The sequence below is a fragment of the Saccopteryx bilineata genome, chromosome 1, assembly GCF_036850765.1.
Source record: "Saccopteryx bilineata isolate mSacBil1 chromosome 1, mSacBil1_pri_phased_curated, whole genome shotgun sequence".
NCBI lineage: Eukaryota > Metazoa > Chordata > Mammalia > Chiroptera > Emballonuridae > Saccopteryx > Saccopteryx bilineata.
In genome coordinates this window covers 39,364,412-39,436,500 of record NC_089490.1, presented here as the reverse complement: position 1 = coordinate 39,436,500, position 72,089 = coordinate 39,364,412, and the positions used below count along the sequence as shown (strand labels likewise).

The following is a 72,089-nucleotide window of genomic DNA, read 5'->3' as shown; positions in this document are numbered from 1 at the left end:
AAAGTCAGGGGAGGGTCCAAATCCATGATCAATGATATGAAATCAAGCAGTCTAAAACACATGACCAGCTAAGGGAGGAAAGGTTACCCTGTGGTGTGGTCCTTGTTTTCCCAGTTTTGCTCCTTACTGGGCCCCTGGGGCTTTCCACCCTGGTCTTCTCCTGTGCCTGGCCTACAGTCCTTGCTCTGCTCATGGCTGTCTAACTTTCTACCACACTTCTTTAAGTTAGGCTTTTTAAGATTTTACTTCTAAGTGAGATCATACACCACAGCCATGAGTCATTTAAGAACAGGAGTATGTCCTTAGAAATGTATTGTTAAATGGTTTTGTCATTGTGCAAACATCATAGAGTGTACCTGCACAAACCTAGATGGTATAGCCTACTACATACCTAGGATATATTTTATAGCCCATTGATCCTATGCTATAAGCTGGCATACATTATGATACTGCACTGAATATTCCTGACAGTTGTAACACAATAGTATTTGTGTATCTAGCCACATCTAAAAATAGAAAAGGTAGAGTAAAAATATGGTATAAGGATAAAGTGTGTGGAGGGTTGCACTTGTATTGGAGGGGCAGCAGGAGGACTGTGGAGGAAGTCAGGAGGCAGCGTAAGAGGAAGGATAGAGGTTAGGAGGAAGGAGGAAGAAAAGGAGAGAGGAAAAAAGAGAAGACAAGAGAAAGGGAGAGCAGAGATCGAAGGATACCCAAAGTGAAAGCTTGAGATAAGAAATAATAAAAGGGAGAGGGGAAGGGACAGAGAGATGGAATTAAAGAGAGGGAGAGAGAAGAAGAGGAAGAGAGGAAGTGGACTGGGAGAAAAAAGATATAAAAAATAATGGAGGGACAGGAAGTAAGTTTGTGCACATGAGATGCATGTGTGCATGTGTGTTAGGGGAGGACCCCCAGACTCCTCGCATCACCAGTCTCTCCTCTCACTCCCTTGCTAACTCTGGGACACATACTCCATCAAAGAACACCCTGAGCCTCCTCATCTATTTAAATCAGCCTGTGCTAGTAGTAAATTCAGTATCATTAGCGGGATGCAGCATTTTCTTTCAACATAGCAAACAAGCTTTTTACTCTAATCTATTATAATCTATGGGGCCACCATCATATGTGCAGTCTGTCATTGAGTGTAATATCATTATGCTGTGCATGACTATATTTGTCTTTCAATATCTTACTTATTTCACTCGGTATAATGTCCTCAGGGTTCACCCACATTGTTGCAAATGGTAGAATTTTCCTCTTTTATGGCTGAATAATATTTATATATGATATTGTATGTATCCATTCAACTGTCAATGGACACAACTTAGGTGTTTCCATGTCTTGGCTATCATCAATAATGGTGTAATGGCCATGTGAGTGTAGATATTCTTTTGAAATCCTAATTTTATTTATTTTGGATATATATCCAAAAGCAGGATTGCTGGATCATATAGTAGTTCCATTTTTTATTTTTTGAGGAACTGGTATACCATTTTCCACAGGGGCTATACCAATTATATTCCTCCAAATAGTGCACAAGGATTCCCTTTTCTCCACATCCTTATCATCATTTATTATTTCTTTAGTTTTGGGTAATATTTATTCTAACAGATGTGATTGTTCTGGCTAGACATTACTATGTTGAATAGAAATGGTGACAGTGAGCACTTTTGTCTTTAACCTACTTTTAGCAGAAAATCTTTCAACTTTTCACCATAGAGTACGATGTTGACTGTAGCTTGGCATATATGCCCATTATTACGTTTATGTATGTTCCCTCTCTAGCCACTTTGTTGAGCACTTTTATCACCAAAGGATGACGAATTTTATCAAATGCTTTTTCTACAAATGCTTTTTCTACATCTCCTGAGATATGATTTTTCTGTCTTAAATCTATTAATATGGTGTTTTCAATGTATTGATTTGTATGTGTTAAACTGACATTGTGTCTCATGGATAAATCCCACTTTATCATTCTTGATTATTATGTATAACAGCTCTAATGTGTTGTTGAGTTTGATTTCCTACTATTTTGTTAGGGAATTTTTATCTATAGTTCTCAAAAATATTTGTTTGTAATTTTTTCATAGTGTCCTTGTCTGTTTTTGGTATTAGATTAATGATGGTATTAGATAACACTTCCAAAATCAGTTTGGAAGTGTTTTATCCTCTGATTTATTTTGAAAAAGTCTAAAAAGAGTAGCACTAAGTTTTCTTTAAATATTTGGTATAAGTCACCTGTGAAGCCATCTGGTCCTAGAATTTGTTGGAAGGTATTTGATTATTGCTTCAAACTCCTTAGTTTTTATCAGCCTGTTAATATTTTCATTTTCTTTATAAGTCAATCTTGCTAAATTGTATGTTTCTAGAAATAGATCAACTTCTAGGTTAAACAATTGTTAATGTATAAGTTTATTATAGCCTCTTATGATCCTTTATATCTTTGTCGTATCAGTTGTAAATCACTGGACTTAAACTATACTTTAGACCAGATATATAAATGATAGCCCATCCAACAGCAGCAGGATTCACATTCTTCTCAAACACACATGAAATATTCACCAGGATCGCACATATGTTAGGTCATAAAACAAGTCTTAAAATTTTTTTAAAGACTGAAATCATACCAAATATTTTTTCCAACCACATGGTATAAAACTAAAAATCAATAAAAGGACAAAAAAGGAAAAAAGATTAAAAAGTGGAAATTAAAAAACACATTCCTGAATAACCAATGAGTCAAAGGAGAAATCAAGAGGTAAATAGAAAAGAAAAGAAAGGAAAAAATCTTGAAACAGACAAAATTAGAAACACCACAAATGTAAGTTTATGGAATACAGCAAAAGCATCTCCAGCAGGGAAATTTATAGCACTAAATGCTACAAAAGAGAGAGAGAGAGAAAGAAAGAGCTTAGATAAACCATCTAACTTTACATCTCAAGGAGCTAGGGAAATAATGAAAAGCTAAGCAAAATTAGCAGAAGAATAAAGTTAAGAGTAGAAATAAATGAAACAGACAACAGAAAAGATAATAAAACTAAGAGCAGTTTTCTTTTTTTGAAAAGATAAACAAAACTGACATCTAACTAGACATTCCAAGAGTAAAAAAATTCTCAAATAAAGTTATAAGTGAAAAAAGAGACATTATCACCGTTTCTGTTCTCTTATACTCTGGTCTACACCTGCCCTTATACAGATCTCTGCTATTTCTTCAGCATGCCCCAGCTCCTGCCTTTCTCCTGTTCCTTCTTTCTGTTCCTGCTCCTAATATTTAAGGGATTCACCTAGAACTGGATTAGAGAAGAAAAGGTTATTGGGAAAATGAGTAGCCTTGAAAAGTAGAGGATATTTAAAATAACAGAGCCTTACAGAAAGGCCCTTACAAAACCCAGAAGTTCTATAATTCTGATATTAATTCTCCAAGTCTAGGCATCATTTGCCATTAGAAGTTAATCCCCTCCCTGGCTGGATAGCTTGATTGGTTAAAGTGTCACCCCACAGCAGAGAGGTTGACAGTTTGGTCCCCAGTCAGGACACACACATCTGTGGGAGAGAGGTACACTTCCAATTTGAAAGAAGTGGGGATATTTAGCCTTTTGAATAAATACTTGAGAAAATTTTCCAGTGCACTGCTTTAATGAAGGAATATAATAAAATATTCAATGAATTCTTGGCAAAACCGTGATCCTATTGCCTGCCAAATAGCTTCCTAAACCAGCTGGCTGCTTTCTTTCTGCATTAATTTCTTATTTACCATCCTTAGGAGAGCATCCTTAGCTGTTCTTCTGTAGGAAAATAAGTTTATGTGTCAACATAGGGGTCAAAGAAAATGTACTATTCTGAAGAAATTTAAATACAGTAAGCATTCTCAAGTGCATGTTTTGCTTCATGGGTCACCTAAAAAACCCAATTATAAAGGTTATTATATATAAACTAAACTTAGAATAAAATGAATAAATATTGATAGAATGTTCACCAAGTACCTCGTCAGAATCCAAATAACTAAGCTTCCACCAAAATATGTTCAGTGTTCTTTGACATCTAATAGAGTAGTGCCAAAATCAAGATTCCAATATGAACAGATTATCAATTTTTAACTAAAGATAGGATCTAGCCTCTTCTTGCTGACCCTGATTGACTTACCTCATCCCAATTCTAGCCCTAAGACAAAACTATTAAGCCTTTAGAAACAAAACATAGATAATAATAGTGCATTCTTCATTAAACTGTTATTTTCAAATGGTCTAATTTTTTAAAGCCACCTGGGACCCAAAAAATATCAAAAGCATGAGACATAAATTGTTGATTTTGTTGCTCTTTTATCATTTTCTCAATCTTGTCTATTTTTACTCTGGAATATTTTGAATTGTCCAACTTCCTTCTATGGATATCATCTATGAAAGCAACACACTGAGCAGTTAAACATGTGTTAAGCACCAAATCTTATACTTGTTCTATAAAAGTCTTAATAAATAAATGTTTGAATAAGTAAATGAAGTAAATGAAAATGTAGAATAATTTTCAGTGAGAATCCACAGTTCTCAGCTTTTTAAGCATGTTTTTGTCAATTGCTAGGAGACAAGTTTCAATAGATACTTTGTGTTTCAGCATGTCTCCTCTGCAGAGGAATTTTAACAATTCTTGTTCCAGACTATATTTTCAATAATGAATAATCCTTCCATAACAGGCATTCTTGGAATTTATATATACACGGTCTCTCTTTAAAAAAAAAAAAAAAAGAGGATGGATTTGTTTGTTGACCAGAGCAACATTCAAGATTCACTTGCATCTATGTTAAAAAATAGGATTGTTCTCAGCTGTTAGCATAGGATTCCTCATGATCTAATTTGTTGCTTTTGTACAGGATTCCTCATGATGCAAATTCATTGCTTTTGTACAAGAACCAATGAGTCACTCTGAATCACTCTATGTGCTGTGGGGAGTAAGTCGGACCCAGGCAGAGATGAAATGCATGCTGTCTGCCATGATTACTGAAGTCCTTTGTTTCTGTCCCAGGAGTCTCATGTGTGCTGTCAGCATTCACAGAAGTATGGCGGCCTAAGTCATTAGCCTGTCAGCAGGGTAACATCACAGATGCTTCAAAGTTTTTGACATTGATAAGCATGTTGGGTAGTAAGTTATGAAGAATATTAATGAAAAAGTTGCCTACTTTGATCCATGAGAACACCACAACATAGATATCTATTTTCAAAGTTGGTGACATTTGGAGTTTCAGCTGAGAAAGATATATATGTACATTTATTTATGCAATTCATATATTTTACACATTGTAAACCAAGCATGTATAAGTGTCAGGACAACTATATTATTCAGGATAGGTAAAAATGAGCTGTGGTTAACAAATTAATCCTAAAATATCAGTGGTTAACAAAGAAATGTATCCCTCATTCTAATGTTTACTTAGAAAACTACATTAATGAATCCTCTTATTTCAATACATACTTCCCATGGTGATTATTCCAGGAAAGGTGAGGAGTATATGCAGATTCAGCACGAAAATGAAAATGACACTTAGATAATTTTTTCCCAGAAATAATCACATGGCTGCATTTTACAACATAAGAGCTATATTCTTTTGTGCATCCACAAAGGAGAATATAGAGTAAGCTCTCTGTGTACATATAATATTATATCATATTTTGAATATAAAGAAATTTGTTTCCTGACTTAAAAATTATAGTAGTCTCAATAAGGAAAACAGTAAGGAAAAGAACAGGCAATTATAATAAAGAATAATAAGTTTTGTACTACCTATCCTCACTGAAAATGTGTAACTCAACTCAGTGTGTATTTAAAGGTATATTCTTATAGGGAAGAATCCAATATGAGACATAAATGATCACCAAATATTAGCCAAAAAAAGCAGTGTAGAAGGTTAACCTAAATTAGTAATACATTTCACTGTTCTAGTATCACATGCAATTAGCCAGGGATTCCTGGTCTGACATCCATCATTTCCATTCTTTTATAGAGAAGTAGGCACTTATATCAGACAGTACAAATCTCAGGTTAAAAGCACTTTCATTTGTTATATGTATTTTTTCCTTTGTTTTATATATATTTGGAAACACATAGATACCACTTTATAATTTCATTATTCTTAACTTTGGCTGTCACAGTTTTCATCTAGAACAGCTTGCTGTTCTTAAAAGACACAAATGCAGTCTGAAGAACAATATTCTTTAATAATTCAGATCAACATTTATTCAGAACAACTGTAACCTTACAATTAAACCCAGCATTTATAAAATTAGACCATTTTTTTTAAGAAAGTGGTTTGTGTTCTACTATAGCTGTCTAGCAATAAGTAAACAGGATTATTTTGAGCGTGGAACTCCCTATTTAGAGGACTGAGAAAGAAAAACACGTTAAAATCATGCTATTTATCTCAGGACTCAATGACACTGGAACTTCTTCATTTTTTCTTTCTTTGAGTGTCATTTACTACTGCAATCTCTGATGACATACTGCAGCAAAAAGTAAGAGATTAAAATTTTCTAACATTTAAAAAGTATGACATAGTCAAAAAGGGATCTGAGGCTAGATTCAATCTAAATATTAATGTTAAACCATTACTAAAAATTTTTATATGACTTTATTTAAATGTTAAAGTCATTTGACATTAAAAAAAAAAACCCTATCCTATAGGAAAACTTAGAAAACAGTCAGCAATTCTGTCTCAATTTAAAGAAAAAATAAACATGTATATATACTTTTATAAAAAATAATTATGTTTAGATGTAATTTAAAATAATCTTTTATTCTGCCTATCCTAGTTTCCATGGTGTCTAGTGGGGCAAAGCGACATGCCAATTCAAAATTGACTTCTAAAGGGCTAAGAAAGAAATGTTCCAAATGAACAATGAAAATTGCTTAGTAAATGATCATTGTAATGACACTGAACAAACAGGTTAATTGATGGTGGGAATTTGAGACATTTTTTGTGTCATTTTCTGATGAAGGTGATAATGTTCCTCTTTTTTTTTTTTTTTTTTACAGTATTCACTATCCTGCCATATGGGAGACAATTTTCCTATTTTGAATCTCTCCTTCTGTGCACTGAGCTCATTTTTACATCAGATAACTCTAAATGAAGAGAAGGTCTGTGCCAGACAGTAATGAAACAAAAATCTACTGCTCCTGCAGGAATGAAAAAGGAAAGAAAAAAAAAATGTGGAGACATTCTTTGCTGTTGGATTTGTTCCTAGTGTTAAGCAAAGCCTGCTTTGTTTGATACCAAAACACCCCAATTGATGGCAGCAATCTCAAAAACTGCTTAAAACTTGAGCTTTTCCCCTCCACCAAGATGTTCCTCTTCTAGTCTTCCAATTTCTAATAAAGGTCCACCTCCTTCTACCCAAATGTCAAGCCACAAAACAGCCATCATAGAGCCACCTACCTCTAAGTATTTATTTCTGTCAACTCATTACTAGATCCTGATTTTGCCTCCTAAGATATTTCAGATCTAGTTCTTTTCACCTCCCTGCACTCTAATCTACTGTATCTTATATTGCCTTAATACAGCTCAAGCAGAAGCAGGCTTCTCTTTTTATCAATCCAGATAGTATTTTAATGCATATCTGGCAATATTAGTTGGCTCTACATTTAAAAATACAAATAATAAAAAACCCAGTGTGCAAGGTTCCGCATCAATTTCTTTCAGTCTTATTTCTAAGCTTTCCCCTTTCATTAGTTACTGACCACTCTTTTTCCCTTCTTTACCTGTAGAGCTCTTATAAAACCAAATGTAATCCTCTCAGTGAAATCTTCACTAGTCCTCCCGCTTTTCTATAATATTTTTGAGAATCCCATTTTAATGTAGCACTAAATAATTATAAATTTTATTTTGTTTTTAGGTGAGAGGAGCAGAGATAGTCAGGCAGACATGATCCAACTGGAAATCTTGTCTTGGGTTGATGCTATTTATAGCACCAGTGGCTAATGACCTCCAACATAGCTATCCTCAGGGCCTAGGGCCACACTGGAACCAATTAAGCCACTGGCGTTGAAAGGAGAAAAGAGAGAGAAGGGGGAGAGGGAGGAAAAGAGAAGCAGATGGTTGCTTCTCCTGTGTGCCTTGACCAGGGATCCACACAGGACATCCATCCATTTTATCCACTCAGCCACTAGCCAAGGCCTCCGTTTTTTTGTTTTTTTTTTGTATTTTTCTGAAGCTGGAAACGGGGAGAGACAGTCAGACAGACTCCCGCATGCGCCCGACCGGGATCCACCTGGCACGCCCACCAGGGGGCGACGCTCTGCCCACCAGGGGGTGATGCTCTGCCCCTCCAGCCATCGCTCTGTTGCGACCAGAGCCACTCCAGTGCCTGGGGCAGAGGCCAAGGAGCCATCCCCAGTGCCCGGGCCATCTTTGCTCCAATAGAGCCTCGCTGCGGGAGGGGAAGAGAGAGACAGAGAGGAATGAGAGTGGGAGGGGTGGAGAAGCAGATGGGTACTTCTCCTATGTGCCCTGGCTGGGAATCGAACCCGGGACCCCTGCACGCCAGGCTGACGCTCTACCACTGAGCCAATCGGCCAGGGCCCCAAGGCCTCCATTTTTTGTTTTACCTACCCCACCCCTTACTTGTGTTATCTTTCTTGCTAGAAAGATAAAGTAAATCCAGGCATCAAAACATTTACTTATCTTTGTGCTTATACATATTTCTGTTTTGTCTATAAATATAAAAATATTTTGGGTAATTTTCATTTTGATATAATGTCAAACTTATGAAGTTTCAAGAACAGTGTAAAGTATCCATTTTTAAAATTAAAAAAAAAGGTAATGATAATTGCTAACAGTAAATGAGCACTTGCTACTTTCCAGGCAAGGTACAGTTTACATAACAGTTAATATAAATAATTCAGGAAACAACGTGAAAACTGGAGTCGCATTACTGACTCTTTCATTACCTGTGCACTTGAGTTTCTCTACAACCTAATTTCCTTATACATAAAACCGGAATAAAACTCTTATACACACAAGCTAAACTCATGTCACTCTTTCTAGTGTGGCAGCTTTGGGCAGAAAACACAGGGGACATTTATTGAGAGTCACAAAAAATTCCTGTAAAGTAATGTGAGGAACTGCTGCAAATCATATAATCTTGTGTCTCAGTTTTGATTACACTATCTACCTTGGCCATTTCATTGGAGTGTTACAAAGTCCAAATCACTTAACACATGGAAATGTATTTTGTAATTTCAAAACAGTAAAAACATCTCCCTTTAAAAATATTTTAGTTTTTGTCTATCCCTGTGCATGCTGGTGACAAATTTACTTTTGAGATTAAATATTTTTATTTATTTATTTATTTTTCTTTTATTTTTCTGAAGCTGGAAACCGGGAGAGACAGTCAGACTCCCGCATGCGCCCGACCAGGATCCAGCTGGAATGCCCACCAGGGGCGACGCTCTGCCCACCAGGGGGCGATGCTCTGCCCCTCCGGGGCGTCGCTCTGCCGCGACCAGAGCCACTCTAGTGCCTGGGGCAGAGGCCAAGGAGCCATCCCCAGCGCCCGGGCCATCTTTGCTCCAATGGAACCTTGGCTGCGGGAGGGGAAGAGAGAGACAGAGAGGACGGGGGGGGGGGGGGGGAAGCAAATGGGCGCTTCTCCTATGTGCCCTGGCCGGGAATCCAGGGCCTGAGATTAAATATTTTTAAATAAAACGTTTTTTTAAAAAAATAATTGTCTAAAGTTTGCACAATGGATGTATATGACTCCTATAAGAATTAAATTCAAAATATATTTCATAAACAATGAAAGAAAATGGTAAAAAAAATAAATGGTAAACTCTTCAGAGAAGGCTGGGGGAAGTTACCCCTCATGCTGACTCCTCGTTCTGTGGGGAGGAGGCTGTGCAGTGAGAGCACTGACACTTAGCTGGGATGGGGATTCTAAGCAGAGGCAGCAGTTTCTAAACTGAGAACAGAAATTTATTTAGGAATAAATGAAGGAAATGGAGGGAGGAGAAAGCAGCTTTTATGAAGCTAGTGGGACGAGCATGTGCGCAGGACTGAACATAAATAAGAGTGCTGGAATTAGCGGAACCCTAACGAGGGCCTAGCGAATGCAAGATGGCTGCTTTGGCACGTTGCATACACTGAGGTGTGAAGGATGATTTCCTAATAGCTACATTAAATACCCAGGTTAGTGGTTTTAAAATATGCCTTCTTTTGTTATTATCAGTGCTTTGAGAAATAATTATAAGTAACTGTCTTGGGTAAATGTTTAGGAAGATAAAAGAAGAAAAGTGAATCAAGCTCCTATTTTTAGTGAAGGTTCAAGAGAGGTGATGGTAGTTATAGGTGAGAAAAGAAAATATATAAAATCAAATGCGTAAAAAAATACTTGGTATAAGGTGAATAGAATATAAAAGATTAGGAAATTTTAAAAGTGAGCTTAACTCAGTCTTTTAGATATGTGTGCATGTATGTGCTTGCATATGTGTACATGTGTTAAGAAGGTAAAATACAGCCTGACCAGGCTACTTACTGCACAGTGTATAGAGAGTCAGACTGGGATGCAGAAGACCCAGATTAGAAACCCTGAAGTCACCAGCTTGAGTGCAGTCTCATCTGATTTCAGGACAGCTCACCAGCTTGAGATCAAGGTCACTGGCTTGAGCAAGGAGTCACTCGGTCTGCTATAGCCCCCCCACCCCCACCCCATCAAGGCACATATGAGAAAGCAATCAATGAACTAAGGTGCTGCAACAAAAAAAATTGATGCTTCTCATCTCTCTCCCTTTCTGTCCCTATCTGTCCCTCCCTCTGTCTCTCTCTATCTCTGTCACCAAAAAAAAGAAAAAAAAAAGTAAGAATGTAAGATACAGTGTTTCTAAAGATATAAAGTTTGTAGATTAACAGTCATCTAATACAATAAAGAAAATATTACTTCTTTCAGTTAAATATAAACTTTGAAGCAGTTTAAATCCAAACATATATATCATTCCATGGGACTTTTTAAATTAGCTAAGCTATTTTTTACAAATATGCTATTACAACTATATAAGTGACTAGTTTGGGGCAAAATGTGGAACTTCAGACATTAATTTAACCTTGGAATAAGAGCAGTTAGATAAAACTAGAGTATTTTCTGGTGCAGTGACTGAACTGGTACAGTGATTTAACTTGATTGAACAAATTCATCTCTTACAGATGGCAGAACTGAAACTGCTTGAAGTCATTTGGGCTGACAGCACTGAGATAGAAAAGATCCTTGAATTTCTATTGCAGAAATGTGCTATTCACAGAAGAAGCTTTCAAAGCAGTTCAGAGAAAAAAAAGTTGTTCAGTCAAATTCAGGGAGAGTCCGTTCTTTCCAAAGTGACTATAAAAATTAGGGTCATGATCTACAGAATTAGTCTATGTCTGAACTGATTTGAGGTAGCTCAATCTACTCAAGAGAAATGTTCTGATTTGCTGATTTGAAAGACAGAGATGGAAGATGGCAGTTCAGAAATCTCTGTTTCCATTGGTGACTTTCATCCTCAGTACAAGTTTACTTCAGAGAAATTCTTAGTTGGAAGTGGCCTAACATGGACACTGATCACTCTTAGGAAGGTGACTTTCTTTCCATAATTCTAGTTCAACTCCATCACAACATAGCACCTCTAAGACAAATTATCAAACTGTTATAAATATAACATTTAAAGCTTCAGTCTTAAGCATGGAGTGTCTCAAGTATATATAAAATTAATGTTTTGTTATTTTTTATGATTTTTGAAATGTTTTTTTTCTATGGACTAATGTAGATTTTGTTTACTCAACAATACTAAAAAATAATAATAATCACTTTGAACCAAACTAGAAGCATAGGAGTCCCCATAGCCCAATAGGGTTATCTTTTAACATGCTACTATTTAATGTAAAAGAAGTTCTAATTTCATTTTTATGTTATAATTGGTAATTTACAACAACATTTATATGGGAAGCTACTATAAAAGTCATGTTATTTATATAACATTAATCACTATTATTACACTGAGATGTCTAATGCAAAATTAGTACCCAATTACCACTTGAATTTGGATTTTTTTTTCTTAAGTGAGAAGCAGGGAGGCAAAGAGACAAACTTCCACATGTACCCCAAATGGGATCCACCCGCAATCCCCCTATGGAGCGAGGCTCTGCCCACCTGGGCCGTTACTCTGTTGCTCAGCAACCGAGCTATTTTAGCTCCTGAGGCAGGCCATGGAGTCATTCTCAACAACCAAGGCCAACTTGTTCCAACTGAGCCATGACTGCAGGAGGAAAAGAGGTGGGGGGGGGGGAGAGAGGAGGGAGAGGGGGACGGGTGGAAAAACAAAGGATTGCTTCTCCTGTGTGCCCTGACCAGCAATCCAACCTGGACATCTAGCCACATGCAAGTGGACGTTCTATCTCTGAGCCAACTGTACAAGGCTGAATTTGATAATTTTTACTTTATAATTTCCAGCCCATTCAGATCATGCTCTGTAACCCTAGCCCCAACATATTACATGTGCACAACTGTCTCCTGGGCATCACACAGATAGTTTAACAAAACACATTCAATTCTGAACAAACTCAATTGTTGATGAAATTCCTCCCTAAATCTGACCTGCATCCTGTACTCCCTATGCAATCACTCAGTCACCTAAGGCAGGGTGGTTCCTTTGACTTTTCACTTTCATTTATCATCAATTGTTAATTCCTTTTGACTCTACCTCTGACTCTTTCATATTCAGCTACAGGTCTCCTTCCACAATCTCATTATTTTACTTTAGTACAGTATACCTTCCTTTCCATCAGGATTATTACAATAGCTTTCTACTTTATCTCCCCCTCCATGCATCTCTTTCAAACCTTTTTCAAATTAGGGAGTGATTTGTACAAAATATACAATTGTGATTGTGTCCTAATGTAGTGTTTCAAAAATTCTCTTTGCTTTACCTTGGATTCTACCAAAAGCAGACTCAGAAATAATAATGAACATACAAGTAGCTTATTTGGGAATTTATCCCAAGAAAAAAATGTAGGGTATTGGGAAATAAAGCAAGGAAGGGAAGTAAATTAATAATAATTATTTAGAAAAGGCCTTAACATTTTTCCAACTGAGCAGTAAATAAAACTATTGTCTCAATTATCTATTATTGTAAAATAAATCACACTCATTTATTAGGACCATAGCTATTCTCATCTGAAACACTTTGAAATACAATAAATAATTTTTATGCTGTTCCTTAATAAATAGTCACCATTTTCTTTTAACTATTTAAATATCAACAAACATCCATTAATCAGTTACTTCTTGTTCAGCAATTATCTAATAGAACAAACTGCAGAAGGAATGGCCCTCTTAGAATGAGATTTTGGTAAGTGGAATAGGGCACATACATAAATAGTAACAATACTGTTTATTTAAGCTTCCATTTTTTAATTTAATTGGTAAATATTGAAGACATACTGTGTGCCCAGAATTATTCTAAATACTGGGAATACGGTGACAAACAAACACATGTATAAAATATCTACCTTCATGCAACTTATGTTTAGCAAAATTAAACAAAATAAACACATAATATCTCAAATGATGATCAGTCCTATAGAGAAATGTACAAGAAACGTGTCAAGGTGCAGAACGTGCAGAGGGGATGGCTTCCTAATGAATGTAGGCTGGTTTATGAAGTTCTCCGTGTCGAGGAACACTGAGCAGGAAATAAAAGAACAAAGAAATGACCTGTGTGGATTTAGGGGGGAAGAGCAGTCTAGGTACTAAGAAGACATGTGCAAAGGTGAGCTGGGAACTCCTTTGGCTTGTCTTAGGGATGATGAAAAGACCTCTGGCTAGAGAGCAGGAACAACAAGGTGCCAAAAAGATGAGTTTAAAACTGTAATGGGTGGGACTACAGAGGTCTTGCAGACAATTTAAAGACTTGGCCTTTTCACTGACTTAAATAAGAAGACTTCAGATGATTCTGAGTGGAGTAACAATGAGACTTCATTCATGCTTTGAAAGGAGAACGCTTTCTTTCCTGAAAGTTGTAAGCTTGGAAGAGGGGAGCGGCACAGCTGTGGGAAAGGCACAAAGCCCTACTCATCCCAAAGGGAAAAATACCTCCACTGCTCAGGGATTCAGTGGATGTTATCATGTCTAGGATACAGATGAAATTACATTTAAGAAATGAGCAAATTATTTAGAGCAGGTTCACCCTCTTAGAACCCCTGAGATTGTGCCTCTATGGCACTCATTTGTCTAAAATGTCCAGCTTTCTTGAGTCTAATATTCATATAGTCATAGAATCTATGAAATAAAGTTTTCTGATTCCTAAAATTTATAAAACATTGAAAATTTTAAGGATAGTGGCACAGTATCTATCATAAGGTTAGTTAGCTTCCTTGCCCTTTGTGATATCTGAAATTTCTATATGCTGGCTCCAGATTTAAACAAAAATAAAAACAAACAAACAAAAAAAGAAAAGATAACTACCAAAACCAGTAGTTAGCTTAACATCTTAAAACTGGCATAATCCATTAAGCATAGAAAACATGCATGGAAAATGGTTGAAACCTGTTATTAAATCCTTCTTTTCTTTCTCTTGGTTAAGAAGCCAAAATTTTTCTTACTTACATCTCTACAGAGTCTTACTCAAATTTGAAACTTTTGATTAATTTGCAATATTTATTTTTAACCCATGTAATTACATAGGTTTTATAGTCCAGAACTTAATTCTAGAGTTGTTTCAGCAATGTTCATATATGTGAAAGGATGACCCAATCAGCAGTAAGTTCTGGGACTTTAAAGACTTAAAGGAAAGTGACTCTGTGTGTTTTGGACATTTTTATATTAGGTAACTTTTAATGTATTATGTTTTATAAGCACCCACATTTCTTCAAGCAAACCAGAAAAGTGAGTATACCTAATAGCAGTGGAGACTAAACACTATTGCTCGGATTGTTGTAATATTTTTGAGAGAAGGGGTATTTCTTAATTTCTTGTTTTTTATATTCATCAGGCCATCTCAAGCTATAAACAGGCATGTACAAAATGAGAGGTTAATCTTTTTTCACTTACTATGTGTAATTTGTATAATTAACTGTGGTTTAAAACACATAACAATCGTCTCATCATTTTCTCAGTGCTACTGTCTCAGTGCACCCACTGATCTTAACAAGCACAAGAATTGTAGCCGTATGCCCTCAATCCAGATCTATATTACCCTTCCTATTATAGCCCTATTATCCTTGGAACACAAATAAATCTGGTTTAGACACACAAAAAAAGTCCTCCCTGGAATTCTAATAATTCCACATTGAAATACCTGACATTAAACCGTGACACAGAGCAGTATTCATATGTTTACTTTGAGTTCAGTAACAAATGAGACTGCAGTTTCCAAATGAATTTCTTTATTTTATGACTTGCTCACTGCAGCCAACTATGTATTGAGGCTAATTTGCTCATCTGGTTTTAGCTTGGTTCAAATAAAGTGAATGGTGTATTTTATTTCCATATGGGCTACTTAGCTCTGCCCAGAGAAAGCCATCCATAAGCTGCATTATAACTGCAGCCAACCGTCTTATAGATATATGCATGTGGTCCAAGGAAATGAGTAAAATATGAGAATCATAACTAAAACTTATTGCATTGTTTCTATGTGCCAAGTTCTGTTTTATCTAACTGACTTATAGTAAAAAAAACTTAGTGCAATGGTAACATCAGTAACAATTCACATAATAATCCAACTGGACATGTTTAGAGTGATAGAAAAATGCCTATTGATATTTCTTAAGAAATGATGGAACATCACAAGGCTACAATAAAAAAAAATCTAGCCTGACCTGTGGTGGCGCAGTGGATAAAGTGTTGACCTTGAACACTGAGGTCGCCGGTTCAAAACCCCAGTCCTGCCTGGTCAACGCATATATGGGAGTTGATGCTTCTGGCTCCTACCCCTTTTCTCTCTTTCTCTCTTTCTCTCTCTCTCTCTCAAATCAGTAAATAAATTTAAACACATATACTCACACACATATGTAAATATGTAAGTATGCATATATTACTCAGGACCATTCATTTAAAAGGGTAAAGCAAATTGCTTCAGCTAGTTTATGTAAATGAGGAGGCTATTGTTTCACAACTTATATATCATATAAAATGAGGTATTATATACATATATAAATATGTAAATATATACAGACTCATTTAAAATTTTATCTGCATTTTTTCATAAAAAGAGCTCTGTGAGAGTGTATAATTTTTAAAAATCTTTCTGTTGCTGTTGTGTTCATGGTATAGAAAAATCCCTATCACATAGTTGATACTCAAAATATTTATTGAATAAATGAGTGAATTCTTTCTATAAAATCCTCAGAGTAATTTGACAGATGCTATTGTTAGCCCTATTATCATGCTCAAAAGAATTAGAAATATTAGAAAAATATAATTATCCCAGGTAAGTTATTTACTTTTTCTTAAGATCAGGAAGGAGTCAGGTGCCATTATGAAAGAAAAGGTGGAAATGAGGCCTAGGGGTAAAAACGCATAAAATTAAGCAAGCAAGCAAATAAAAAAGGGTAGCTCTCTAGTTATCTCTTTGGAATTGAATTTTTAAATAGCACTTTGTAAATTAAAAAAAAGCTAATTTCACATAAAATAACAACTGCCCATAATATTGCAAATATTTTTCTATATTCCCCAAAATATATACCCATGCCTAGCTATTCTGCATAGCTCTGAGTAGAGAATCCTTCATGAGGAGCCTTCCATTGAGGCAGATTTAGATGGTTTGCCAGAGAATCTTGGCATGGCTGCACTGGCAACAGTGCAAACCCGGCTTCTGCTAAAATGACAAGTGCAGTTCCATAAACCTGGATTGGTTACTTCATGTAATCAGTTAACTCATTTCCCCCCCCTCCAAAAAAAACCCCACCAAAAAACAAAAAGCCCAATCAAGTAAAGATCTATCCAAGGTCTAGCATTTGGTTTAGACACTATCAGCCAATCGGCATCACTCACAGAATTTGCTTTCTAAACATGAAACAGAAAATGTTTTATGCTTTAAAAAACAAACCAAAAAAAAATTTTTTTTTCTACCCTTAAGTGTTTTCTTGGGTTTTCTGCTTGATAATAATCCTTTTTCTCAAGACTATATTTTTGGACCCACAATCTTTGTCAATAAATGACAAAATTGTCTACCGCACAACCAAATGTGACCATAACCATAATAAAATTTCTATATGTAAAATAGACAAATATGAAGTAATACACAGTGGTCACCAGCAAGAAATGTATTTCATAACCTGGCAGTCAAGATGTGAGTATATGTCTGTTTGTTTTATTTGAAATGATGTTCCTGGAAGTTGATTAGTCCTATGCTGCTGATTCTGTTTTACTAGTTAGGATTTTCTTTTAAGCACTGTCCAAATGACAATCAATAGAGCAGCAAATTCTTATTTTGAATGTGGTACACTTTAGATACATAATTTCTATTGTTCGAATTATAAGCCTAAAAGATAGTTTAAATCTTGAGAAATATAGAACACTTTTTCTTTGCCAGAATTGGGGTTTCTGAGAACCTGTCTTTTAATGTGCTAGGTGGCCATAAATCATTTTCAATCTGAAAGACTCAACTGCCTCATAGTCAGTATTGAACTTCTCATTAATGCAGTGATATTTACATCTACACACTGAACTTGTGGTTTCCTTGTTTCCAACCAACCCTTCAGCCTTCAGATCAATGGTTTGTGCCTTGATCACTACCTTAGACCACCATGAAGCAACACACTCCTTTGGGATGCAGTGCTAATTAGTTTTCTGATAGGATACTTGTAAATGGATTTTGTTTATTGGGAGAGAAATTCAAAGGAAAGGTTTAAGAATAAGTCCAAGCCCTGGCCAGTTGGCTCAGTGGTAGAATGTCAGCCCAGTGTATGGATGTTCTAGTTTCAATTCCTGGTCAGGGAACACTGGAGAAGTGCCCAGCTGCTTTTCCACCTCTTCCCTCCCCCCTTTCTCTTCCACAGCCATGGCTCAATTGATTTGAGCATATTGGCCCTAGGTGCTGAGGATGGCTCCATGGAGCCTCCACCTCAGGTGCTAAAAATAGCTACATTGTGAGCATGGCCCCAGATGGGCAGAGCATCGGCCCCAGACAGAGCTTGCCAGGTGATCTCAGTTGGGGCACATGCAAGGTCTGTCTATCTCCCCTCCTTTCACTTGGAAAACATAAAGAAAAAAAAGACTAAGTCCAGAAGAACTAGGTTTCAACCTCTATCCCTCCAGCATTCTCAAATATCACCATTTCTAGTCTTCCCACTTGTCAGCTGTCTAGAAGCACTGAGTGAAGGTCTAAAGAACCTTTATTATAAAAACTATATAACTCTCTTATTTTTGCTTTCATATGGCCTCCTTAAACTGAAGTTGGTTTTATTCATGTAGTACATTACTGCAGCTCATAAAGAGTAGCAAACAAAATTCAGTAACAGCACACTGTTCTATGAAGTCTTCTAAACTTACATCCTTTCTTACAGTGTTGTGTAATAATGACATAAACAATTCTATAAAGCTTTACCAAAGGAATAAAAGAGGTATTGAAGAAATAGAGGAAAAAAATCATATTACTGGAAGAGAATATGTAATGTTATTCCATTTCCCCATAATAACTTATAAATTCAACAATTTTTATGTTTATTTTATTTATTATAGAGAAAAGAACAGAAAAAGAAAGAGAGACAGGAACATTGATGTATTCCTATATGTGCCCCGACCAGGAATCGAACTGGCAACCTCTGTGCTTCAGGATGGTGCTCTAACCAAATAAGCTATCAGGCTAGGGCACACAACAAATTTTAAAGAAACTATCAGCTAGAAGAGAAAATGTTAATGCTACCAAAAAAATCATAAACAAGAAGAATTGTCAAAGAATAATCAGCAGGTATAAATATTTATACAAAATGTACAAACACACATAAAAGTTAAAATATACAGTAATTGAGCCTGACCAGGCAGTGCCACAGTAGATAGAGTGTCAGACTGGGATGCAGAGGACCCAGGTTCAAGACCTCGAGGTCGCCAGCTTGAGCGCAGGCTCATCTCGTTTAAGCAAAAAGCTCACCAGCTTGGACCCAAGGTCACTAGCTTGAGCAAGGAGTTGCTCAATCTGCTGTAGCCCCACAGTCAAAGCTTATTTAAGAAAGTAATCAATGAACAACTAAAAGTGCCACAACAAAAAACTGATGATTGATACTTCTCATCTATCTTTCTCTGTTCCTGTCTGTCCCTATCTATCCCTCTCTCTGATTCTCTGTCTCTGTGTAAAAAAACAAAACAAAACAAAACACACACACACACACACACACACACATATATAGTAGCAATTAAAGGTAAGGTAAAGAGATATATAAATCAAAAGACTGTAAAACAAGATAGTCCTAAGTATATATATGGGGGTTCTCCAGTTACATGGTTCCATTCCTACAACAGTGACATAACCAGAATTTTGGTGTAAGTCAAAACACACCCTAGCTTAACACAAACAGAACACTTGCATTTTTAACAGTCTAATATGGCGTAGGTAAGCAGAATGGGGAATGCCAACTCCTTCACTCAGGCCACATTACTGTGCATTCTTCTGCCACACATACTAGTTCACCCATGTAGTCCGTAGGTATGACACAAACTGCATAATTCAAAACACTCACATCTCAATTTTTTAAAGTTTTTATGGGAGTGCGCATCCTAAACTCAAAATGTTGTATGTTGAGATCATTGTAACCCGAGAATCCCCTGTATATAATATATTGTATACCAAAGTTGACATTTCAAAGACATAGGACAACTGTTAAACAAATACTGTTAGGAAATTGTCTATCTACATTAAAAAGTAAAATTTGAGTTTCACTTTATGTGTAAGTAAATATAATTATAGTTGTATAAAAAGCTAGAATTATTATTAAAATAATATAAAGGAAGGAGGACAAAGGTTAAGCCTGTGTAGTCATGGGTTGGAGATCCTTAAAAAAGAAAAACAAACAAGTAAACAATTGCTAGACATCTCCTTGCATAGCAAGGAGTCGATCATTCTAACTCAGGATCTGACCTCTCTCCGTGCCTCAAATCAACCAGTTTCACATTTCAGAGTCTGTCTCTTACAATATTGCTCGGGCTTTTGCACCACTAGCGGGGGTAGAAAAGTTATTAAGAATAACAGACTCAGGGATTGAAGTGTTGTTAGAGTTCTTTTTTTTTCTCCTTTTCCTAATGTCTGACTGTCCATTTGTGTCAGCATCATTTTCCCCTAGCATGGGTACCTTTCTCTTTTTGCCATGAAAAAGAAAATGTGAAGTTCTGGGTTTTATACATACCTGGTAGTGATCCTAGATGGCTAAAGAATTTCTTTTCACATGTTTTAGTATATAAAATGCCTGGGAAGTACTCAGATTTGCCTAGTTCAGGTCCACTGTATACTTTCATTTATCACTAAGACCTGATATATAAGATGGACATAAATTTTATATCTATATAAAAGTTAACTGTACCCCAAATAACACTGTATAACAAATAATACTTTTTAGTTAAAAAATAAAACCATAAAATCTCAATAAATAATAACCTTTTATTGAGCCTGCAAGTCTCAAGGCCAGATCATCTGGTCTGGTCTACTCTGTTGCAGACATCTCTCACCTCTCTCTTAGACTAGGATGCTCTTTCTGTGGAGAAGACACACTAGATGACTCGAGGAAACATGCAAGACTTCTTTGGGCCTGGGTTTCACTCTAGTATGCTATCCTTCTGTCTTATTTTATTACTCAAAGCAATCCACATGGCGACACTCAAAGTTAAGGGATAGAGAAGTAAAAATACAGCACTTTAAGATCTCTTTTGCAGTGGGATAATAGCTCGCATGGCAAATTGTACGAATTAGGAGGAGTAAAACAGTGGAGCCTGTAATGGCATCAATTTTAGAGAACAATAAATGTCTCACCTGAAATTCCTTCTCATCCCTCTATCTTAGGAGTAGGGTTATCAGAAGGCACAAAAAAGGGAAGCCTTTGAAGTTAATTCTAATAGGACCACATACCAGACCATGCATGTAAACGTAAATGATTCTGTTTAGTTTTACAAACGGGTTTAACAACATTCACATGAAATCTTTCAAGAAGAAAGACACTTTCATTGTTAACATTCACAGAGGTCCACATCTGCCTAATTCTCAAGGTAACTCTTTTTTCTTCTAGACCTTGGAGTGTACCTACTCTGTGGTATTAGAAATGAGTAAACAGCAAACATAACCTGCTGCAGAGAGAATGTTGAAGAGTACTACCAAGAAAGTGCCATAGAGTTTTATATATCTATCAAGCTAACTGGAACTACAACTTCCTTTTCTCACTGACAGAGATGTATTATGAACTCTTCAGCTACAGGCTTGTAGAGAATACAGATGAACAAATGAAAGAATAAGTAGAAATCTGTCTTATCACAAATATGGGGAAAAGGTCTCATTACTCAATCATTATTAGTTTTAGCATTTTTAAACTGGATGCACATTCTAATAATACAGTAGTATGAATTTTAATAAGCCGTATATAAATGTCCAAAGCTATATAGAGATAATATTCTTAAAATATTAATAAAGGCCAAACACAAGGAAATAATCCCTATGTAGAACTGTAAGGAGACAGAATAGTGTTGGATGAATGAGAAAGTGTTAATGTACCTTAAGAAATACACAGAAATAGGCCCTGGCCTGTTGGCTCAGTGGTAGAGCATCGGCTTGGTGTGCGGGGGGACCCGGGTTTGATTCCCGGCCAGGGCACATAGGAGAAGCGCCCATTTGCTTCTCCACCCCCCCCTCCTTCCTCTCTGTCTCTCTCTTCCCCTCCCGCAGCCAAGGCTCCATTGGAGCAAAGATGGCCCGGGGGGTTGGGGATGGCTCCTTGGCCTCTGCCCCAGGTGCTACAGTGGCTCTGGTCGTGGCAGAGCATCGCCCCCTGGTGGGCAGAGCATCGCCCCTGGTGGGCGTGCCGGGTCGATCCCGGTCGGGCGCATGCGGGAGTCTGTCTGACTACTGTCTCTCCCCGTTTCCAGCTTCAGAAAAATACAAAAAAAAAAAAAAAAAAGAAATACACAGAAATAGGTACTATAGTTTCTTAGTGTAAACAGCTCAGAGCTAATATCAGCTTCTGTATAGCACTGCATTGCAAATGTGTGTGTGTGTGTATATAAAGACAGAATTTAGCAGCTACCTGATAAATTATAAATTAAATTAAATGATAGTCAAAATTAATATTATCATTATTAGTAATAATATAAAGAGCTTTATATTGAAAGTGAGAATAAAAGGAAAGAATAAAGTCTCCACATTGTACAGAAATAAGGTCTTGCATAGCTTATCAGAGAGAAATGCAATAAATAGAAAAGGCTCTTAGTTTTACTTTCCTACCACCTGTTTATGAACCTATATATGCCATAAATAGTCAAACTAACATACTCTGGACTCTTTCCAGGATTTCATATCATTTTAATCATACACCTAGCTCAATGTTACTTTAGTGATTTATAATAAAAAATGGTCTCAACTCTTTATGAAATGCTTTCTTACTTAAATAGGAAGTGCTGCAACCTCTTCCATGAACTTTATATAAGATGTAGAATTCTTAGCACACACAGTATATACATCCATGACTTCCATACATGAAGAAATATCCATACCGGGCTCTACATATCAGGCCCTATCTACTTTTACAACATCTTCAAAATTCTGTTCTCCTCTGAACTCTATCCTCATTGGTAGACTTTCTGTTGCACTATAACATTTTGGATTTATTTCATTCATTCATGAAATACAGTTGTTTTTCCACCTGATTGGACAAATTTTGGTCATGTGATCACTATGAGAGCTTTAAAGTTACCAAATGTATGTGTCTTTTGATTGACCATGGTTAAGTAAGTCTCTTGCTTTGAATAGAATCACCTTCCCATGTGACCAGTTTTTGCATAGAGTTCGGGGGTTAATACATAATAATTGTGGTTATTTTGAGATGAAGTAAGAGAACAATGGATGTTAGGTGGGCAACCAAAAAATATCCTGCAGTTAATGTTAAACACTTTCAATCTACCACTTTCTATCAAAATCCTTTATTTTAGGTTCTTCATACCACTTACTAATTTTTTTATTCACTTATTTTATTAATTTGTCTATTGTTATACCATTACTAATTGCAAGCCTCATGACAATTAGGAAAATATGTTATGTTCACTGCTATATCCCTAGATATTAGAATATTATTGGCTCATAGTACACAATAAGTGAATATTTGTTAAATCAATTTTTCTACTATTTAATCAGTTAATGAGCAAAGGGACTTGTTCAGAAAAAACAAAGAACAGGATAAATTAGAAAGATTGTTATCTTATCTTATATTCTGATTTTATTTGGCTCTGTGTGTATGTACACTTATACACATTTAAGTGTCTACGTAAATTAACGATCCACAGTTCTTTTCTTATAACAATTCTTTTTGTGGCTGTTATGTAAACTTGGCCTATGTCAGTAAGTAATCATAACCTGAAAAATTACTGTTGAATCAAAAATGATTCAATTTTCAGAGGAAGTAATTTACACAATAAGAGAACTGACTACATTAGGGAGAGATCATTTCTAGGATTAATGTGTCCCTGATCACACAGATGAATGAAGTCAATTCCCCTACCTTTTTATGAGTATGCCAAGCATATTATTGTCTTAAATGCATTGAGCAAAGAGGGAAAAGTTAATGTAGCTCCAAAAATGCACTATACATTCTGTCCCAAGAAATTTGATGCTTAAGATTTCACCAGAGAAAAATTAAAAAAAAAAATAGAAGTAAATTATGGAATTATTTAATTAACTGGGAAGTTCAGTGTGCTCTAGAGACTATTTATTATTATAAATAGAGCATCTGATCCTTGCAGTGCATTGTAATGAATATAAATCTAGGAATTTTTTTTAATAAAAAAACAAAACATTCACTAATTTCTTATAAACTGTACCTAAGGGCCTCATTAGATTAATACTTTACTAAAATGCTTCATTATCTTGGCATACTTTTTGTTATGGGAAATCTCTGCCACATGTAAAATCATAGATCATGCACTTCTATTTGAAAAACCCCTTTGATTTGCGTGAGATCTTTGCTCTTTGACTCTCCTCATAACTTCCTAACTTTTCTTCCTCAGTATGGCTTTTCTTCAGACCTTTCTTAACTGTTGAGGGTTCCCAGAATTTTGTCCTCATCATAATTCTCTCCAAGTATGACATATTAGAAACATATATATTAAAAGTATATAGTAAAAAGTAAATATAATCATTTTTCCTAAAACTACTCTTCTTTCAATAATTGATCTTGCATTTGGTGGCATGGTCATTCAATCTGCTACTAATGCTAAAATACTTGGGTTCACCTGTAACTCACTACTGTCCCTTTCTTGCCACAGCCATTTAATACAAAATCCTGACCTGTTTATTTTCATCATTTATTTCAATTACATGCTCTTCATCTCCATCCTACCACCAACCGAATGAACATTCTCACTTCTCTCTACCTTGAGTTGCCTCCACAGTCTTCTAATATCAGTATATTACTCTTTTCCACACATAGCTAATAGACTGAGAATTTATTGAAATTCATTTCTACAGTTGTTAAAAATGGCTGGAACAAGACGGATGGAGTACAGTGGTCCCTCATCTATCGCAGGAGTTAGGTTCCAGAACCTCCCCGTGATAGGCTAAAATCCACAAAAGAGCGACCTTATTATATTTATTTTAATATTTATATATATTTTAAGGCTTTATATTTTTTTATATTGTTTTCAACTTTTTAGGCTAGAAAATGCTTATGTTACCACAAAAATAATTAAAATAATAAATATATAAAAATCCTATATACAGCAAAATCCCACGATTTAGCGAAAAATCTGCGATACAAAATTAGGTATATACAATTTAAAATTAAGTATATACATGATACAGGGAGATCATGAAAAGTGAGCCGTGATTTGGCGAGGGACAACTGTAATAATTAGGGTGTTAATTTATTGTGTCATACTCATGCTGAGTGTATGCCACTAGTAGTTGCATATTCTTAGGCTAGACTTAAAGAATTTAAAAAGTAGCAACTTTTAGATGGTAGATGACATTCAAAAATAAATTGTTTTGTCACAGCTATAGAAAATAACAATCAAAAGGATATAGTTCACAATTCAGAAAAACAATATGATTTCAATGCTCAATTCTTCTAATGCAACTGATTCTTTTTAATTATTCTAAAATGTATATATATATATATATTATCATGCTGCTCAAGTATTCAAAAAAATTTTAATTACGCTTTTTTGCTTCTAATGTCTTGTCTAAATAAGCTAATTATTCAAAACATTGCAATTTTGCACCATCCGTCTTTTAAACTAAATCCCACACAAAATCACTCATTTAATCAATGTCTTTTTTTGAACCCCTGAAATATCTTGCACAATTTGTGCTTTCCACCTCTGGTCTTTTAATACACTTTGCATGTCATATTGCTACCACTCAGTTTTATCCTCCAGATGCTATAGATATTTCAAGACCTTATTCAAATCCCACCATTTTCCATGAAGTCATCCTAAAACTGTTTAGTTCTTTAAGCCATCTATCTCTACTAAACTCAAGAAATTATTACTTTAAATGTTTATTTGTTAACTAATTATATACTGGCATGTGCAATCTTTTAATGTTTTATTATATTTTCATTTAAATATCATTTTTTGACTATGCCACAATGTTTTGTTCCTGAAGGTAGGTATTATATTTCTTATTTATAGTGTAGTCATCGTCTTCCATACTCTATAATAATTTTGAACTTGATTTTCAAAATAAAGATTTAGTTCAATTATGACATAACTGAAATCCTTGTCTTCCCATGTTTATTTATACTCCAATAAAAGAAAAGACAAACTTTAAATACTTGTAGATTATTTCCAAAAAACAAACTTAAATAGAAATTAGGAAAAAATGTGTACAGCATCTCTACATATTACTTTTCTAAAATAAAGTAACTTTGCATAGAGGTAAATCATGCTCAATTCAAGTGCTTCAGCACAATTATGCTAAATTTTTCATTGTATTTTATCATAGGGAATTAGTTTAAAATATGTGAAATCTTATTAAAGTTGCCTACCACACACTTTTAAAATACTATTATGTTTGTTATGAGACACTAAAACAAAATGCACCAATTTGCTGCAAAAAACCTTTAAAACCTTGGCCTTGGCCAGGTGTCTCAATGGTAGAGTATCAGGCACATAGGGGAGGTGACCATATACTTCTCCAACCCTCCCCCTCTCCTTTATCTCTCTCTCTATTCCCCTCCCACAGCCATGGGTCATTTGATTTGAGCATGTGGGCCTGCGTGCTGAGGATGGCTCCAAATGGCATCTGCCTCAGGTGCTAAAAATAGCTCCATTGTCAGTGGCCCCAGATGGGCAGAGCATCGCTCTAGACAGCAGTAGCTGGGCGAATCCCAGTCAGGCACAAGCGGAAAAAAAATTTTTAAACTTTTATTCTAGAATAGCATTTTTCAACTGGTGTGCCACAAGAGTTTTTTTTTTAATAAATACATTTTTATTTTAATGGGGTGACATCAATAAATCAGGGTACATATATTGAAAGAAAACATGTCCAGGTTATCTTGTCATTCAGTTCTGTTGCATACCCATCACCCAAAGTCAGATTGTCCTCCGTCACCTTCTATCTAGTTTTCTTTGTGCCCCTCTCTCCCCTCCCTCCTTCCCTTCCCCTGCCCCCCATAACCACCACACTCTTGTCCATGTCTCTTAGTCTTAGTCTCATTTTTATGTCCCACCAATGTGTGGAATTCTGCAGTTCTTCTTTTTTTCTGATTTAGTTATTTCACTCCGTATAATGTTATCAAGATCCCACCATTTTGTTGTAAGTGATCCGATGTCATTATTTCTTATGGCTGAATAGTATACCATGGTGTATATGTGCCACATCTTCTTTATCTAGTCTTCTATTTTTTTTACAGTGATTAAAGCCTTTAAGAAAACTCTTGGCCAATACAGCAAGAATCCATAAAAGAGTAGTGTCCTTAACATGTTCACCAAGTCCAAGTTGGCCCCAACACCATGCCAAATCCCTGAAAAATGCAACCCAACCCCAGTTCAGTCTGTTAGAAGCTGTCACAAGGAGCAGGAGTCCAGGAAAAGTCCACATCCAGGAAAAGACCGCATGGCACTGGTATTGTTGTCACAATTCTATACTTTGCATCTCACATTCAAGTCCCAATGACTGCTGCTTCTAGCTGGTAATGATTCAGGTAGACTGGAAAAGCCATCTGCAGCATGTGTGGATATGGAGCTTCTCTTCTTCTCTGCCTGGAGAGATGAGATCAGGTTGCTTTTCCCTGGAGCTCTGCGACTGTGGCTTGGTAAAGAGAACCTTGGGATACACTAAGCTGGGTGACAAAGGTAGATTCATAATAGAAGTTGGCAAAAGGAGGATAGAGAGCTCTAAATTAGGAGTAGGTCCCAGCCTGAAATATGAATAGGGCATTGAGGTAGGAGGAATAAAGAAAACACTATATATTAAACAAAGCAGCAGAAAATAAGACTATCAACACCCACAACAGAGATCTTCGAGGGAAGAGTTTTAAATAACGCAATATCTGACTATTTAAGCAGGGGCACTGATTTTTTTTTCTTACATTGTCAAATAAAAAAATGAAAATAACCAACACAGTAGTAGCCGCCTGGTGTAAATGAATGAAAATTATACTATTTTTTTTTGGTCAGATTGGCAAAATATATATTTTTGGTGTGCTGCAGAATTTTAGTAATCATTTTTTGTGTGTCTCAGGATGAAAAAGGATGAAAAAGGTAAATAAGATGAACTGATCTATATATGACAATAAGGCCAGTAAGTGAAATATACAAATGAAGTCTCACACATCCATCTTTCAACAGTGCAAAAACATCAGCTGAGATAGCCCCCTCATAATTTAGAGAATCACTAAGGGCAGATTCACTACAGTAGAACGTATAACCTTAAAAATAATTTTAATTTTCAGAGGTTAGACATTTGCAGAAACTTTTTTCTTCATTTTTAAGTCTTCCATGGTTAGAAAATTGCAGGATTAAACTAGTAGGCAAACAGCACTAGAATATTCTTTCCCGCTTTTATGTTTGCGATGGGTTGTAATGTAGGTTTGTTAGGCTTATTAAATATCTCCATACTTTCTTGGCTGCTTCCATTTGGAATATAATAAAATGGCTGTGCTTGAGCTGCATATCTTTTGAAATTAGCAGAATACAAGGCAGCCCTGATATTTAGACTGTCTTATGAGAACATTCTGTATAGACTATTGTCTGAGTAGATTAGGAACCTAGCTGAACAGGAGAAAATTAATGAAATTTTTTATGACGTAGTTATTACTTTTATTTTTATTAAGTGAACAAAAAGAGACCTACACATAGCACTTTGATAGTGTAATTTATAAATTTTTCAATTATTACATTTTTTCTTAGGTTATTTTCAAAACTATCAGACATTTTCCTCTTACAACTATAAATATTATAAATCAAGTACCATTTTTCTTCGTGAGTAACTCAAAAATTTTTAACCTAAGCGTAGACCATTCATGGAGTATTTTAAAATCATCAATGTTTTGAAACAACCATTTTATAAAAAAAATGTTTGACTACATTTCCAAATAGTAATTAGGGCATTCAGATAGAAGATCTCATTTATTATTGGGAAATCTTCATAATAAAAGAACATAAAATTGATGTAGGCAAGGAAAATACTTCCTTCTACATTCTGGGTTCTGTGGTTGACCTAAGAATTAAACTCACATGACGGATTAAAAAAAAAAAAGCATAAAGGCCCTGGCCAGTTGGCTCAGTGGTAGAGTGTTGGCCACGCATGTGGAATCCCGAGTTCAATTCTCAGTCAGGGCACATAGAAGCGCCCACCTGCTTCTCCACCCTTTCCCCTCTCCTTTCTGTCTCTCTCTTCCCCTATCTTTCCACTCCTGCAGCCAAGGCTCCATTGGAGCAAAGTTGTCCTGGGCGCCATATTATTAAATAAAAGTAATCAGATGCTAGATAGTCACATTTATAAAGAAAAAAGATCAGATAGATACAGAAATATATGTGAATAAGAAAGATTCAGTACAAGTAAATCTTTAAGATCTACATATAAAAGAGACTTCTGCTACATATTCAATATCTATTCCATGGTTCTTTTTCATAATCTAGTTTCAAAATCAGCTGATTAATTATAAGTCTAATTCGTATTTAAGAATTACTGGTGTTATTTTGAGGGCAAGAACAAGAAGCTCTCATTGTAGATATGACATTCTGGTAGATTAGAGATTTCTAGCCTTTTGTGGATTTTAGAGTATAAAAGTTCCCTAGTGACAGAGGGCAAATTACCCTACAAATCAAATGATACATTCAAGTGGAAATAAAATAAACCAAAATATAATGAGTACAAATACACAGCTGAAAGTGTGGAAGAATATTCATCTCTAAAGTATAAAAACAAAAAGTGGCACTTTCTATTATACCCCAGTGAATTTCCCCTTTAGACAGATAAGATTTCCTCATGGAAGGTTTTTATTTTGTGTTCTTAATTGAATGACCATCTTCAGATCAAAATATCCCTGAAATTTCCAGTTAATTTTTAATTTGTCCTTGATAAAATTATGCCAAGTAGAAAGACACATATATGAATTAAAACATGAAGCTGTGTCTGACCAGGTGGTGGCACAGTGTATAGAGCATCAGACTGGGACACAGAGGACCCAGGTTCGAAACCCTAGGTCACCAGATTGAGTGCGAGCTCATCTGGTTTGAGCAAGGCTCACCATCTTGAGCCCAAGGTCACTGGCTTGAGCAAGGAGTCACTTAGTCTGCTGTAGACCCTTGGTCAAGGTACATAGGAGAAAGCAATCAATGAACAACTAAGGTGCTGCAAAGAAAAATTGATGTTTCTCATCTCTCTCCTTTCCTGTCTGTCTGCCCCTATCTGTCTCTCTCTGTCTCTGTCACAAAAGTAAATAACTAAATAAATAATAATTAAAAAATACATGAAGCTGTGTTTGCTGCAGATGTCCAGTGAGACTGATAACACTTTAAAAGAACTTCAGTGGTTTATTAGAATTATAAAACTGCTAAATGTTTCTCCATAACCTAGCTAAAGACCATTGTTAATTACAGCTCAATAAAACACCCAGCGTTAGGCAGAAGTAACCAAATAAAGCAGTTCTTAGCCACACACATAAATGAACAGATGTGGCCAGTAAGCCATAATTTGTCAATTCCTAATCTAGACAAACAGAAAAAAAGACAGGGACAGATAAAAGAAAATCCTTATAATGTTTTGAAAAGTTGACCATGGGAAAGTTTTTTCTATAAAGATATAAATATAATAGATTTTCTGACTTTATCATCCCCTGAACCATCTCAAAAGACAGACTTCTTTCTTAGATATATGCATACAGTCTTACACACTTCCTCTCAAAACAAAATATTGACATAAACAAAAACTATAGTGTTGCTACTGAAAGTCACATTTACACAAAAGATAATATTTGTGTGTGTGTGTGTGTGTGTTAGAGAGAGTAAGAGATAGATAGAGAGAGGGGGACAGACAGACAGGGAGAGAGATGAGAAGCATCTTAATAGTTCATTGATTGCTTTCTCATATGTGCCTCGACCAGGAGGCTCCAGCAGAGCCAGTGACCCTTTGCTCAAACCAGTGACCATGGGCTCATGCCAGCAAACATGGGGTCATGTCTATGATCCCATGCCCAAACAAGTGACCTCATGCTAAAGCTGGATAAGCCTGTGTTCAAGCTGGCAACCTCAGGGTTTTGAACATGGGCCTCTGTGTCCCAAGCCTCTCTCCACTATGCCACCACCTGGTGAGGTCCAAAGATAAGAATTTTCAATTCATGAGCACATAATGAAATTATTTGTAAAAGAGAGATTCCTGCTCTCAGGAGATAAACTCAGAATTTAGGATCTAGTCCAGAGGTCACCAAATTTGTTTTCTAAAAAAAGAGATAGCAAAGGCCCTGGCCAGTTGTCTCAGTGGTAGAGCATCAGCCCGGCATGTGAAAGTCCCTGGTTTGATTTCCAGCCAGGGCACACAGGAGAAGCACCCATTTGCTTCTCCATCCCTCTCCCTCTCCTTTCTCTTTATAGTTCTCTTTCCTTCCTTCAGCCAAGACCCCACTGGAGCAAAGTTGGCCTGGGCACTGAGGATACCTCTGCCTCAGGCACTAGAATGTCTCCGGTTGCAGCAGAGCAATGCTCCAAATGGGCAGAGCATCGTCCTTGGTGGGCATGCCGGGTGGATCCCAGTCAAGCACATGAGAGATTCTGTCTGCTGCCCCCACACTTTTCATGTCAGAAAAATACAAAAAATAAAAAGTAAAATAAAATAAAAAAGAGATAGAGAAAATGTTTTCAACTATGAGGACCATATTGTCTCAGTTCCAACTGTCCAACTCTTCTGCCGTAGCAGGGAAAAAGCCAGAGACATAAGAGCCTTAGAGCCTGAGGTCCATAACTTGACAATTCTTGATCTAGACAAACAGAAATCAGAACTCAGACCAAAGATGGGGCTTAACTTCCTATAGTAGTCAGGGAGATGCCTAGAAAGGATAGTTATAAGGCCTTGGGGGAAGGCATGATTTCAGAGCAGAAGATCCTACACTATGCCAGCAAGACGATACTGGGAGGTCTTTAGGTTGGTTTTCAGAATTGGCATTTACAGTCTTCCCCACAGACCACTAGAAAAATCTATTGACTAAATCAACAAAATTTTTTTAAATTTCTGCACCAACAGACAACACTGCTTTGACACTTTTTTGGTGACTCAAACAGAGGAAGTTAGTGAAGAGTATTTATAAGATTATGAACTCTCAGTTCAAGTGGTTTAGAGTGGGTCTTTTGAGGAGGAAAACTAGTTAGAGATGAGCAATCCTTTTATACAATAATATAGAATAGGTAGACCAAGTGGGGTGAGGATGTTGAGGTAAATTTTGATGAAACTGTTGTCATAAGTGAGATGTTTCTCCAGGTGTGAAAAATGTTATCTGACAGCTATTTGCACAGATGAGCAAACTATTTTCTCAGATACTTTTGTGGAAACAACTTCTGAAGCAAACAGTGGTTATATTAACACAGGTGCTTCCATTTCTAAGGGAGGAAGAGGCAGTGGTACTTTTCAGAATAGAAAGGTGCCAACAATGATATTATAAATGTTCACCCTACAGAATTTTGTATTGCCTCCTTAATTCTTTTCCTCCCAACTAGTCAGTAAAATCGGTGCAACTCAAAGTATGTATTTTAATAGTTAGTTCTCTAATAAGTGTGGCTATTTATTTTAAGATACTTTTATAAGTAAATGGTAAATATGGTGGATACTGTAATTTGCCAGTCACATTTCTGTTCTAAAATGGAGATGTGATCACCCCACCTATACAGAGTGTTACCAATTGACAAGTCTTGGGTATAAGCCTCAGCTGGGCCAATCTACTTTTCTCACTGTCATGTTCCTTCTGTGGAAAGACCCCACCAATGACCTATTACACAGGAGGATAAAGCCAATCTTCCCAAATCAGGACAACTCTCACATGCCATTTTGATTCTAGAAACTTCTGTGGAGTTAGGAGTGAGGTTTATTGGGGATGCATTGGCTCAACTTCTCCCTATGTTCAAATATCTTCTTTTCCTTCTCTTTTGAGAATGATTTCAAGAGTAAGCTCCCATAAGTGTCCTTCTCAATTAGTTATAGCTTATATTCTAATTCCTGTGGAACCCAATTTGAATGTGTTGGGGACAGGAATGGTCAAGAAACAAAATAAAGATAAAATTTTGGAACTGAAATATTTGTCATAACAGCAAAAGAATCCTGTCATTGGAAGTGGATGAAGTGTAGATAGACCCTAACAAAAGGTAGGCGTGTAAATTATAAAAAAATTTCACTATTGGTAAATCAATATACTATATTTTGAAGGGAATACATTCACTGACACAAAGTATGAGTGTTTAAATGAGAATATAGCAAAGGAGAAACAGTAGCTATGAAGAGAATAAAATTGTTATTTATTTTTATGTTTGCATTGTATTGTTAATAAAATTTGGGAAAAATATAAAGCTGAGAATAATTACTTAACAATTAAAAATTAAATGTAATTTTACTCCTGGATATCAGATAACTGAAAGAGCATTTCTCTCAAATTATAAAGAAATAAGAGAGCACCATTAATGTCAAATTCAGAATATTTTTTCAAACTCATTGAATAACTAAGGTTACAGAATGTCAATAAAGAGTGCAAAATCTAAAAAATAGATGATGTCTGTTGGGAGAGAGGAGATGTAAGTATTTGCTCATTTGGGTTGAAATAGGCGGACATCAGTACAAAGAGTTCTCATAGAAGAATTAGAAATTTAGTAAAGGCTGCATGTAGCCATTAAAGTGTTCTACACAGACAGCATAAATCTGTGACCTGGGGCTACAGAAATTGAGCAGGTCCACACACTCTCAAGGTTGTTTCTCCACAAATTCCACTGGGCACTCACAGAAAAGATCTGAAAGAGCTCTAAGAAGTTTTCATTGAGGTGCAACCCTGGGATGGGATGATATTAGCCGTGCAGAAAATAAAAGAATTTTCGCTCAGATCTTTCTCTTGTACCTCTATTATAAAACAGAGCCTAATCTATGGTTTAAGGACACAGAGTATTGCTGCCCCTTAGGGAAGAGGTGAAAACTCATTTTACCTGGGGAAAGGAGAAAGGTGAAAATAAAACTTCTCTTAGGGGAGGAGAAAAAACGAATCTGCTTACAATTACATTTATTGGAGAGTGAGGAAAAGTAAGGACACATTCTTGCGACCCAGAAATACAGTGTATACCTAAGAGTGAGGTTTAATTATAACAGAATTAAGTTCTCCAATTATCCTTCTTACTGTCAAGTGAACACACTTTGAATGATAAGTAAAGGCAGATTATTCCTGAAAGGACAGGAAAGAAACAAGAGAATACCAACAACATCCCATGAGACACAAAGGAAAAACCTAAATTTCACCTTGCAACAGAATTTCTCTGAAAAATCTATCTGTACCCTAGACACAAGATCTAGCTACAGAAATTTGAAACAAGTGTTTCATTGAGGATAGCCGTAGCAACAAAGAAAAGCTCAAATTCAATCGTACTTATAATATAAACAATATCCTGAATTAAAGGATAAAGAGAAGGAAAGGAGTGCCCATTTTTTTCTTTTTTTTTTTTTTGCAACAGAGACTGAGAAAGGGACAGACAGACAGGAAAGGAGAGAAATGAGAAGCATCAACAACTGATAGTTGAGGCACTTTAGTTGTTCATTGATTGCTTTCTCATACATGTCTTGACTGAAGGGCTCCAGCTGAGCCAATGACCCCTTGCTTAAGCCAATGACCTTGGGCTCAAGCAAGTGACTTCGGGCTTCAAGCCAGTGAATTTGGGCTGAAGCCAGTAACCATGGGGTCTTGTCTATGTTCCCATGCTCAACCCCATGACCCGGCACTGAATACTGAAACCTGGAGGTTTCGAACCTGGGTTCTCAGCATCCCAGTTGGATGTTCTATCCACTGTGCCACCACCTGGTCAGCAAGGAGTACCCATTTTCAAGCATTAAACTATTTGCCTCAGTTTCTACTGATGTCCGGCTTTTAACAGCAAAAAGAAATAAATAAAAAGTAAAAAAAAAAAAAGTCAATCAAGAGGAATCAAAACAATAATCAGAACTACAGACAGGTATGCCAGTGACATTAAACTATCTGACAAAATTTAAAATAACTATAATTAATATATGAATAATGCTAATTATAAAAGGAGGTAGAAACAAAAATTAAATAAAAATGGTATAACATTGTAAAACATAAAAAATGCCTTTGACAGACATTTCAGTGAACTCAACATATACAAGAATCAATGAACTTAAAGATGCGTCATTTAAAATTATGCACAGTGAATCACAGTGAAGAAAAAGGAGTGACAGACATAAGTATATAAAGATCATAAAGAGTTATAAATCAACATCAAATATTGTTATATGTGTGTAGTTGAATCTCAAAAAAACAAATAAAAAATGTTTGAAGCATAGTGGATAAAGATTTTTCCAAAATTATAGACAAAACACAAACTACAAATACAAGAATCGCAGAGAAAATTAAGCAAGATAAATGATTCCCCCACGCCAAAATCACCTGGACATATTATATGCAAGCTTACAGCAAGTGATAAGAAAATATATACTGAAGAAAATTAGAAAGACATTATACATACGGGAAACTTTTTTTTTAATTTATTGTGTTTACATAGATTCTAGCATCAACCTGAATGCATCCCCCCACCCTCATATTCCCCTCAACATCTCCCTTCCCCATTCCCTTCAGGTTTATCCCATCCTATCATCCCCTTTCCCTCTTCCTCTTTTTTATTTTTTATTTTTATTTTTTTTTTATAATTTTATTTTTTTAATGGGGTGACATCAATAAATCAGGATACATATATTCAAAGATAACAAGTCCAGGTTATCTTGTCATTCAATTATGTTGCATACCCACCACCCAAAGTCAGATTGTCCTCTGTCACCTTCTATCTTGTTTTCTTTGTGCCCCTCCCGACCCCCTATCCCTCTCCCATTCCCCCCTCCCCCCCGTAACCACCACACTCTTGTCAATGTCTCTTAGTTTCAGTATTATGTCCCACTTACGTATGGAATAATACAGTTCCTGGTTTTTTCTGATTTACTTATTTCGCTTCGTATCATGTTATCAAGATTCCACCATTTTGCTGTAAATGTTCCGATGTCATCATTTCTTATGGCTGAGTAGTATTCCAGAGTGTATATGTGCCACATCTTCTTTATCCAGTCATCTATTGATGGGCTTTTTGGTTGTTTCCATGTCCTGGCCACTGTGAACAATGCTGCAATAAACATGGGGCTGCATGTGTCTTTACGTATCAATGTTTCTGAGGTTTTGGGGTATATACTCAGTAGAAGGATTGCTGGGTCATAAGGTAGTTCTATTTGCAGTTTTTTGAGGAACCACCATACTTTCTTCCATAATGGTTGTACTACTTTACATTCCCACCAACAGTGGATGAGGGTTCCTTTTTCTCCACAGCCTCTCCAACATTTGCTATTACCTGACTTGCTAACAACAGCTAATCGAACAGGTGTGAGGTGGTATCTCATTGCCGTTTTGATTTGCATTTCTCTAATAGCTAAAGAAGATGAGCATCTTTTCATATATCTTTTGGCCATTTGTATTTCTTCCTGGGAGAAGTGTCTATTCATATCCTCTTCCCATTTTTTTATTGGATTGTTTGTTTGTTTGTTGTTGAGTTTTATGAGTTCTTTGTATATTTTGGATATTAGGCCCTTATCTGAGCTGTTGTTTGAAAATATCATTTCCCATTTAGTTGGCTTTCTGTTTATTTTGTTATCAGTTTCTCTTGCTGAGCAAAGATTTCTTAGTCTGATGTAGTCCCATTCATTAATTTTTGCCTTCACTTCTCTTGCCATTGGAGTCAAATTCATAAAATGCTCTTTAAAACCCAGGTCCATGAGTTGAGTACCTATGTCTTCTTCTATGTACTTAATTGTTTCAGGTCTTATGTTTAGATCTTTGATCCATTTTGAGTTAATTTTTGTACAGGGAGAGAGACTGTAGTCCAGTTTCATTCTTTTGCATGTGGCTTTCCAGTTTTCCCAGCACCATTTATTGAAGAGGCTTTCTTTTCTCCATTGTGTGTTGTTGGCCCCTTTATCAAAAATTATTTGACTATATATATGTGGTTTTATTTCTGGACTTTCTATTCTGTTCCATTGGTCTGAGTGTCTATTTTTCTGCCAATACCATGCTGTTTTGATTGTCGTGGCCCTATAATAGAGTTTGAAGTCAGGTATTGTTATGCCCCCAGCTTCATTCTTTTTCTTTAGGATTGCTTTGGCTATTCGGGGTTTTTTTATAGTTCCATATAAATCTGATGATTTTTTGCTCTATTTCTTTAAAAAACGTCATTGGAAGTTTGATGGGAATTGCATTAAATTTGTATATTGCTTTGGGTAATATAGCCATCTTGATTATATTTATTCTTCCTAGCCAAGAACAATGTATATTCTTCCATCTCATTATATCTTTTTCGATTTCCCTTAACAATGGTTTATAGCTTTCATTATATAAGTCCTTTACATTCTTTGTTATGTTTATTCCTAAGTATTTTATTTTTTTTGTTGCAATCGTGAAGGGGATTATTCTTTTGAGTTCCTTCTCAGTTGTTTCATTGTTGGCATATAGAAAGGCTATTGACTTCTGTATGTTAATTTTGTATCCTGCGACCTTACTGTATTGGCTTATTGTTTCTAGTAGTCTTTCTGTGGATTCTTTGGGGTTTTCGATGTATAGGATCATATCATCTGCAAAAAGTGATACCTTTACTTCTTCTTTTCCGATATGGATGCCTTTTATTTCTTTGTCTTGTCTGATTGCTGTGGCGAGAACCTCTAGTACCACATTAAATAAGAGTGGAGAGAGTGGACAACCCTGTCTTGTTCCTGATTTAAGGGGGAAAGCCTTCAGTTTAGTGCCATTTAATATGATGTTAGCTGATGGTTTATCATATATGGCCTTTATCATGTTGAGATATTTTCCTTCTATACCCATTTTGTTGAGAGTCTTAAACATAAAATTGTGTTGTATTTTATCAAAAGCCTTTTCTGCATCTATTGATAAGATCATGTGGTTTTTGTTCTTTGTTTTGTTGATATGGTGTATTACATTAACTGTTTTATGTATGTTGAACCATCCTTGAGATTCTGGGATGAATCCCACTTGATCATGATGTATTATTTTTTTAATATGTTGTTGTATTCGGTTTGCCAGTATTTTGTTTAGTATTTTAGCATCTGTATTCATTAGAGATATTGGTCTGTAGTTTTCTTTTTTTGTGCCATACTTGCCTGGTTTTGGGATGAGGGTTATGTTGGCCTCATAAAATGTGTTTGGAAGTATTGCTTCTTCTTCAATATTTTGGAAGACTTTGAGTAGAATAGGAACCAAGTCTTCTTTGAATGTTTGATAAAATTCGCTGGTATAGCCGTCAGGGCCTGGACTTTTATTTTTGGGGAGGTTTTTAATGGTTTTTTCTATTTCTTCTCTACTGATAGGTCTGTTTAGGCTTTCTGCTTCTTCTTGACTCAGTCTAGGAAGGTTGTATTTTTCTAGGAATTTATCCATTTCTTCTAGGTTGTTGAATTTAGTGGCATAAAGTTTTTCATAGTATTCTACAATAATTCTTTGTATATCTACAGTGTCCGTGGTGATTTCTCCTCTTTCATTTTGGATTTTGTTTATATGAGTTCTTTCTCTTTTTTCCTTGGTAAGTCTTGCCAAGGGTTTGTCAATTTTGTTGATCTTTTCAAAGAACCAGCTCCTTGTTCTATTAATTTTTTCTATAGTTTTTCTGTTCTCTAATTCATTTATTTCTGCTCTGATTTTTATTATTTCCTTTCTTTGGCTGGTTTTGGGTTGTCTTTGTTCTTCTTTTTCTAGTTCCTTAAGGTGGGAAGTTAAGTGGTTCACTTGGGCTCTCTCTTGTTTGTTCATATATGCCTGAAGCGATATGAACTTCCCTCTTATCACTGCTTTTGCTGCATCCCATAGATTCTGATATGTCGTATTGTCATTTTCATTAGTCTGTATATATCTTTTGATCTCTGCACTTATTTCTTCTTTGACCCATTCATTTTTTAAAAGTATGTTGTTTAGTTTCCACATTTTTGTGGGATTTTTTTCCTCTTTTTTGCAGTTGAATTCTAGTTTCAAGGCTTTATGATCAGAAAATATGCTTGGTAGAACTTCAATTTTTCTGAATTTGCTGATGTTGTTTTTGTGGCCCAACATATGGTCAATTCTTGAGAATGATCCATGTACACTGGAGAAAAATGTATACTCAGTCACTTTGGGATGAAATGTCCTGTAGACGTCTATCATATCCAGGTGCTCTAGTGTTTTGTTTAAGGCCACTATGTCTTTGTTGATTCTCTGTTTGGATGACCGATCTAGAGCCGTCAGCGGTGTATTGAGGTCTCCAAGTATGATTGTATTTTTGTCAGTTTTTGTTTTAAGATCAATAAGTAGCTGTCTTATATATTTTGGTGCTCCTTGGTTTGGTGCATATATATTAAGAATTGTTATGTCTTCTTGATTCAGTGTCCCCTTAGCCATTATGAAATGGCCATTTTTGTCTCTGAGTACTTTTCCTGTCTTGTAGTCAGCATTATTCGATATGAGTATTGCTACACCTGCTTTTTTTTGGATGTTATTTGCTTGGAGTATTGTTTTCCAGCCTTTCACTTTGAATTTGTTTTTATCCTTGTTACTTAGATGAGTTTCCTGTAGGCAGCATACAGTTGGATTTTCTTTTTTAATCCATTCTGCTACTCTGTGCCTTTTTATTGGTGAGTTTAATCCGTTTACATTTAGTGTAATTATTGATACTTGTGAGTTCCCTATTGCCATTTTATATCTTGCTTTCTGTTAGTTTTGTGTCTTGTTTGATCCTTCTCTTTCGTTTTTCTATCTTTTGTTTTTATTTGGTTGTATTCCATACATCTTTCCTCTGTTGCTATCTTTTTTATCTCATGTGCTTCTGTGGTGGTTTTTTCAATGGTGGTTACCTTTGAGTAATGAAAAGGGTCCCTACCCTGTTCATTGTAGCGAATTATTTTGTGAGTACTTTTGCACTCCATTGTCCTTTGCTACTGTTAATCTCCATCTTCTCCCCCTCTTTCGTTTTGTTGTTGTCACAGTTTAAATTTGGTTTTATTGTGTTCTTCTTGGAGCTTTTACTTGTGGCTCTGTTTTTTTTTGTTCTTTGTATCTGATTGGAGATCCCCCTTTAGTAATTCCTGGAGTGGGGGTTTTCTGATGATAAATTCCCTCATCTTTTCTGTATCTGTGAATGTTTTTATTTCTCCTTCGTATTTGAAGGATAGCTTTGATGGGTATAGTATTCGTGGCTGAAAGTTCCTCTCTTTCAGGACTTTAAATATTGGGGTCCACTCTCTTCTAGCTTGTAGAGTTTCTGCTGAGAAATCTGATGATAATCTAATGGGCCTTCCTTTATATGTTGTATTCTTCTTTTCCCTGGCTGCCTTGAGAATTTTTTCTTTGCTGTTGGTTTGTGTCAATTTCATTATGATATGCCTTGGAGTAGGTTTGTTGGGGTTAAGAAAACTTGGAGTTCTGTTTGCTTCTTGAACTTGAGGCTTTAGTTCTTTCCACAGGCTTGCGAAGTTCTCATCTATTATTTGTTTGAGTATGTTCTCCATTCCATTTTCTCTCTCTTCTCCCTCTGATATACCTATTATTCTTATGTTATTCTTTTTGATGGAGTCAGATAATTCTTGTAGGGCTATCTCATTTTTTTTAATTTTTGAGTCTCTTTCTTCTTCTCTCTGTTGTGCCTCAATTTGCTTGTCTTCTATTTCACTAATCCTCTCTTCTATCTGACCTGTTCTATTAGCTAAGCTTGTTACTTCGTTTTTCAGCTCGTGAATTGAGTTTTTCATCTCTGTTTGATTTGTTTTTATAGTTTCAATTTCCTTGGACATATATTCTTTGTGTTCATTGAGTTGTTTTCTGAGCTCCCTATATTGCCTTTCTGTGTTTTCTTGTATATCTCGGAGGATTTTTAGGATTTCTATCTTGAATTCTCTGTCATTTAGCTCCAAGGTTTCCAATATATTGAATTTTTTCTCCATAGATTTTTCCTCATCTAGCTGTGTTACCCCTCTTTCTTTTGTGTCCATGATATTCGATTTTCTCTTCCTTAATGGCATCTGAGGGTGGTTTTGTTGATAGTATTAATGAGATTTAATAAAGAATAAAAAGTTAAAAAAAATCAAAAAGAGTTGTTTTTTTTAAAAAAAATTAATAATGAAATAAAGAAAAATAAAATAAAATAAAAATTTTTAAAAAAAGGAAATTATTCCCCCCCTCCTTTTTTCCTCTCCTCTCCTCTCCCCTCTTTCTTGAGAAAATCTTGTGGTGGACTGTGAGTTATAACAAACAATGCCTGTGATGGAGGGCCTGAATTGGGGAAAAGTAATAAAGGGGCAAAAAAGAAAAAAAGAAAAAAAAAAGAAAAAAGAAAAAAAAAAGAGCGTATGGACCCACAAAAAGCAAATAAGGAAAAAATTTGGGTCAAGAATAGAATGATTTGCTTTTAGGTGTTGGTTGTCTAAGAGTTATGATGAGAGGAATAAGAGGAAAACGGAAAAATGGGGGGACAAATTAAAAACTTACTATTGTATTTAGTGGAACAAGAACTAGATAATATGGAGAGCCAGGGATGGGAGCACTGCTAGTGAGTTAAAAAGGTGAAGTAAAAACCCCCCAAAATGCCACAAACATAGGTTTGAGTCCCAGATAAGATAATTTGTTTGTTATTGAGGTTTGAATGAGAGGAGATGTAAAGGAGAAAGGAAGAAACTAATATAGAGGGAGAAAAGAAAGAGAGAGAGAGAAAAAAAAGAGGGAACCACTAAAAGAAGAAAAAAGAAAGGAGAGAGAGAGAGAGTTAAGGGTTTTGGAGTGCAACCCTCATAGAGAGAAAGGAAGAGAAGAGAAAAGATAATGGGAGATGTAACACTTATGGGTAGTGTAGTTCAAGGAGAGGAGAGAGTAAGACCAGTAGAGAGTTAATCGGCCAAATTGGAGGAAGAAAAAAAAGTATCAAGAATGAAGATAAGAGAAACAAACGAACAAATATAATAAAATGTGATAGGTTATAAAGTCTGCAGATTATTCTTGATTTTGAGAGGTTATCTTCTTGCTTTTTCTTTTCTCTCCCTCTTCCTGGTCGGTGACTCTGTACCCCGGGTTCTGCCCCTTTGGCACGCTCAGGTAGAGGCTTGCAGTTGATAAGTCTCTATGGCAATGTCATGTATTGTGCTTTAGTCTTGTGGGAGTCGAGGCTCATTAGCATTTATAGGCTCCGACAGTGAGAGAGTCCGTGTTCCTGGAGCCTTTCTCCTAGTCTTTCCTTCCTCAATTAGTAGCCTGATAATCCAGCTATGGGGTTGCTGCTGCCTCTGCCTGGATAGTAAGAGGCTCAAAGAGCTGGCAACTCCCCACTCTATTTCCACTCAGCACAGGGCTCTGGGTAAGGCTCAGTCAGTCAGAGCTGCTAGCATAATCAGGCGGGCTTTCCGCCCACTCAAAGACCACTGGCTCTGCCACTCTGTCCGGTAACACAAGCGGGCGCCCACTTCTGGGGGGCGCTTGGAGGAAACTCTCACTCACTGTCTGCGACCAGGATATCCAGCCAGCAGTCTCACGCTCTGAGTGAAACCCCCAACCGCAGGGAAAAGTTGCAGCATTGGAATTGAGTCTCGCTCCATCCCCGTGCGCGGCTTTTGCAAGGCGCTGGGGTGGCTCGAGATTCCGCTTTGGCCCACACAAAGGCCCCTGACTCTGCCCCTCTCTGCGATAACATGGGCGCGCACTGCGGAGGCACTCGGAGGAATCGCTCACTCCTTATCTGTGCGCGCACACCAGGATATGAGGCCGACCGCGGTTCCCTCTGAGTGAAACCCTCACCAGCACGGAAAGTCTCCACCGTTGGAAGTAGTTCTCACTCACTCCCGTGCGTGGCTTTCCCAGGGCGCTGGGGCTGCCCAGAGACTCTGTCCTCGGCCCACAGAAAGGCCTCTGACCCTGCCTCTCCGTGGGGCAACACGGGCACCCACTCTCGGGGCCTAGGAAGAAATTCTTGCCCACTAACTGCGCACCGACCAGGAGACCGGGTAAAATGGCCGCTCCGCTTGTCTTTCTTTGTTTGGGTTTGGCGCGAGTGTTAGCTTGTATTGCCCGGGTTGCCACAGGATCAGATTTTCCTCGGCTTGGATCTGTGTGCCACAGCCTGGTTCGGCCGTTTGTGCCGCGGCGGCCTGGATCTATTCACCCCCTTTGCCCGCCTCAGTTTCTATATTCACAGTTACCAGAGAAAGCCGCCCTGTTTAGGTTAGTGAGGAAGGCGGAGCATTTCTTACTCCCTTTTTCCTTCGGGGTTTGGTTATATATTTAGCCAGTTTTTCACTCAATCATACCTTTGGGTGTATTGCGAAGCATCTGGAAGCTCCAAGTATAGGTTTTTCTGTTTCTGGTTGAAGATCTTGTTGAGTTTTGGGGGAGATTTATCGGTATCGCTTCCTACCCCGCCATTACTCTGACGTCATCTCCTCTTCCTCTTTTTCTCTGGTCCCTTTGATCCCTCCTCTGTCTCAATTCCATTCCTCAGTTCACATTATTTCTTGAATTTCTCAAATGAGTGAGGTCATATGATATTTTTCTTTCTCTGCCTGACTTATTTCACTTAACATAATAGTTTCCATGTCCATCCATGTTGTCGCAAAAGGTAAGATTTCCTTCTTTTTCATGGCTCCATAGTATTCCATTGCATATATGTACCACTGTTTTTTAATTCACTCATCCACTGACGGACATTTGGGCTGTTTTCAGATCTTTGCTATTGTGAACAATGCTGCAATATACAGGGGAGTGCATTTCTTTTTTTGAGTCAGTGATATGGTGTTCTTGGGGTATATTCCTAAAAGTGAGATAGCTGGGTCAAAAGGCAGTTCCATTTTTAATTTTTTGAGAAATTTCCATACTGTTTTCCACATTGGCTGCACAAGTCTGCATTCCCACCAGCAGTGCAGGAGGGTTCCCCTTTCTTCACATCCTTGCCAGCACCTATCATGTGTTGTTTTGTTAATGAGCGCCATTCTGACTGGTGTGAGGTGGTATCTTATTGTTGTTTTAATTTGCATTTTCCTAATGATTAGTGATGTTGAACATTTTTTCATGTCTATTGGCCATCTGTATGTCCTCTTTGGAGAAGCGTCTATTTATTTCTTTTGCCCATTTTTTAATTGGATTGTTTGTCTTCCTGGTGTTGAGTTTTACAAGTTCTTTATAAATTTTGGTTATTAATCCCCTTAATATTAGGAATAAGGCAGGGTGCCCCCTTTCACAACTCTTATTCAACATAGTACTGGAAGACCTAGCCAAGCAATCAGACAAAAAGAAGAAATAAAGCATCCAAATTGAGAAAAAAGAAGTAAAACTATCATTATTTGCAGATGATATGATACCATATATAGAAAACCCTAAAGTCTTAGTCAAAAAAACTACTGGACCTGATAAATGAATTCAGCAATGTGTGAGGGTATAAAATTAATAAACAGAAATCAGAGGCATTTTTAATCACCAACAATGAACCATCAGAAAGAGAAATTAAGGAAACAATCACATTCACTACTGCAACAACAAAATAATAAAGTAACTAAGAGTAAATTTAACAAAGGAGATTAAAGACTTGCACTCAGAATATTATAAAACATTGATTAAAGAAATCAAGGAAGATACAAACAAGTGGAAGCATATACCGTGTTCATGGACAGGAAGAATAAACATCATTGAAATGTCTATATTACCCAAAGCAATTTATAAATTCAATGCAATACCAATTTAAATACCAATGACATATTTCAAAGATATAGAACACATATTCCAAAAATTTATATGGAACCAAAAAAAGAACTTGAATAGCCTCAGCAATCTTGAAAAATTAGAGTAAAATGGGAGGTATCACACTTCCTGATATCAAGTTATTCTACAAGGCCATTGTACTCAAAACAGCTTGGTACTGGCATAAGAACAGGCATGCAGATCAATGGAACAGAACAGAGAACCCAGAAATAAACCCACACCTTTATGGACAATTGATATTCACAAAGATGGTGATAGCATACAATGGAGTAAAGACAGTCTCTTTAACAAATGGTGTTGGGAAAACTGGTCAGCTACCTGCGAAAAAATGAAACTAGACCAACAACTTACACCATTTACAAAAATAAACTCAAAATACTGTACAGTGTGTCCGTAAAGTCATGATGCTCTTTTGACCGGTCACAGGAAAGCAACAAAAGATGATAGAAATGTGAAATCTGCACCAAATAAAAGGAAAACCCTCCCAATTTTTGTAGGATGATGTGGCAGCATGTGCACATGTGCAGATTATGATGTAACACCGTGTATACAGCAGAGCAGCCCACGGCCATACCAGTTGAGATGTGGACAGTACAGAGGAAAGTTCAGTGTGTTCTGTGGCTTGCTAAATTCGAATCTATGACCAAAGTGCAACGTGAATATCGGCGTGTTTATAAGGAAGCACCATCACATAGGAATAACATTACTCAGTGGGATAAGCAGTTGAAGGAAACCGGAAGTTTGGTGGAGAAATGCCGTTCTGGTTGGCCATCAGTCAGTGACGAGTCTGTAGAGGCTATACAGATAGCTACCTAAGGACCCCTAAAAAATCTGTGTGAGAGCCCACATGGAACTACACTGAATAGGTATCAAACTTGGAGAGTTTTTATTTTATTTGGTGAAGATTTTACATTTCTATCATCTTTTGTTGCTTTCCTACGACCAGTCAAAAGTGCATCAGACTTTACAGACACATTGTAGATAAAAGACTTAAATGTAAGTCATGAAACCATAAGCAATTTTGAAGAAAACACAGGAAGTAATCTCACCAACATCTCTTGCAGCAATATATTTACTGATTTATCTCCACTGGCAAGTGAATAAAATACAGGATAAACAAAGGGGACTATATCAAACTAAAAACTTTTGTACAGCTAAAGACAATATGAACAGAATAAAAAGGCAAAGCACACAATGGGAGAACATATTTGACAATACATCTGATAAGAAGTTAATAAGGAAACATTTTTAAAAATACAGAAACTTCTAGTCTGAAACTATGTTAGTTGAAAGACAATGGAGTCCTATCAATAAACAAGAGAAAGCGTGGACTGTCAAGCCATATTTCAAAATTCTATCAAGAAAAAGAAGAGGTTAAAAATAAAGATAGAAGAAGACATATATGACAATAAAAAAGCATAAAAGCTGAGTGACTACATTGATTTTATCAAAATTGGCTTTAGAACAAAATATGCTACTAGAAACAAAAGTATAGATTTTCATAATGACAAAAGTGTAATGACAAAAGTGTATATCATCATGAATATACAAAAATTGTAAGAAAAATATACACATAAAAGCAAAGCTTAGAAACATAGAAAACAAATACTGAAAGAATTGTGAGAGAGAATCGGGCAAACAGCAATAGTTGAAAACTTTAATACCCAATTCTTAATGATAGATAAAGTTTCTAGACCAAAATCAGCAAAAGTATAGAAGATGTGAACAAGAATAAATGGAAGAGTAAAGCATGAGAAGGGCATGGTAGTCAATGTCTTAGAACTCTCAGAGATGAGGAGTGGGTCATTATATAAAACAAACTATCAGGCCTGACCTGTGGTGGTGCAGTGGATAAAGCGTCAACCTGGAAATGCTGAGGTCACTGGTTCGAAACCCTGGGCTTGCCTGGTCAAGGCACATATGGGAGTTGATGCTTCCTGCTCCTCCCCCTTCTCTCTCTCTGTTTCTCTCTCTCTCTCTCTCTCTCTCTCTCTCTCTCTCTCTCCCTCTCTCTCTCTCTCCCTCTCTCTCTCCTTTCTAAAATAAATAAATAAATTTAAAAAAAACTATCAGAAGATAAGGAGAATTAAAAATGGAGGGCAGAGGGTGGAAATGATGACTGTCTTGTTGTAGTCCTGACATTAGCTAGAGAAGCATGGGCTCACGCTAATTTTTATATTCAAAGTACCTCAGCAAGAGAAAGCTATTGGTATCCATGAGTAACTACTCTTCAGAACCTATCTAAATAAGTGGACTGTAGTTTACATTATGATGTATTGCCCAGATCTCATTTCAAGAATAAACTACCCCCCATACTGATACAATTATGAATGCTGACAAAAGACATTTCAGCTATAAACCTTATTTTCAGATTGCTATGTTGAAAATACCTGCCTTAACCCATATTATTATTTCTTCCAGTGGCAGCCTCACTCAATAACTAATCAACATGGGCATAAAATAGTAATTCTAATGGTCCATCATAGCTCCAGAGCACCCTAAAGGTTATTAAGGGGATTAATAACCAAAATTTATAAAGAACTTGTAAAATTCAACACCAATTCTAATGGTTCATCATAGCTCCTAAGCACCCTAAAAAACATGCATTTTTTTTTAGAAATGCATGTTATTGTCTGCCTTTGCCCAATTCTTTATTTTACTCCCTTCCACTGGTGTTAATCCTGAGAACTTCAAAAACTAAACATCCTATAAACTAATCTCTGTCTCAGGGTATATTTCCTAGCACTTGGGAACCCAACCTGCCACAGTAAGGTGGGGAACTTTTTTCTTCTCATTTTCAATGTAGAGAGTTACACCATCTCTTCCTATCAGTAGACAGAACTCTTCTTTAGGCTTTTAGAATTGGTAACATGTATTTTTCTGGCCATGTCATTTTTCAAGTCTCAGCTCAGCTCAGCTCAGGTTTACCTTACTGAAGGTAAGGTTAGGCTTCACTATTTTATATACAAAAGCTTTTAGCATTACCAGTTCCTTGAGAATTTACTCAGATTTCTTAGATATTTCATTCTTTTATTTCTCACTGATATTGTCTCAAATTGTTTTTTCAAAAATTTCTTTACACATTTCTGCATTCATCTTTAACTATGGTCACACCTAAAGGCTGTTGGAATTGTATGTTATGTTTTGTGTGACTTTTATTTTTAATCTACTTCCCTAAAATCTTTGTTCAACTATGAAAGTTCTTTACATTAGTTTTTCTGTCTTTTATGAACATTGAAATGAAGCAACCTCTTCTTTTTAGCTTCCTTCATATTCACTTTTTTTATTTCTGGTCACATTAAATGGAAAATAGCAATATCTCTTGTCACTTCTACTAGAGTAAAACTATTTCTATTTTTCCCTTTGCCAGTGGATTATACCTATGCAAGACAAAAATGAGAAAATATGACATATTTTCAATAATTAAAAAGCCATGTTATAAATCATTTGATAATTTATTATTCTTTATAGTCAATTTGCCACAAATTATAATACTTCTTGCAAATAATTTTATATACTGTTTATTCATCTATTATATATCAATATTCATTAAGTTTCTATTGTGTGTTGGGTACTATTATAGGCCTCGAAGATATAGAAATGATAAAGATAAAAAAATTAAAACCAGAGAAAATCTCTCTGCTTTATAAAATTTATAATATAATGAGGTGAGAGAGGCAACAAATATAATAAATACGTAAATTATTTAGGGCATGAACTAGTAAACTTTTTACTGTAAGGAGGAAAACAGTAAATACTTTTAGCCTTTGCTGGCCAAATGGTCTTTGTTATACTATACAAACCTGGCATTATAGGGGCAACGTAATCACAAACAATACATAAACAGGCATGGTTGTATGCCAATATAATCTTACAAAAAACTGCAATGGAGAAAAATTAAGTAGAATAAGGGTAATAAGGAGAGTTTGTTAAATTTTAAATAAGGTGGTCAAATAATGGTCACTTGAAAAGTATTATGTGAAGAAATTTAAAGGGGGTAAAAAGTCATTTTGATATCCAAAATAATAATGGCCCAAAGAGCAAAGAACATGTGTGAAGAAATCTGCTAAATACTAAGTTAAATATGAGATACCAGGGCTGATATATTCTAAGTTTCTGCCATACAGTTGTCCCTTTTTGTGTATTTTTAAAAAAACAGTGTCTATTTTGTTCCAATTCTATACAAGTTTTTAAATATTTAGACATCACCAAAACATACCACCACATGAAAAGCATGAGACTGTAGGATATAACTTTGAAAATCTGGAAATATTAATGTCAGCAACAAATTATTATTTCATACTTATATTCCATTTACATATCACCTACTTCACAGAAAATTATAGTTATTTATAGGTTTTATTTTATTTTTTGATATTTACAAAATATGGCAATTTGAGAAGAAAATATAGCTCTATTGATAATAGAATTATTTTAGAAAGCTAATTGCAAGAACAATTTCAATATGTGGGATATAAAATTGAAAGCAACAAATGAAAAAACAAACAAAAAAAAACCTAATAGACATAAGAAATAGTATGGTGGTTACCAAAAAGGAGAGGGTTGGGGGATAATAAAGGTAATAGGGATCAAATATTTGCTGCAAAAGATCATTTGATTTTGGGTGGGGACACAAAATGCAATATACAAATAATGTATCCTAGAAATGTACACTTGAATCCTATATATATGGGGTCCTCGGGTTATGACCGCCTCAACATAAAACATTTTGAGTTTACAATGCTCACTCCCATAAAAACTTTAAAAATTGAGATGTTACAGCTGATCCTCTGCTCCCTGCGACACCGTCTCTGCCTTTATTCCATTCCTCAGTTTACTTTGTTCATTTAATTCCACATATAAGTGAGGTCATTTGATATTTTTCTTTCTCTGCTGGATTATTTCGCTTAGCATAATGATCTTCAGGTCCATTCATGCCATCACAAAAGGTAAATTTTGTGATGCCCCATAGTATTTCATTGTATATATGTACCACTGCTTTTTAATCCACTCGCCCACCGACGGACACTTGGACTATTTCCACATCTTGCCTATTGTAAAAATGCTGCCATAAACATGGGGATACTTATCTTCTTTCAAATCAGTGATTTGAAAAGTGGGATTTTAGGAATATATTCTTAGACTATATTCCTAAGTGTGGAATAGCTGGGTCAAACGGCAGTTCCATTTTTAATTTTTTGAGGAATCTCCATACTGTTTTCCACAGTGGCTGCACCAGTCTGCATTCTCATCAGCAGTACAGGAGGGCTTTCTTTTCTCCACACACTCGTCAGCATTTACTGTGTATTGATATGTTGGGGATGGGATCAGAGAAGGTGAAGGGATTAGTGAAATTATATACACATAACACATAGATACAGATAACAGGACAGGAAATCCCAGAGGGAAGGAAGGGAGGGAGTTATGAGGAGGGGGGGCAAATGGGAGGTAATGGGGGACAAGGGGGTGGGGGTGAGGGAGTTATATTGAGTGGGACACTTGAATCCATGTTAACACTATAAGTTAAAATTAATAAAAATTTTAAAAAATGACAAAACTGGTAAAAAATTGAGATGTGAATGTTTCAGCTTACACCATTAGCATAGTACTTACAGACTGTATTACAGACTGTATGGGCGAACTAGTTTGGTTGCGGCAGTGGAAGAGTAACAGTATTCTTTTTATGTGGCTTAGTTGTGTTTCTATGTTCTAGATTATGATTTTACAACTGTGTTAGGATAGGTAAGTGACTTAGGCTAGGGTGTGTTTCAACTAATAGCAAAATTTGGATTACATCATTGTCATAGGAATAGAACTGTGCCATATCCCGAGGACCTCCTGTAATCTTATTAATGAATGCACCCCAATAAAATTAATTAAAATAAATTATTATAATAATAAAAATTAATAAAATAAAATGCAAAAAAAATGCCAGATCATTTTCTTCTCTAACTGGCATAATTCATTAATAGTTTATAATCACAAAATTATATTTAACATAAAAAGAAATAAACTAAATATATTTTTTAAATTATACCAGTTCCTTGAAGTAGGGAATAGCTTGAAATAAAGTGATACAATATATGTAAATATATTTTTATTTCTGCACTATGCAGAAAGGAGAAATTTTAAGTCATTATTTAAGGTTTAGTTTTCATGTTCTAAATACTATTTTTTTAAATAAATTTTTATTAATGTTAATGGGATGACATTAATAAATCAGGGTACATATATTCAAAGAAAACATGTCTAGGTTATCTTGTCATTAAATTATGTTGCATACCCCTCACCCAGAGTCAGATTGTCCTCCGTCACCCTCTATCTAGATTTCTCTGTGCCCCTCCCCCTCCCCCTAACTCTCTCCCTCCTTCCCTTCCGCGTCCTCTCTCCCCCGACCCCTGGTAACCACCACACTTTTGTCCATGTCTCTTAGTCTCGTTTTTATGTTCCACCAATGTATGGAATCATGTAGTTCTTGTATTTTTCTGATTTACTTATTTCACTCCATATAATGTTATCAAGATCCCACCATTTTGCTGTAAATGATCTGATGTCATCATTTCTTATGGCTGAGTAGTATTCCATAGTGTATATGCGCCACATCTTCTTTATCCAGTCTTCTATTGAAGGGCTTTTTGGTTGCTTCCATGTCTTGGCCACTGTGAACAGTGCTGCAATGAAAATGGGGCTACATGTGTCTTTACGTATCAATGTTTCTGAGATTTTGGGGTATATACCCAGTAAAGCGATTGCTGGGTCATAAGGTAGTTCTATTTTTAGTTTTTTGAGGAACCACCATACTTTCCTCCATAACGGTTGTACTACTTTACAGTCCCACCAACAGTGGATGAGAGTTCCCTTTCTCCGCAGCCTCTCCAACATTTGGTATTACCCGTCTTGTTGATAATAGCTAATCTAACAGGGGTGAGGTGGTATCTCATTGCAGTTTTGATTTGCATTTCTCTAATAACTAATGAAGCTGAGCATCTTTTCATATATCTGTTGGCCATTTGTATTTCTTCCTGGGAGAAGTGTCTGTTCATGTCCTCTTCCCATTTTTTTTATTGGATTGTTTGTTTGTTTGTTGTTGAGTTTTATGAGTTCTTTGTAAATTTTGGATATTAGGCCATTATCTGAGCTGTTGTTTGAAAATAACATTTCCCATTTAGTTGGCTGTCTGTTTATTTTGATATCAGTTTCTCTTGCTGAGCAAAAACTTTTTATTCTGATGTAGTCCCATTCATTTATTTTTGCCTTCACTTCTCTTGCCATTGGAGTCAAGTTCATAAAATGTTCTTTAAAACCCAGGTCCATGAGTTTAGTACCTATGTCTTCTTCTATGTACTTTATTGTTTCAAGTCTTATATTTAGGTCTTTGAACCATTTTGAGTTAATTTTAGTACATGGGGACAAGCTGTAGTCGAGTTTCATTCTTTTGCATGTGGCTTTCCAGTTTTCCCAACACCATTTGTTGAAGAGGCTTTCTTTTCTCCATTGAGTGTTGTTGGCCCCTTTATCAAAGATTATTTGACCATATTTATGTGGCTTTATTTCTGGGCTTTCTATTCTGTTCCATTGGTCTGAGTGTCTATTTTTCTGACAATACCATGCTGTTTTGATTATCGTGGCTCTATAATATTGTTTAAAGTCAGGTATTGTAATGCCCCCAGCTTCATTCTTTTTCCTTAGGATTACTTTGGCTATTCGGGGTTTTTTATAGTTCCATACAAATCTGATGATTTTTTGTTCCATTTCTTTAAAAAATGTCATAGAAATTTTGATGGGAATTGCATTAAATTTATATATTGCGTTGGGTAATAAGGCCATTTTAATTATATTTATTCTTCCTATCCAAGAACAAGAAATATTTTTCCATCTCATTGTGTCTTTTTCTATTTCTCTTAACAATGCCTTGTAGTTTTCGTTATATAGGTCCTTTACATTCTTTGTTATGTTTATTCCAGGTTGGTTTTTTTTTTTGCAATCGTGAAGGGGATTATTCTTTTGAGTTCGTTTTCTAATATTTCATTGTTGGCATATAGAAAGGCTATTGACTTCTGTATGTTAATTTTGTATCCTGCAACCTTACTGTATTGGTTTATTGTTTCTAATAATCTTTTTGTGGAGTCCTTCGGGTTTTCGATGTATAGGATCATATCATCAGCAAAAAGTGATACCTTTACATCTTCTTTTCAGATATGGATGCCTTTTATTTCTTTGTCTTGTCTGATTGCTCTGGCCAGAACTTCTAGCACCACGTTAAATAAGAGTGGAGAGAGTGAACAACCCTGTCTTGTTCCTGATTTAAGGTGGAAAGTTCTCAGTTTTCTGCCATTTAATATGATGTTGGCTGATGGTTTAGCATATATGACCTTTATCATGTTGAGATATTTTCCTTCTATACCCGTTTTGTTGAGAGTTTTAAACATAAAATTGTGTTGTATTTTATCAAAAGACTTTTCTGAATCTATTGATAAGATCATGTGGTTTTTGTCCTTGTTTTGTTGATATGGTGTATTATGTTAACCATTTTACGTATGTTCAACCATCCTTGAGATTCTGGGATGAATCCCACTTGATCATGATGTATTATTTTTTTAATATGTTGTTGTATTCGGTTTGCCAGTATTTTGTTTAGTATTTTAGCATCTGTATTCATTAGAGATATTTGTATGTAATTTTCTTTCTTTGTGCCATCCTTGCCAGGTTTCAGTATGAGGGTAATGTTGGCCTCATAAAATGTGTTTGGAAGTATTGCTTCTTCTTCAATTTTTTGGAAGACTTTGAGTAGAATAGGAACCAAGTCTTCTTTGAATGTTTGATAGAATTCACTAGTATAACCGTCTGGGCCTGGACTTTTATTTTTGGGGAGGTTTTTAATAGTTTTTTCTATTTCCTCCCTGCTGATTGGTCTGTTTAGGCTTTCTGCTTCTTCATGACTCAGTCTAGGAAGGTTGTATTGTTCTAGGAATTTATCCATTTCTTCTAGATTGTATTTGGTGGCATATAGTTTTTCATAGTATTCTACAATAATTCTTTGTATATCTATGATGTCTGTGGTGATCTCTCCTCTTCCATTTTAGATTTTATTTATTTGAGTCCTGTGCCTTTTTTCCTTGGTGAGTCTTGCCAAGGGTTTGTCAATTTTGTTGATCTTTTCAAAGAACCAGCTCCTTGTTTTATTGATTTTTTCTATAGTTTTTCTGTTCTCTATTTCATTTATTTCTGCTCTAATTTTTATTATCTCCTTTCTTCGGCTGGTTTTGGGTTGTCTTTGTTCTTCTTTTTCTACTTCCTTAAGGTGTGAAGTTAAGTGGTTTACTTGGGCTCTCTCTTGTTTGTTCATATAAGCCTGAAGTGATATGAACTTTCCTCTTATTACAGCTTTTGCTGCATCCCAGAGATTCTGATATGCCGTATTGTCATTTTCATTTGTCTGTATATATCTTTTGATCTCTGCGCTTATTTCTTCTTTGACCCATGCATTTTTTAGAAGTATGTTGTTTAGTTTCCACATTTTTGTGGGTTTTCCCCCTCTTTTTTGCAGTTGAATTCTAGTTTCAAGGTTTTATGATCAGAGAATATGCTTGGTACAATTTCAATTTTTCTAAATTTGCTGATATTGTCTCTGTGGCCCAACATATGGTCAATTCTTGAGAATGTTCCATGTACACTAGAGAAAAATGTATACTCTGTCGCTTTGGGATGAAGTGTCCTGTAGATGTCTATCATATCCAGGTGTTCTAGTATTTCGTTTAAGGCCAATATATCTTCATTGATTCTCTGTTTGGATGACCCATCTAGAGCCGTCAGCGGTGTATTGAGGTCTCCAAGTATGATTGTATTTTTGTCAGTTTTTCTTTTAAGGTCAATAAGTAGCTGTCTTATATATTTTGGTGCTCCTTGGTTTGGTGCATATATATTAAGGATTGTTATGTCTTCTTGATTCAGTGTCCCCTTAATCATTATGAAATGACCATTTTTGTCTCTGAGTACTTTTTCTGTCTTGTAGTCAGCATTATTAGATATGAGTATTGCTTCACCTGCTTTTTTTGGGGTGTTGTTTGCTTGGATTATTGTTTTCCAGCCTTTCACTCTGAATTTGTTTTTATCCTTGTTGCTTAGATGTGTTTCTTGTAGGCAGCATACAGTTGGATTTTCTTTTTTAATCCATTCTGCTACTCTGTGTCTTTTTATTGGTAAATTTAATCCATTTACATTTAGTGTAATTATTGATACTTGTGGATTCCCTATTGCCATTTTATAAATTGCTTTCTGTTAGTTTTGTATCTTGTTTGAGTCTTCTCTTTTGTTTTTCTATCATTTGTTTTTGTTTGTTTGTATTCCATACTTCTTTCCTCTGTTGCTACCTTTTTTAAGTCAAGTGTTTTTGTGGTGGTTTTTTCAAGGGTGGTTACCATTAAGTGATGAAAAGGGTACCTACCATATTCATTGTAGTACCCTATCTTATGAGTATTTCTGCGCTTCATCGTCCTTTGCTACTGTTAATCTCCATCCTCTCCCCCCTTTTTTTCTTTTGTTGTCACAGTATAAATTTGGTTTTATTGTGTTCTTGGTGGAGCTGTTACTTGTGGTTTTGTTTTGTTTTGTTCTTTGAATCTGGTTGGAAAACCCCCTTTAGTATTTCCTGGAGTGGGGGCTTTCTGATGATAAATTCTCTCATCTTTTCTGTATTTGTGAATGTTTTTATATCTCCTTCATACTTGAAGGATAGCTTTGATGGATATAGTATTCTTGGCTGAAAGTTTCTCTCTTTCAGGGCTTTAAATATTGGGGTCCACTCTCTTCTAGCTTGTAGAGTTTCTGCTGAGAAATCTGATGATAATCTAATAGGCCTTCCTTTATATGTTGTACTCTTCTTTTCCCTGACTGCCTTGAGAATTTTTTCTTTGTCATTGGTTTGTGTCATCTTCATTATGATGTGCCTTGGAGTAGGTTTGTTGGGGTTAAGAAAACTCGGAGTTCTGTTTGCTTCTTGAATTTGAGGCTTTAGTTCTTTCCACAGGCTTGGGAAGTTCTCATCTATTATTTGTTTTAGTATATTCTCCATTCCATTTTCTTTCTCTTCTCCCTCTGATATACCTATTATTCTTATGTTATTCTTTCTGATGGACTCAGACAATTCCTGTAGGGCTTTCTTGTTCTTTATTATTTTTGCATCTCTTTCTTCTTCTCTCTGTTGTGCCTCAAGTTGCTTGTCTTCTATTTCACTAATCCTATCTTCTATCTGGGCTGTTCTATTAGCTAAGCTTGTTACCTCATTTTTAGCTCGTGAATTGAGTTTTTCATTTCTGTTTGATTTGTTTTTATAGTTTCAATTTCCTTGGTAATATATTCTTTGTGATCATTGAGTTTTTTTCTGAGCTCCCTAAATTGCCTTTCTGTGTTTTCTTGTATATCTCTGAGTATTTTTAGAATTTCTATTTTAAATACTCTGTCATTTAGCTCCAAGGTTTCCAATATGTTAAATCTTTTCTCCATAGGTTTTTCCACATCTATTTGTGTTACCTCTCTATCTTTTGTATCCATAATATTCGATTTCCTTTTTATTATTGGCATCTGAGGGTGGTCTTGTTGATAGCACACAGGCGTACTCCCTCCTCCGCTTGAATGAACGTCCGTGCGGTAGTTAGTTTCTTCCACACCCTCAGCTCCAACCCCTCTATCAGATTCAAGTGATAACAGTCCTTTCACTTTCAGTGTGTGTGGAACTTCGGAATGCTCCGAGGATAAATTTTTCTGTTTCTAGTTGATAAATTTGTTGAGATTTTGGGGAGATCTGTCGAACGAGCTGCTCACGGCGCCATTTCTGTGACGTCACTCTAAATACTATTTTTGATGTTAAAATTTTGTATAAAATTATCTATCTCACATCATTCTTGTTATCAGATGTATGTAAGGGACCATATGAAGGAGGAAGAAACATGAAATTGTTTGAAAAAAATGGCATATTAATTTTAAAAACTTGATATCTGAAATTGCAGTAAAAATTATGTGGGGCTTTCATTTTATATATTAATTTTTGTTTTTAAAATTATCAAAATGAAACTGGTTAAAATTATATAATACTTAAATATTTAATTATAAAAATTAGAAGATATTTGTGCTGGCATATTGATAGTAACAAAAATGATTCGGTTTAACAAGAAGTGCTAATCTTAACATTGTATATATTTTAGCTGGTTTTAAAGAAGAAAAGAGATTCCATGCCTTCAAATGATATTCTTAAATTATTGTCAGAACATGGGAAAATAATAGCTGCTGGTAGCATCACATTGTTCATATATAAACATTTAAGTTATCAAATTTATTAATAATGCTAATCTATGAGAACTTTTTATACACAATGTATTTCATTTAAATGTTATATAAAATATAAAAAATGTATTAATTTAAATTTTAGAATATTTTCTTTTTTTAAGAGTTGAAGATCAATTTTTAATTTATTTTATTTTATTTTTTATTGATTTTAATTTATTGTGTTTACATAGATTCTAGTGCTGCCCCAAATGCATTCCCCCTCCCCCATATTTCCCTCAACACCTCCCTTGCCCCCTCTCCATAGTGTCCTCCCTCTTTCCCTTCAGGTTTATCCCATCCTATCATTCCCCTTTCCCTCTGTTCTCTTTTTCTCTGGTCTCTTTTATCTCTCCTCTGTCTCAATTCCGTTCCTCAGTTCACAGTGTTCATTAGATTCCTCAAATGAGTGAGGTCATATGATATTTTTCTTTTTCTGCCTGGCTTATTTCACTTAGCATAATAGTTTCCATGTCCATCCATGTTGTCGCAAAAGGTAAGATTTCCTTCTTTTTCATGGCCCCATAGTATTCCATTGTATATATGTACCACTGTTTTTTGTTTGTTTCCTTTTTGGTATTTTTCTGAAGCTAGAAACTGGGAGAGACAGTCAGACAGACTCCCACATGCGCCCAACTGGGATCCACCCAGCACGCCCACCAGGGGGCGATGCTCTGCCCCTCCGGGGAGTTGCTCTGCCGTGACCAGAGCCACTCTAGCACCTGGGGCAGAGGCCAAGGAGCCATCCCCAGCACCCGGGCCATCTTTGCTCCAATGGAGCCTTGGCTGCGGGAGGGGAAGAGAGAGACAGAGAGGAAAGAGAGAGGGAGGGGTGGAGAAGCAGATGGGCGCTTCTCCTGTGTGCCCTGGCCGGGAATCAAACCCGGGACTTCTACACGCCAGGCCGATGCTCTACCACTGAGCCAACCAGCCAGGGCCCTGTACCACTGCTTTTTAATCCACTCGTCCACTGACGGACACTTGGGCTGTTTCCAGATCTTTGCTATTGTAAACAATGGTGCCATAAACATGAGGGTATTTCTAATTTTGAAACAGTGCTATGGTGTCCTTGGGGTATATTCCTAAAAGTGGGATAGCTGGGTCAAAAGGCAGTTCTATTTTCAGTTTTTTGAGGAATCTCCATACTGTTTTCCACAGTGGCTGCACCAGTCTGCATTCCCACCAGCAGTGTAGGAGAGTTCCCTTTTCTCCACATCCTTGCCAGCACTTATTTTGTGCTCTTTTGTGAATATTTTTATGACTTACTGTTTCTATGTCATGAGTCATTAAAAAATATTGACTATAACATTTTACAGTTTCTACTGAAAAATATACTTCTAACTTATAGTTGATTAATATTTTCTTTCTTTTCTGTCATATCCCTTACTGCCACAACTCTGCTTACTGTATATACATTTCAATGTGCAATTCTATTATTGCTTTCAAATAGCAAGAGAAAAACAAATAGGGCATTCACAAATGGGAGGTTCCTTTACACATTTTTATTTCAGAAATTTATCTTTGAAAAAAGTAAAGAATATGATTTTTACTAAGCAGCTACCAGGAGTAAAAACTAAAGAATATTTGATTTTTTTTTTGGTTTGTTTGTTAGAGAGAGACAGAGAGAGGAACAGACAGACAGGAAGAGAGAGAGATAAGAAGCATAAATTCTTTGTGGCAGCACCTTAGTTTTTCATTGATTGCTTTCTCAAATGTGCCTTGACAGGGGAGCTACAGCAGAATGAGTGACCCCTTGCTCATGCCAGCAACCTTGAGCCCAAGCCAGCAACCTTGGGGCTCCAGCCAGCAACCATGGGGTTATGTCTATGATTCCATACTTAAGCCAGCAACACCGTACTTAAGCTGGTGAGCTCACGCTCAAGTCAGATGGGTCCACATTCAAGCTCATGACCTCAGAGTTTCAAACTTGGGTCCTCTGCATCCCAAGCTGATGTTCTATCTACTGCACCACTGCCTAGTTAGGCAAGAGTATTTGATTTTTTTTGAGCTTAAAATGCCTTTTATAAATTCAAATTAGAATAATCATTTTATCAAAATTTTTTTTAAATAAAATATATACATTATTTCTATTGTTGATTCAGAATATAAACTCCTGGCCCTGAATGGTTGTCTCAGTTGTAAAGTGTTGACCCGGCATGTGGATGTACCAGGTTCAATTCCTGGTCAGGGCACACAGGAGAAGTGTTCGTCTGCTTCTCCATCCCTTCTCCCCTCTCCCTTTCACTTCTCTCCCTCTCTCTCTCTCTCTCTCTCTCTCTCTCTCTCCCCTCTCTTTCCGCGTCCTACAGCCATAGCTTGATTGGAGCGAGTTAGCCCCAGGCACTGAGATTTGCTCCATGGCCTCTGCCTCAGGCACTAAGAAGAGCTTGGTTGCTGAGAAATGGAGCAATGCCCCAGATGGGCAGAGCATTGCCCTCTAGTGGGCTTGCCAGGTGGGTCCTGGTCTGGGCACATGCAGGAGTTTGTCTCTGCCTCCCCTCCTCTCACTGAATTATAAAAAAAATAAAATTAAAATTAAAATAAATAAATTCTTTAGCCCCAGCCAGAGAGGTCAGTTGGTTAGCACATTGTTCTGACTTGCAAAGGTTGCAGGTTCAGCTACTGGTCAGGGCACAAACAGAAATACATCGATGCTTCTCTCTCTCTCTCTCTCTATCCCTCTCTAAGTCCCCTTCCTGTTTCTCTAAAACTAATAAGTATATATATTTTAAAAAGAATATAAACTCTTTAGTCAGATTACATTAATTTCGATCTAGATTCCAAAACCTAATAGCCATACAATATTTTACCAATAATAGTATCTGTCATATATTTGTTAGGTGGATTAAATTGCTTAATTCTAGTAAACATAGTGGCACAAAGTATATTCTATTTAAGTGTTTGTTAACATATATATTTTTTCCTTTTTTTAAAAATAAAAAACTTACCAAGCATATTTGAATTGTATCATTATTAAGGAGTTCTGAGTCAAGGGGAATTGTTACAATATGACTGTGATTATTCCACAGTCACTCTTTAAATATTAATATGAATATACCTACAAATATAAGTATGAGACAATGGAATATTCATAATTTTCCTATCACTGTATGTCTGATATAACTACACTAAAAATAATGATCTGATTCTTTGAGCCTCAAGACATATTCATGAATATGTAGAAATTTTAAATTTTATGAATTTCAAAGAAAAATCATTATCCTAGTGTTTCATGTAAAATGATTAAACACATTAATCTGCATAATTTTCATAACACTACCAAGGTAGTACAAATTGAAGATATTGTTAACCATACTTCACTGAGGAATAAAAACTCTCAGAGGTTTGTAGCAAATTAGTACTGGATCCAGACTAAATTCCCTGTTGTTTTCAACAGATACATCCCTAAGTATTTCACTAATTTGTACTTCTTAATATTTGTGCTAATTACTATCTTTCCACAAATTTTATGGAATCAAGAGAGGAGAGATGGCTGAATGGACAGAATTACATTACAGAGTCCTCAAGTGACAACACACTTCCATTCCAATGACAGTGACATAACCCGAATTTTGGTATAAGTCAAAACACACCATAGCTTAAGTCACTTACATATTCTAACACAGTTGTAAAATCTTAATCTAGAACATAAAAACATAACTAAGCCACAGGAAAAGGAAATGAATATGCTGTATTGTACACTGTACTGTAGTAACAGAAAAAAATGACAAAAAAAAAGAGTGTAAAACAAATGCCCTACCTTTATGCCTGTGGTTGGCTTGCACACTGGAAGGGGCATTGCAAGGTGGGAGAAAGTGACCTATTGGGAGGAGGAAGCAGGAGAGGCAGGAGAACCTGCAGAAGGTGCTGGAGATACTGGGTCAGATGAATCAGGATTGCCTAAGGAACATGCAGGAGATCCTAGAGATGATTCTACCTGCACTACACATGTTTCATCTTGAGAAGCAGCTGATGTAGAGGGTACAGGATGTGTTCCAGGCTGTTCTGGAAGGTTGATGACTTCTCTTCCAAAATCTATCTATATCATTGCAAGGCATCCATAACAACCCTGTAGACCTTACTGAGTCTGTCATCGCCGGGGTCCTCAGACTGAAATTTTGCCAACCCATCCTTTATCAGAAAAACTTTCTGCCAAACCCTTGGTAGTAAATCTTTTGGGTTCTGGGGTTTCTATCTCTTCCTCTTCAATCAACTGCTTCTCCAGCTGAATGAGGTCCTCAGCAGACAGCTTCTCTCCATGTGATGCCAGTAGCTCTGTGACATCCATCTTGATGGCTTCCCTCTTCTTTGAAGCGCTACCATCTGAAGACTGACTTTCATTTAGGAGTCACGATAAGGGTCAAAATGTTGCCAAACAAAGCAACACAAATGGAGCCCTTGTGCTTTTAACAGTCCAAAATGGCATAGATAAGTGAACTGGGGGGTGCCAACTCCCTCACTCACAAGCCGTGTTATTGTATATTCTTCCACCACAAGCAAACAAACCAATTCACCCACAGTCTGTAAGTATGGCACTAATAGCCAAGCCAAAACACTTCTGTCTCAATTTTTTAAAGTTTTTATGGGAGTGAGTGTTATAAGTTTGAAACACCATATGCCGAGACCGTTGTCACACGAGGACCCTCTGTATTAAAGAAAAATCAAGTTAACTTGACTTCAGTAGTTTAAACCAATACAGATAAACAGAGTCAAACGTGAGACAAGTGAAACAGAGTAATAATGAAATCTGTTCCCAAGGCAGAACTGTCTCATAGTCTACCTTCAGTGCTTTTCCATTGGAGAGGTGAGGAAGAAAGAGGAGAGAGAAGGAGGGTCAGAAGACATGTCTGAGCAGTCAGGATGCATTTTTTGACTCTCATGTGAATGGGGATAGAATACTGTTTTAATGGGTGGAATCCAGAAGGGCTAAGCCTCCTGCAGTGAATACGGCAACTCCTAACTACATTATTGTTTCACCCAAAATCCCAGTAATACAAAAGTTATAAGGGTTTATTTTTTTCTAACAAAATTTAATGAACGTGAATATTTCATGGATTAGAAATTTTATCGAAAGTATTTTATCACACACACTTATTTATTGCATTCTTCAACATTTTTATAGCTCTTTATTATTCACTAATACTTTTCATAAACAAGTACAGAACATCTGGCTTAAGATTAAATTTTCTCTAAGTTTTTGGCAACTAAGATAACTGACCATCTTTCTTTTCTAATAACACAGTAGTTGAAATAAACAAGTTTACAAACCAGAAAATGTTCCATTGAAAACTTTCAGGTTCTATGAAATCGTAATCAAGCCCATTTTTATCTAAGTCACCTCTCTCAGAGTGATGCATCAATGTATTATACTGAGTAATAGAAACAAGAAAATAATGCTGAAAATAAGATAGATACTCATATTTCTCTAAAATAATGAAATATATATATATATATACAGTTGGGCTTTCAGGCCAACTCGACTTCCTGCTTGCTTCCGTATATGGGCGCTGCCAGCCTTAGACTTCCATCCTCTTGCGTTGAAGAAAGTCACTAGGTTTCTCATCATCCCATTTGCTTTTTAGGCAATAAGAAAAAGGAAAGATAAAATGACATATGCCAGCTGATTTAAACCCTTTCTTCTTATGAGTTCCCAATTTTCATGAATAAAACTGTTGTTAGAGCTCCCTGCCCAGGACTTAGGTACCAGCTAGCCTCATGTGTGTACAGTACTAGAAAAGGCAGTTTTCTTAGCCATGTTATTCCACTCACAATAAAATCTGCTTTCTTTTGGCGAGGAAGAAGATGGGAATCGATAGAGAATAGGCAAATGTCAGTTTCTGTCATGAGGATTGGAACAATAATTATATACTTCAGGATAATGATAAGACAAAAGAGCTTGTGGGATGGAGTAAGAAACATTGCATCACTTGGAATGAAGCTCAGGCCTCTGAATGCCAGGAGGCATGTCTGGAGGCAATGGCAGTGATCTACTGGCCAGATCTACTAGTGTGTTGATATAATCCAACAAACAGGACATTTGGCAGAGGGATTCTGGCTCTAGAAAATATCATGTCTGCAATGCTAACTGTGAACAGTTCACTTTGGAATCAAAATCTGGCCATGGAATCTTTTTTTTTCATTTTTATTAATTTTAATTTATTGTGTTAACATGGATTCAAGTGTCCCACTCAATATAACACCCTCACCCCCACCCCCCCGTGTTCCTTATTACTCCTCCTTTGCCCCCCTCCTCCAAACCCCCTCCCCCATTCCCTTTGGGATTTGTCCTCTGGGATTTAACTGTATCTATGTGTTATGTATTTATAATTTTACTAATCCCTTCACCTTCTCTGATCCCATCCCCTCACCCCCCAATCTGACTCCCTAAACAGATAGCGATTTGCCCATGAGAATTATATGTCTAACACTTTCTCTTCTTTAGAGTTTCCCTCCATTAAAAATTAGTCCTCACCCTCCACATCCAGGTCACCATAACTCCTATTCTCCCTACATAACTTATATCAAGTTATATATTTTTCTACATTTCCAGTGCAAGCCCTCAGCTCAGATAACCATTAGCTTTTACATGAATTTTGACAAGAAACTTCTTGTGAAAGTCCAAATCCACTGAATACCTTCCCATTCAAATTTACTACCCTGCTTACAAACATTCAGTGACTTCCCATTCAGCTCTGTAAATACAAATTCCAACATGTTTTCACTGCCTTTGAGGTTCGTATGTCTGACTGTTTCCTGTCTCTCCACTCCCATCACGTACTTAGTTTAAATCATTTAGCTCTTCTTTCAATTCTTCAAGGATGCCACAGCCTTAGCTGTTTGGACTGTCTGATGAGTTCTGTGTTCTTCCTCTTCCTGGAATTTTCTATCTCTCTTCTTTTCAGGATCAACTTTTACTCATTGTGTAGATGTCAGTTTACATGTCACCTCCTCCCAGAGCCATTCTTGATTACCCTTTCTATAATATGTCTGTTCACTCGCATTAATCTCCATCTTACCTACTTTTTTATTTCCTTAGAGTATATATTTTAGTTGCTAAACACTGAATTATATTATTATTTTAATGTTTCTCCAAAAACTAGACAGGAATGTGTACATTTAAACAGATTAGAAATTTAGAATGCTTATGCCACTTACCAACATAGCACTAGACTCAAGGACTCCATCTAATATATGAGATTTGTGTTTTAACAGTAAAGAGAATGGTTAGAACAAACACAATATTATAATTTCTAATTGATTTAATTATAATGTCTATCTTAGCTACAAATCAGTTTACACAGTTTTCTTTCTTTTTTTTTTTTTAGGTGAAAGGATGGGAGATAGTGAGGCAAAATTCCTGCATACTGCATACCTCTTGAATGGAATCCATCCAGCAACCCTATGGAGTGCCAAAAGGTTGTCAGGCTCTGAAGGAACTACCCTCAGCACCTGGGGTCATGCTCGAACCAATCAAGCCACTGGCTGAGGGAGAAAAGAGGGAGGGAAGGGGGAGAGGGTGGAAGGAAGAGACAGATGGTCACTTCTCCTGTGTGCCCTGACTGGGAATCATACCCAGGATGTCCATATGCTAGGCTGATGCTCTATTCACTGAGCAATTGGCCAGGGCCATGCTCCATTTTTCTATACTTTCTATCTTCTAAAGCATGTTTTAACAATTTATTTAAAAAAAAAAACTTTAAAAGACAAATGCTTAGAGGAATGAGTCTTATAAATTATGCATCATTAGGTTAATATGGGGAAATGGAAGGATTCATGGAGTGATTATCATAGATTTTGAGCAGGGTGGCCAAGCATTTCCATGGGTCATCTTCTCCCATATGGTCAAGAACAAGAGGAGTTAGTTAGAAACATTTTAAAAAACATATTGGTAGAATAACACAATTCTCTTTAGTGTGAATACCTTTTTGGCATGTTTTTTTGCATAATAATGATGATCCCATCAATAAATTCAGTCACTAGTAAGACCCCAAACTAAGGTCACTGTTGCCAAGCCATCTTTCTCAACTGTTGTTTGTGCCTCTCCACCAACTTCCTCCATGGGGTGACGGGTCCCCCCATTTGGGGTTATGGTACTGACTTCCTTCTGGGGCATGGACTGTGCTTTCTGGAGTTGGCTGAGCCTCTATGTGAATGTCTGTTATACTCTCTGTATTTGTGGGCACCATCTTCTGGCTAGACGGTGCTCTCCTTTTGTCAGGGTCCAGAGCAATGTGCTTCCCAAAATGAAGAGCAGAACTGGCCACCCCACAAGGTCTTAGCTGACTTGTTTTCTTATGGCCCAGTAGCTAGCTTCCGCGCTGATGGAAAAGCTCTGCAGCCACAGGCTTTAGCCTCACAGAGCCTTTAGCTTCTACCTCACAGAGGTAGAAGCTGGGATGTGTGGAACAGAAGCCCTTATGCAGGAGAATTCCTCATTGTCCCTCCACCTGCAGCAGCTGGAGGAGCAGACTTTATAGCTGGGAACTTTCAGAGCAGAGTCAGCAGTTATGTCTCCCAGACAGGGATGGGGTGTGGTCAGGTAGAAACCAGTTTCAGTCTGGAGTCACGGGGCCTGTCCTCTACAGCTCTGCTTTGCTAGTGATAAAGAAGGTCCTCCGGTCAGGTTTAGTTACAGGGCTGCAAAGGGGAGAAGGGGTGCCAGGAGGTGTGCAGGGCCTTTAGCCCTGGAAAAAATGGCTTTCGGTCCGTTCTCCAGCAGGAGGGAAAAGGAGGTGCAGGAAATAAGTGGTTTAATTAAATTCTTAAATATTTTATTAATTGTTCTGTTTTCTAAGAGTAAGGCACAAACCTAGTTGTTCTTGTGATGAGAAGTAAACTGTTCTTAGTGAGGCCAGTAATTTTAAAACCAAATATGGTACTGTTCTTATTAATATTGAATGTAACAGCTTAAAAAATAAAAGGCACTGTCCTCATCTGGGTGGGCCAGAGACTAACTAATAAATGGATGTTCTTTGAGCACTAGGTTGATGGTAATTTGTTAGGAAGCAATTGAAAACTAATGCAGACATCGTGGGACTGCCTCTTGGTATCAAAGCTGTGGTTTCATTTAAGAAAACCTCAAAACAGCCTAGGATTTTGTTCAAGCAGGTAAGTTATATGGTAAGAGAGGGAGTGAAAGTGAGGTGTAGGTGGTACCAAAATGATCTTGGTGTGAAAAATTATATATATATATATAAAATTTGTCTCTTCCCCTAGTTTCTGACTCAGCTACTACACCTCCTTGTAAATAGGGATGCTAGGAGAATCTTTTGTTCTAACATTTAGTCTTTGATCTCAGTTGCTGACAAGAAGCTACGAAGGCCGTTACAATTCTTGAGTGATAGGAGCATTGGACAATGAATGCCTAAATCCCTTGGGATTTCCTGCACTGTCTTTCGATTTAATGCAGGGTCTCTCGGGAGGATCCTGGATAGGGGCTGCTCAGAAGAAGACCAAGACATGATTCGTGTTGGCAGTATCACACCCACCTCTCATTTCTGAAACAAAGGAGAGGGGCTATAAATGAAGTTAGTAATCCAACATGCTTACGTTATGAAGCCTCCATAGAAATCCCCATAGTGTGGGGTTCCAAGACCCTCTGAGTTGGTGAGCACATCCATATGCCAGGCAGGGTGGCACAGCCCAACTTAACAGGGACAGAATCTCTTGTGTTCAGGAGCCTATGTACCTCTTTGTCCGGCTGTGTCTTTTTCCATAGCTTTTATTAAATAATAAATTGGTGAATATAAACAAAAGAGTGCCCCCATTTATACAGAGTTTTCTCTTTTCTAATGATGTCTGTGCAGCCACATATGCTTTGTCTACAGACTTCACCTGGATAAAGGCATCTTCTGATGCGTGGCTCAGGTGAGTCAATACCATGTGAACCTTGTGAGTTTTGAATACCTATGAAAAACTCCCCAGAAAGTCCAGGATGTCCTTGACCGTGTCTGTGTAGGGAACATCCTGAAGGAATACACAGTGTCTAACATTTGTAGAGTGCACAAATTGCTGAGGTGATACTGGAATAATGGGAAGGGTTGGAGTGGAATGAGAGGGGCTAAGGAGAATTGATTCAGCACCTGCTGAACTTCAGTTGCTGTGCTCCTAAACAGTTCAACATATCTTTTGCCCAACATGTCCTTAAGTTTTCTCAACGTGTTCTCAACGTGTATATTCCTCAGAAGCAAAGAGGACAAAGTATTGCCCGTTGGCCTACTGTCTGTTAGGTTATAAGGAGGATATCTTTTATCACCCTGTGATGGGGCCTCGTGGTCCAAAGTGGGCCACCATTTTATCAGTTGTGGCCATGAAAGGGAGCCCTACACGTGGATAAGGACTTTCTTTTTTTTTTTTCGAGAGAAATTAGAATACTTCAGTGGAGGTACCACCAGCAGTTTTGTGTGTGTGTGTGTGTTTTTAGCATTCTTTTTTTTAAATTTTTTATTTATTCATTTTAGAGAGGAGAGGGAGAGAGAGAGAGAGAGAAAGAGAGAGAGGAGAGACAGAGGGAGAGAAGGGGGGGAGGAGCTGGAAGCATCAACTCCCATATGTGCCTTGACCAGGCAAGCCCAGGGTTTCGAACCGGTGACCTCAGCATTTCCAGGTCGACGCTTTATCCACTGCGCCACCACAGGTCAGGCACCACCAGCAGTTTTAAGACAATCTTTACTGGTTGTTTTGTAAAACTCAAATGTCCCAGATCTCTATGTAATGCTTGAGTCTCTATAGTACTAGGTCACCTCACTACAAACCTAGTCAGAGTTTCTCCACCCTAGGCATTCGCCGCAGCGCTGACTCTCTTTTGGAAATACTGGGCCCTCTGAAGATTTCCTCACTGTCTTGACCCAAAGCCTGCCATGGCAGACCTGGGGACCCGATTACAGTGCTGTCATCACAAAGTTCCACTTTGCTGCAAGCACCGCTTTCAAGTTTGTAATTTACTCTCTCTGGATCTGAAAATGTGTGGTTATTAGGCTCTGAACTCACTGCTAAAATTGTATTCCTCATATCTGCAACTTGAGAAGCTCCACACAGAAGGCTGAGTTATTCTCAAAATACAAAGACTCTCATTGCGTGTAGCATCCAATTTATCAGCATCAGGTTCACCAGGGCAACGCTTATTAAATTCTTTTTGAAGATCAAAAAAGTAATAGAAACATACAGGCAATAGTTCTGGAAGCATTAGGTTGCAGGATTTGCCTGATATAAAGTACCTCATCACAGAGACAGGAGGTGGCCCCTACCCTTCCGTTCAGTACATTGCTCACTGGTTAAGCTATCCCAGGGCTAGACCTAGCTGTGGTGGCACTCCAGGCACTGACCTTACCTTATTCTCTTTTTTATAGTCCTCTGTCAGTTCCAACTGATCTGATCTAACTAGTACTTCATGCAACTCTCCCACCTTCATGACAGCCCATTCCATGACTTTCCATAACAGCAGGATCAGCTGCTGCTGCTCCTGACACAAGCTCAGCTTGGCTCCAATAGTCCAAGTAATGATTCCAGAAAGCACCACCATGTAATCCGGAGACACCGTATCATGATGGTAGGTAAGGAGAGATGCGGGGCCAGGAGGTAGTGGGATGTGGTTCAAATGAGAAGCTTAAGCTGTCAGCCTCCAAGGGCTTCCTCCGGCTTGCATGGCCCTGCTGCTACGTCTTCCCAGGCATCCCAGATACCCCTTTACAGTACTGGTCAAAGATGGCTGAAACTCCAAGTAAAGATGCAGGAGGGTGGTGCAGTACCTCTACCTGGTGGAGGCAGTGCTGGTGACTCACAGGGACGCAGACAGCATCCCCAGCCTCAACAGCCTGGCAGTGCGTGCACGCTGGCAACCACGATGAGGTGTTCACACGAAGGGGCTCCAGGGAAGAGAGGCTTAATAAGTTCAACTCACCCACCTGGGTGTGGTATTCCCCAAAGCCCACGTGAGCGGCTGCTCAAGGCTGGTGTGAAGGGAAGGGCAAGTGGAGCTGACCCCAGCCACTGGCAGTCCGAGCACCCGGCTGTGCCCTGAGCCATGGGCTGCTGCTGGCCACACCCACCATGCTCTTCCAGAAGACAGGTGTAGGCCTGCTGGATCTGTACTTGCTGCACCTGCCCAGGCCGATTGCACGCTGGTCCTCGTGTGCATCCTGCTGGTGTAGCAACTGCAGGCCTCACCAAGAAGGTGGTGTGCACGCTCTTTCCCAGCTGTCCACCACCGGCAGCCCCCTGGTCGACCTGGTTCCCGTGAAGCACTTGAGATTATTTGTGGGACCTGTGGTAATCCTCTAGGACCTAGCGAGACCTTGGTAAACTGGGAGAAAAAAAAAGCGTCAGCTCCAGGGACAGCTCAGGTAGAAAGGTGCCTTCCAGACTGGCCCAGGAGCACCCTAGGCTGGGGTGCAAAGAGCTGCCAAGGGTTGAGACATCTTACAGGGATGAGGAAGGAAGCCAGGCCCCTCAAATAGATAAAGCCTGATGGTTCTCAGACCTAACCCTGGGGAATGTGCCAAGTGGCTCCACTGCGGTCACGCCAAGTGAGTGGGGTGTGGACAAGTCCTGACAGGGGTGAGGACGACGGAGATGCAAAGACCCAACTCCAGGGACCAGGTTCAGTGATGCAGATCCACTTTATTCAGGAAGTAAGCTAGCTTATATACATGGGTTTAGCCAATAGGATGTTATAGCGTGTCCTTCATAGCCAATGCTGAAAAGATCAGGGAGCTGCGTGGTTGGCGCTAAGTCACTTCCTTATAGCCTGGGAGCTCCCTTCTTGGGTATGCCCAGGAGGCTTCTGGGAACTGGAGTATTCTCACAGCATTGCATCAGCTGCAGCTGCTAGGATTGGCTCTGCGCTCCACCCACAGTGGGGGCCCAAACACCCCACCCAACATGTTCCATGGGGGCATGTTCTCCTGCTTCAGGAGTGGAGAGGCCAGCTCCCTCCCAGGGGCCACCTGGAGAGCAGCCTGGAGCTGGGGCTAAGCCCACCCAGGAGGACATGACAGCTTGGAGAAGAAAATGATGAAGCCCCTGGCAGCGCAAAGCCCACAGGGGACCAACAACTGCAGCTGGCAGCTGTTACTGAGCCTGCAGTGGGGTGGAAAGGCCAGCCTGGACTGGACGCCTAGCCCGCGGTGACCACAGTTACCACGCTCTTGTTGCCACAGAGGCAGGCTCCCTGCACTCCACCGAGGTGGACAAGTCCCTGTCTGTGAAGTAGGTGCCACCTCACCTACTGCTGCATGCCACCACAAAGGAAGCCGTGCTGAACTCCCCCAGCCCCCGTACGACCTGGACCTGTCCCTGGTGTCAGGTATGATATGAGCACCACAAGGACGTGGCCATGGCACCGGCATCTGCGTCTCCCAGCCGCTCCAAAGACAGCAGCGCTCTGTGCCAGGACACGGTGGGTGCCTCGGGCCGAGGAGATGCTGCCCATTGGTGAGTCCCTGCTTCATCCATTGGTGAGTCCCTGCCTACCCTCTGTCTGACTCAGACCCCCTGCCTGCCGCCCCCAGCACCACGTCCTCGAACCAGAATACCAAGGGCTTAAGCTCCTTCATCACCATACGCTGCCCGACCCCTCAGCTTCCTCCCACCGTCGCCCATTCTCCCAGCATATGCACGGTGGACCCCGAGATGCTGCCCCCAGGGGCAGACCCAGCTGACGGGGTCTGGAGTGTACCCGAAGTCCCCGTACTTCTCAAACCCTGGAACTGCCATTCTCAAAGCCACTCCAGTGACCGATTGCTCCCAAAACTAAGGGCCTGGCTGATGGGGGCCGTACCAGTCAGTGGCTCAGCTCTAGAAGCCAGCCCAGTGACCAGAGAGGTCAGCCACCTCCTTCCAAAAAGTCCTCAGTCCCCTGTAGGCCTGTTGGCAGCTGGCCAGAGGACTTGTGCCCTGCACCGCCTCCCTCGCCAGCCACAGTCTCGCTGCCCAGGCCTACCGCTCGGTGGGGCAGCGGCACCGGTGCAGGGGTGAGGAGCAGCAGTTCACTGTGCCCCGGCGAGCGCCTGCTGCGTCCTCAGGGCCGGGACCAGCGCCAGCCTGTGTGCCCAGCAAGCTGTAGTGTGAGGGTGATCTCCAGGTGGCCCTGACCTCCACCTTTGGAGGCTGTGGGACAGCTGTGTTAGGCTTGCTCGCTGGCTGCAAGTCCTTTGTTTGATTAGTGCTGAGCACATGGCAGCACCACCTGTGCAGAGCCTAGATAAGGCGATGGGTGCTTACGCTCAGGGTGGTGCAAATTGCCTGCCCGCCACTGTGAGGGGCCATTTTGCTGTCTGTTTGCCTGAGAGGCGGTTTCCTTTGCCTGTGTGCTTATCTGCCATTGTGAGACTTTATTAACCAGGAATGGCCCAACCCTTTCTGCGCCTGCACTTTTTCTATGGCCTGATCAAATCCAATGTGAACCTGCCTGGCCATGGCCCCAGCCACTGCGTTACAGAGGCTGAGCACAAGTGGGGATAGAAGACACCTGCCCGGTACCAGGCGCCAGTCATCAAGCACAATATTGGGCAACAACAGCCACTGGTCCATGCAAGTGAGGTCTACCTCACCTGAAAGGTGTAATTCTTCTCCTAATGCCCACCCTTCCTCCCAGATTGTGCAACTGTCTTGGGATTCACCTGTGTCAAAAATAAATCAGGTATTCATATCAAAGTAATAATAATAATAATAATAATAATGATTATGCCCTTGCTCAAAAAATGCCCACAGATCTGTAAATGTTTCTACCTACATGGCAAGAGGGACTTAAAAAGTGTAATGAAGGTTTAGAATCGTGTTACCTGAGGATTTCCTGGATTGTTAAAATGGCTCCAATCTAATGAAAATGGAGAAACTTTCCAGTCTGTGGTCAGCCAAAGAAAAATGTGACACCAAAGAAAAAAGTCAGTTTCTAGCTTTGAAGTATTCTCCCCTAGAGCTTACAGAAAAGAAAGTATTCTTTTAATATATAAAACTGAAAGATATAAATTTTAGTTGTTTTAAACTGCTAAATTTGTGGTAATTTATCACAGCAACAATAGGTATAATTTAGCTATGGTCATTAGAGTATGAAGCACAATTGAATTTTATATTAAATGCAATGGGTATACATGAGAAACACTAAACTGTACTTTATGTTGGAAAGTAAAGATGTGTG

At 37.5% G+C, this 72,089-nt stretch overlaps 2 pseudogenes; both read right to left on the bottom strand.

Annotated features, from left to right (window-relative positions):
• Nucleotides 1-66,625: 66,625 nt before the first annotated feature.
• On the bottom strand, nt 66,626-67,351 carry LOC136319197 (epithelial splicing regulatory protein 1-like; annotated as a pseudogene).
• A 360-nt stretch (nt 67,352-67,711) lies between these two features.
• LOC136319196 (epithelial splicing regulatory protein 1-like) lies at nt 67,712-69,003 on the bottom strand (annotated as a pseudogene).
• Between the last annotated feature and the right edge of the window lie 3,086 nt (nt 69,004-72,089).